Source organism: Rhododendron vialii, chromosome 9a, assembly GCF_030253575.1.
Source record: "Rhododendron vialii isolate Sample 1 chromosome 9a, ASM3025357v1".
Classification (NCBI taxonomy): domain Eukaryota; kingdom Viridiplantae; phylum Streptophyta; class Magnoliopsida; order Ericales; family Ericaceae; genus Rhododendron; species Rhododendron vialii.
The window spans coordinates 6205910-6274922 of NC_080565.1; the positions used below are offsets into that span (position 1 = coordinate 6205910).

Here is a 69013-nt window from a genome sequence, read left to right on the forward strand (position 1 = left end):
AATGGACCAAAATGTATTTTTTCTTGCGTGGTTTTCTGCAAATCTTCCTTGCAAATAACAAAGCTTGTAATTCTGCCTCTTTGTTCAATAAATTTGATTCAATAACCGCTTTTATTTTTATTTTTATTTTTTGTATTTCATGTGTAACCAATATTGTGGTTTTTGATAGGAAATATGTTTAATACGTGTGTAAATCCGGGGATGCTGCAAAGCAACGTCCTACAGAGCGTTGTAGGGAACATCCGGACTAATTTCTAAATTAACCTTATTTGTGTTATTACATGGATCCGAGGATGCTGCAAAGCAGTTCTGTTGAGTGCCCTGTAGGGCATATCCGGACCATTCATTTCGACAATCAATGGTCCAGATTGAAAATAAGCTCAACAGTCTGGATAGAAAACAATCCCTGGAAGAACTTATTTTCAATTTGGACCATTGATTGTCGAAATGAATGGTCCGGATATGCCCTGCAGGGCACTCAACAGGACCGCTTTGCAGCATCCTCGGATCCGTGTAATAACACGAATAAGGTAAATTTAGAATTAGAATTAAATATTTCAAGAGTTGCAAGGATAGTAAAAAATTTGGTAGGATTCATGTCTAAAGATTTACCCATAATTGGACTTGCCTCCAAATGCCCCAAGAAAAAGTTATCGAGTATCACACTGGTCACCGGAAGCAAATGAAAAAGTATATCAGAGAAATCAATTTTTTGTTTTTGTTTTGATAAGCTAGTGGTTGGAACTCGGGATCAGAGAAATCCACTCAAAGAAAAAACCAAGAAGTTACATGTAGAGAACAAAACCAGCCTCTTCAATTCAAATCGATTTGAACACACTACTACAATAGCTTAATTTAGAACAACCAACCAGTTTCAACCGTCACTCAGTTGTACGATTACAACAAGCTAGCAACAACTACTCTCTCGGCCTCAATAGCTTAATTGAATGACTAGTTTCGACCATCACTCGGTTGTACGACCACAACGAGCAACAACCACTCTCTCGGCCTCAGCTCCAGCAGAACTCGATGAAAAGCACCCGCTCCCTCGGCCGGGAATGCAAAAACGCTTGAGAAATACACGGAGATAGAGAGAACCCCCCATCAACTTGACCAAAAGACCCATGAACTGAGCGTAAACCATTGTTAATTTCCCCCCTACTTTATCCAGGTGAAAAACCAGAGAATTCTAAGCACATTAGTATTTTGTTGAAGCTCTATATAAGCCCAGTTTACATAGGCGAATGAGAAAAATTCGCTTTTGAAACATTTATTACGTTGCCTGAGTATACTTTTCTTGCACACAAAGTGAAATATAATAGATGTCCCTGTTGTACAATATGCCAATTTCAAATCATTAAATGACCTTTCTTTATATTTTTAATGTAATTAAATAGGGAAAAAATCGATGGCTATGTACCGATTGTAAAATGGGGGACCACAAGGTCAGGGTAGGAAATTCACCAATCCGGGGACGCCGCCAAGCACCGTGCCGAGCGGGTGCAGGGCGCATGCAGACCGTCCAAAAGTATTTTCAGCAGTCTGGAAGAGTTTGTTTTCAATGCAGACCATTGATTGCCGAGATGAACGGTCCGAATGCGCTCGGTTGGGCGCTTGACAGCATCCTCAAAAAAAAACCGTTCTTTGGTCATGCAAAAATTCTTGATGATATAACATGAACAACAATCATTCTTTGGTCTCTTTTCAAAAAAAAAAAACGTTCTTTTGTCATGCAAAAAATTCTTGATGAAAGCAGATTGCGAGAATGAGAACTACCAGGTGAAGACCATGAAACTGACGAGCAAATAGAAAAAAATAAACCCAAAAAAAAAAAAAAACAGAGAACGCCAATTATGTTTCTCTATTTGGCTATTTGATGCACGGATAGAAGATTAGTCGCGTTTATATAGGCCTAGGGAGTACGAAAAATTGAAGTCACGTTATCACAAAAAATTTCGTCATTATTACAGTTGCCATATAATTGATCGATGTTTATTTCTCTTAATAAGATAACTATCGCGGGAGATATGCGAATTAATTATTTTTATCTGATTGTGTTATCGAAGATTCGATCATCACTTGGTAATCACAAGTATATTTCATTTAACCAAACACAACAACTTATTTTTGTAATTTGAAAATTGGATACCTGTGTAAAAGCGTTAGGCTCCGTTCCAGAACACCTTCTTAAAAAATAAGTACTTATTTCATATTTTTAAATTCAAAAATAATTTAAATGAAAAATAATTTTTTGATTTTTTTTTGTACCGTATTAAAGATCTCATCGAGATCTTTCAAACAAGATCCATATTGCATATTTTTAGATTTCATTAAGCCCTTTATTTTTTAGCTTGAAATTGCCTTCTTAAAAAATAAGTACTTATTATCCGTTCTGGAATAGAGCCTTACAATTATAGGAAATTGATTTCTGCACTCATCTAATTGATGCAATTATTTTTTTTATTTTTTCTTTGTCTTTTTGTTGGTAAATTTATGAAACAGCCCCTAAAATTTGTAAAAAGTATATGCATACGGGGAACTGTTTTGTAAATTCATCCTCTAAAAGACTCTTACATCTTTTTCGCCCGAGAAGAGTAAAAAACTCACTTGTGCGGCCTCCTAAGTACTCACTCGTAGTATTAAACTTTTTATTTTTTCGGTTCGTCTTGTTGAGACGAATCAATAATCCACAAAAGTTAAGCGCAAAATTATCAAACACGAATTTTTTTTGAATAAGGACAAAAAATGCTAAAACTTTTTTCTTAGCGAAACACCCTCTAATTGAAATTGAAGTCCACTTTAAAGCTTTTTACTCAGTGCTAAACTTCAGTGCTCTACTAGTACAGACGCAGAGATTGAAATCCACAATAGCTTTTTACTCAGAGCATATCAATGGTGGTGGGTTTTTGAAATTATGGACAGAACTGGTGAAGTTCATGTAAGATGTTGGAGGTAAAAATTAAACCTTGTAGAAATTGGGTCAAATTGTCAAGAGGAAGTTTTCTTGCTTGCTAGCTTTAACATATATTCTGTTTCCAATCTTTCAAACTCTTGAGCGCTGTTCCATAAAAATGGAGTCTTGGAGCTATGTTTATCATCAAAAGGGTAAAAATGGGTTGATGGGTCTGGAATTGAAAGCCCCACACTGTAGATTATGAAAGCAGTTTTACTGTCACTAGTGAAAAAGGTAATTGAGAATCAGGGGTTTGTGGAATTCAGTTTCCCAGAAAATGGTGAGAAGGAAATCTTGGCCTGAGCATGAGAGTTTCTACTCCCATTTCACACGCGACGAATCATTTCGTGGGGAGAACTAAGCACTCATTCATGCAAAGCATTTTTTGTAGTAGTAGAAGTTTCACTTATTCAGCAACACGAAGAGGCTAAAATTTCACGCTTGCACTTGAAATGGAAACGCAATGGTTTTGTGAATTCAGAACCATTAACATGCTTCTTGTTTCCCCTGTTTTCCAGAGAACGCCTTCTCTCCTCCCCTGTTTTCAGCCCCATTTTGCTTGTTTCTACTCCACTAAAATTCAAGAATACAAAAAAAATCAGCCCCTTATGCTTACCTTCTACTAATGGTGGACTGAATATGAAATGAACTAATTCTAGCTGCGAAAATGTGCAATGAGAAACCAACAGGAGAGCTACTGGAATTGCATAAAGCAAATGTTCACCATCCATAACAGATCATAACTCCATAACATAGCTCTATCTCTCTCTCTCCAAAACATAGGTACTGGAATTCATAGAAAGCAGAAGACAAAAAAACATAGCTCTATCTCTCCTACATAAATCCAACAACAAACATCCCCTTCCCCAAACATCGCCATCTTCTCATGAGTCGTTTTTCCATCCTGAAACACGAATAGGTCATAATATGAAGGAAAAAAAATCAAAAAATGCAATGTCGTAAAAACACTTACAATCATAGTCAATGTTGTCATCATCGTCATCATTCAACCTAACATCTTGTGAGGAGCTGAAAAAAAAAAACAAATTAAATTTAAACAATTAAACAATTAAAATTCAAACAATGAAGCAATTAAAATTTAAACACCTACAAGTTGAGAAGTTTAGGACAATTCCTTTTGTCATGCGATTGTCCTGTTAACCCACAACCATTACAACGCCTACCCTTCTTGGCAGCCTTCTCTTTTCCTCTCTTCAATCGTTTACGACAACCCTTTGCCCTCACTTGAAGTGGTTCTTTAAAACTATGATCAAGAGGAATATGCACTTGGATAGCACTCCCTTCGCCATCTTCGCTTCCAAGATTCATGACAGGTAGCTTCTTTTGAGTTGATTCTAAAGCTTCTCGCAAAAGTTCAGTTCCATCTTCAGTTAATACGGCGTCATCAATTACATTAGAAGCAAGTTGGAAGAGACTATTTCGCCTCACTAACAAAGAAGTGTAACATATTTCTTGCACTGCTCCACCCAAGTCATCTATAACTCGCACAGCTTTTGCTAATTTAGTCCACCTCCGCAAGATATATTGATTAGGCAGATCTACAATCTGCATCATTCTAGTGAAGTACACCAACATGTGCCGACATGGAATTCCGTCACATTCAAATTTTTTACAACTACAACTGACATAGTTTGATGACTTCTCTACCAAAACCTCACAAACCCTCGAACCACTCTCCTTTACCCTCTTAACATTGTACAAACAGCGATGTTCATCCTCATGTGTTATTGTTACCACATACGCCATATTTTGAAAGAGTTCCTCTTGAAACTCGTAAAATATCGTCTGTGTATACAATTCACTCATTGCGGACTCCATGAAATACGATGTTTTCAAGGCTGGCTTCTCATTGAGATCTTTAAGATCCAAATCCAATTCATTATACCGTACACGTGAAAGTGTCCTATCAAACCGTGTCACAAAATCCAAAAAAGAATTATTTGGAGACAAAGCCTTCTTGAAGAATGCATGAGAAATTTCAGCTTTTCGACTACTAGTCATGTAGGCAGAAAAAAGGTGCTTCATATATGCAGGAATCCATCTCTCACGAATTTTGTACATGGCATGTAACCATTCATTGCCGGATAGGTTAGCTTTTTCTACAACATCTACCCATCTAATTTCGAACTCTTCAGGGCTTTCGGAATTCCATATACAATTTTTGAGCTCCTCATAATGTTCTTTGTAAGATTCTGGACTTATTTTTTCAGAAATTTACTCACAATGTGCCAAATGCAATACCTGTGATGTGTATTTGGAAGAGTAGTAGCAATTGCTTTTGCCATTGCCAGATCATAATCAGTTATGATCATTTTGGGCGGGCCTACTGGCATCGCTTTCAACCATTCCTTGAAAAGCCACTCAAAAGAATCACTTCTTTCATTACTTAAGAATCCACACCCAAAAATCGTTGTCTGCCCGTGGTGATTAACCCCTAATATAGGTGTGAAAATCATAGCATATCGGTTTGTGTTGTACGTTGTATCGAACACCACCACGTCCCCAAAAGATTGGTACGACTTTCTAGAGGTCGCATCCGCCCAAAAACAATGAGTCATCCTCCCATCATCATCTTTCTTCATTGTAAACATAAAACCTGCATTCTTTTGTTGTTCAAACTGGAAATGCTCATACAACATATTGGCGTCATGTCTTGCTAAAGTTTTCATCCTCTCCCTTTCAGCATTATAAAGATCTTGTTGTAAAAATCCAACATTTTCAGGATCTTCTGTATTCTTTTGTTGTGCTTTTTTTGCAACTGACACTTTACGATGAGATTGCAACAAATGCACCCTCTTTGGAGATGTAAGAGGGTGGTTATGACCCTCGACAAATTGGGAGACAACAAACTTTTCACTTGACCGTCTTTTCACAACAGATAGTTTTGCACCACAACCCTCTCCAGTTATCCCCCGACGCCGTAAAGTAGGTTCAGTTTTGCAACAACTGTACTCATTCCTAATGATTTCACCTTCTCTATTCCTCTTGCTAGAATTCAATCGCATACCAAATCCAGATTCTTTAGCATATTTGTTGTAAAAAATATGAACATCATCTAAATTGTCAAACTCTTGTGCAATTTTTGGTATCAGGTCCTTTTTAACTCGAGGGCTGTAAAGTACTTCAGGAGAACTAGCAGATGATTCACACGGTTGAGATGCTAACGGTGAGAAAACATCTATCTCTTCCAAACACTGCATTCTAAAAACCAAAAGAGAAAACAATAACTAAAAATTGTCAGTTTTATGCTTACGGTGAGAATAGGTGTATGTCTTTCAATGTCAATTTTCATAAACCAAATATTGCACCAATTTCAGTATGCAAGTCGAACTAAGATTGAACTAACAGTATGTGAGCCGAACTAAGATATAATCCTTGTTGGTAACCCAAATCGTTTAGAGCAAAAAAAAAAAAGAGAGTATATTTTTCATGTCAAATTTCGAGTAAACTAACCCTAATTTCTTCAAATCGCCTCCTGCAGTATACCCTAACCCTAATTTCTGTTAAATTGAACCACAGAGAGAGACCCAATGTCACAAACCTAAGCCCTAATTTCTGAATAGAACAAGGGATTACAAATTTTTTTTTTATATATATATAGATGAAGAATAAATCGAGAGAGAAAGACCTTGTTTGGTGGTCGGTAGTTCTTGTCCGGTCTTGGTTGGGTCGTTGCTCTTCTTCTTCACGTTCAATTCTCTTCTTCTCCAGTCGTTCTCTTCTTCTTCCTCGTTCGTTCCCGCTTCTCTCTCTCTCTCTCTCTCTCAACGTGAAAATTCGAAATGGGGAAGAACCCGCGTGTTAGTGTTTTTAACCCTTTTTCGTTTTGACCCGATAACCCGCGTCCCTTTTTTTTTTTTTTTTTTGAAAAGATCGCGTCCCTTTTTAATCCGCGAAAACCCATCTAATAAAAAAAACTTATTATCAAGAATTTGTGTATATACAATGATTAAGCTTTCACTTTGAGTGGTAAATTGAACCCAAATTCATTAATCAACTCAAATTTATCCATTAAAAAATAGACTCAACCCAATTTATTTATTAATTGGATTAGCATAGATTCAACCCATCTAACGCATTTATTTATTAGGTCTTAGTTGAGTTTTAATTGGATCAACTTAAATTACCAATAAATCATGAACATGATTTCTCAATCGATCTTGTCTTGTATTAATGTGCGCTGAGGTTCATACCCTCCTAGTCATCTGCTCCACCCTCTCTCTCTTTCTACTTTCCAATTCTCTCTCTCATAGTACTGAATAAGTCCAACTACTAAAAGCATCTTATTCTTATACGTCCTCTCTCTCCCAAATTTCCAATTCCAATAGTACATAACAAGCCAACTACTTTCCCATTCTTACGATCTCTCTCTATTCCTTGGAACAGAAAAAAATTTCAGTTCTAGGTGGGTACCGCATAATGTCCGTTCGGCATGCAAGCCGTCTATTGTATTTTTTGACGGCTCAAATTTGGAGAAAGAAAATGGAATGAGAGAAAAGAGAGGATTTCAATCAACACAATTCAAAAGTGTATTGGACGGACAGGATGTGCCGAGCGGGTACCACGTAGAATATATTCACTTGTCATAAAATAGAAAAAAACAAAGAATTATTTTGGTCTTTCCAGAAACTTCGAAAAGGAAGTGGAAGTGAAGCTTTCTTTCTTTGTAATTAGACCAATTATTGTCCACTGTTTGTAACAAATAAGAGAGACCAATATAGTAATTAAGTGTATATGATATTTTAGTCATTTAAATTTATAGGGGTAATATGGTCATTTTAGTGTACATTGGTATTTTAGTTATTTTAAATTTTAGCATATAGTATGTAATTGGGCTAATGAGCGGATCGAATTAATTTTAAATAAATGGGTCAGGTTGGGTATGGATAATTAAACTCATAATGAATGGGTCTAAATGGGTTAATGATCCATTAAAGACCCAACCGACTTACAACTTACTCATTTTGGTCCAAATCCGTCCATTTGCCACACTTACTACCAACTTCCAAGATTAAATTCCTTAAAACTTTTCTATATGAGATAACATACCCCTATCATTGCAATATACTAGACATATAGGGCTTGGGCTAAGCCAATTGATTTCCTAATCTTTGTGCTTGATAACTAATTTCTTAATCAGTACTCTATTCCATGGTCCTATTTCTTCGCTAATTACCGGTATTCTACTCTTCTTTAATTTGTTAATGTCATTGATTAAGAAAAAATATGCCTTTTGATATTATCCCTTGGTTATCAATGAAACGTTTGGATGCAATGGACGCAATCTTTTATGTTAGGGAACAAAATGACACTTCGCTAATACTGCAATCAGGGAAAAATAAAAGCCCACAAAGCCCTCTTCAAACGAAAAGGTGCCAAGCCTAATTTTAAGGAATATGTATATACTGGATTAGTTTTGCATATTGCAGCAACTGCTTCTAAAGAGAGAGAGAAGAGAGAGAGAATGAAGGCATCAGTGGGTACCAGAGACTGTAGCGGCATTTCTTTCATCCCTACGTCGAATTCGACCAAAGACTCAACACTTTTCCTGCCCAGAACCTCGGTCGTTCGTATCCACCAGTCGCCAACCAAAAACAGTGACAAAACTCTCATTTTCACTGCAAAACGAGCTTCACCACCTAGAACCCTCGTCTCGGCTTCCTCTTCAGATCGCACCGCCGTCGAAAGAGAGCCTCCGGCGAAGCAGCTCCGTCGGGTTCTCGATTCGCCCGGGATTCACCAGGGCCCTGCTTGTTTCGACGCTCTCAGTGCAAAGCTCGTGGAGTCAGCTGGCTTCGATTTTTGCTTCACCACTGGTATCTATGTATTCATTCCTTAGAATTTGGTTTCATGTTAGGCTAAATTGATAGGGGATTTAATCACTGTTGAAGCATCCAATTCAAAATCACTTGGCAAATAGTGGAGAGGCCACCTAGTCTTATATATTAGTTTTTGAAGGAGATTATTAACTGATGTGGGACAAACTTTGGAGAGGTTAAACAAATGATTCATAACACATGGATCCCAACAAACAATGGTGCAAAGGCACAAACAAGGGGAATAAATTCTCCAAAACTCTAGTTCTGATACCATGTTGAAGCATCTAGCTCAAAAACAATTGACAATGAGTAGAGAGGCCGCAGAGGCTCATATACTAGTTTTTGGAGGAGATAATTAACCGATGTGAGACAAACTCCAACAATCCCCAATTGATCATGTGGGAGGGAGTGAAGTTTGGGATGATGGATTTGCAACGTAAGAATTAGGCTCCGTTCAATAGATGTCTATGGATGGATGTGGATTTTAAATGAGGAACTGAAATTTGAGCAAAAGATTCGTTTGGCGCGGAGTACTCCAATGGACAAACCCAAATGTAAGCACAAATTTGAGAAACAACTTCACTAATGGCGTAGTTGTAAATTGTGAAGAGCGAAACAAGCCTTCAAAAATTTGATACTCCCATTATTTGGTTAAAAATCTGAGTAAAACTCAATTATGAATGAGTTTGAGTGAAGGACTGGAGTGAGTTTAGAGGAGTTTTACTCGGAATTTGGTTCTGAGTCAATTAAAAGAGAGAGGACTGGAGATGCTCTTATATCCAATGAGGAACTGCTGAACTTTTCATTAGTAGTTGGTATAGGGATTACTAAATTGAGTTCAAGAGTTTTATCTCGAATAGTTTTTGAATAGCTTTATCTCGAATATTTGAAATTCCTCACGTTAAAGATTCGTACTTTTGCAAAGATGCCAATAAAATGCACTTGTTCTACTTTAATCTATCTTTCCCCATAGTAGCTAAACGTCATGTAAACTGGTTGAAATTGATCATAAAATCCCTTTGCTTGAAATCTACATTCATCTAAAGGAACCCTTAATGTGGTCCCTTGTAGTTAATATTGCAGATTCCCTTGTTTCGTTGTTTGATCTTTGACTACGACTATGTTCTTGCCCATATGGTCAAGATATATTTTGTACTATGCTGCATAGCAAGGATTCTAGGTCACAGACCGGTAATAAAAGAGATGTGCAGTTTCATTTGATGGAGATGGTTTTGTTATGGAAGACGGTTAATGATGCGACATTTTCGCAGTGCCTTTTTCACCCAAACGAACTGTTTGTCTTTCGTTTTTGCAGTATCTTTTTTAACCAAATGATGCGACTGATTGTCTTTCATTTTTGAGTGTCATTTTTGAGCTGTCTTAAGATGTATCCAAATTATGAAAGGAGAACTCCATGCTTCACCTTGGTTTTCCATTTTCTAGACATCTGAGTTTTGGCATATCGAATTCTATGTTTCTGTTGATGCGTGGTTAAAGGACAACATAAATCTAAAAATGTTTGCTGAGATGGTTACATGACAAATACTGTTCTTGCTTTAACTAATGGTTTGTTGTGTTCTTATTTGCTATAAAGTTCCTTTAGAAAATATTTTATTGACGATCAATTTTCTCACCTTACTTTTTCCTTAGGCAGTTAAATGAGAAGATTGTTAAAAGAGGTGTAACCATCTATGGATGGTCCAAACAAATTATTTAAGATAGAGATAAATAAATTGTTGGTGATAATAAAGTATAAGTTGCAATAAACTCCTCCTCCTTTACATAGATGTTATAGTTCATAACACATATTTCGAATTAGACTTTATGTTACTCCCTCTGTCCCATAATTTTAGTGCCTTTTGGGAGTTCCAACTTTTCAAGGGAACACATTTAATGCACTTCAAGTTACATCAAAAGGTAACTTTTACCAAAATCGTCCCCCTCTATTTCAAATTTTCAAAGTGCTCATCTCCCTTTGTGGAGGATATTTTAGGAAAACTAAAAAGATTTTGTATTTGACTTTGTAAAGTGGACATGTATTTTGAGACATCCCAAAATGGAAAGGTGGACTGAAAAAATGGGACGGAGGGAATAACTTTTAGTTGCCTATGGTCTTCTAAATTTTTTTTGTTAGATTTCCATTCTTTTCTAGGACAAATTTCTTACTGCATTCCTGGTTTGATTAGGATTTGGAATATCAGCTTCTCGGTTGGGGTTGCCTGATACAGGACTTACTTCATATGGAGAAATGGTGGATCAAGGTCAACATATCACCCAAGCTGTGTCAATTCCCGTGATTGGTGATGGAGACAATGGGTATGGTAATGCCATGAATGTCAAGAGAACTGTCAAAGGGTATATAAGCGCTGGCTTTGCTGGAATTATTCTCGAGGATCAGGTTTAGATAATTTTGGTTGTCACTTTTCTTTATCCTTTAGTTGTCACTAAACAAATTAAATCAACGCCAGCTGCTCTTTGGATCAATGTTTTTGCCAATTTTGAGATCTCAAGCCAGGAAGACTTGGAATTAGAAGCACATCTATTATAGGAGTATAAATTCGGCTTATAGCTATGCTTATTGTTACAGTACATAGCGTCATTGTGGTGCCATCGTGCCTGCTGAGTTAATTGAGGGATCTAATCTGTCTTGAACTCTTGATACCGTAGGATTTAGGAAATTGACAAGAAGTATCTGCTGAAGAGTATTGTGGATGTGTAAATTTATTGGAGTAAAGACTAGCATTTACATGATGAGTAGAAAGGATTTATAGTCTAATGAAACTTATCATTGAAAATGTCTAGTAAATATAGACCTCGATGATCAAAGTTTATGGTTGTCAAAAACGACAAGTAGGAACTTAACCATATAATAGCCTGAAGTTGTGCTCTCTTTGGCTCGTGTCCTCTTGATTTGTATAGCTGGGAATGTGAAGGATTCATGTACAAGTACATGGACTTCCACTTATCATGCTTCCCACTAAGTGAAGGGGTATAAATTCTTAGAGTAAGTCCTCTTTGCATATGTTTCTAAAACCTTGGTGACGAGGGCAATGTATTACTATTGCGTGCGTACCATTTTAAGAAGGTATGTGCTAATTAGTGAACAAAAGTTTGTTACATGTTAGTTGAAAGGTGTAATTACGGCTGATGGGTGCTTCTCCATTTCTTTACTTGTTTGGAGCTTCTGTTACTTATAGAATTGTCATTTCAAGGTTTCTCCCAAAGCTTGCGGTCATACACAAGGAAGAAAAGTAGTTTCTAGAGACGAAGCAATCATGAAGATAAAAGCAGCTGTTGATGCTCGGAAAGAAAGTGGCTCTGACATTGTTATTGTGGCACGGACAGACTCTCGTCAAGCAGTATCACTTGAAGAATCAATCTGGAGATCACGGGCTCTAGCTGATGCTGGGGCAGATGTTCTTTTCATTGATGCACTTGCTTCAAAAGAAGAAATGAAGGCCTTTTGTGAAGTTTACCCTCTAATTCCAAAGATGGTAGGTCAATTCATTTTTAAACCCTGGTGTACTATTACCTACTAGCTGGTATTGAATGGTCTATTGATTCTTGAATATGCTTTCATGTCCTTGTGTCACTTCTACAGAATTTGTATGCCTAAGTAAGTTAATATTAAATGGCCCAACAAAGACAACTTGGGGTTGTAAGAGAATAGTCCCACATTGCCTGGGTATGGAATGTTAGATCACTTAATAACATGAGGGACTTCTCCACTAATTGTCAATTGGTTTTGGCCTGGATATAGTTTCCACATGATATTAGAGAGGGCTCATTCCATCCCAAATTAAAATTGGATTAGCCCACACTCCATGATGACAGATCCCAGAAAAAGGTTGCATAAAGATAGACCCAAAAAAGTGGCTACACATGACACACCTGCACGTGAAGGGGGTGGAGGGGGGAAATGTCCCAAGTTGCTTGGGTATGAAATGGGAGATCACTTAAAAACATGAGGGACCTCTCCACTCACTGGCAATTGGTTTTGGGTTAGATATGAAGGTTGTACAGGGTTTATACCTATTAATATATCCTCCTTTTAAGTATCAAAATTTCAGGAATTCTGACAGCCTAGGGTCCAAAATTGATCATCAATTTGTAAAATGAATAGTTAGACTTCTTTCTTTGGAAGTACTCTGGAAATATATAGAACTCGAAATGAGTTCCTACTATTTCTATGCAAAATTCTAATGTTAACATTATGGACGAGCCACCCTTGTTGTATTCTTTATATTGCTTGGATCTTTTTCTATTCTTTGGCCACAAAAATGCTGCCATTTGCCTACTTTGTAGTAGGCTTGTCAATGGACTGGATCCAATCCGAATCCGGTCCAAAAAATCCGATCCGAATCCGATAATGTCAATCCGATAATCTGAATCCGGTAATTCAAATTCGGAACCTACGGATTAAATCCGTTAACGATCCGATCCGAATTTTAATTTAAAAAACCCTATGCATGACCCCATTTTAACAATCTGATCGAGCTGCGGGTTTCTCTTTCTTTTGATTTGTATTGTTAAAGGATAAAGGGAAACTACTCAATATATAGTAGATTTGCGAAAGTTTTTAATTTCTGTTTTTTTTTTTTTGGATTTCTTTTCTGGGTTTAGGTCTTGCATTTGTGTACTTCACAATCATGTTGATCAGAGATATCAATCAAAACGATCAAATTTATCTTGATAGAAATTGATTTGATCTACTGTAATAATTTTTGTCTGGCCAAATAATTGATGGTCTCGAATCTCGATTGTAAAATGTTAACGGTCTCAATTTGCAGTTCGAAAGTTCGAAATTTTTTCCTAGAAATATCACAGCAGCTGGTGGTGACTCAAAATAGGTTTGTCTTTGATTTTTGCACCCTTCACCAGAGCTTTGAGAGAGTGGGGGGGGGGGTGGGGTGTTTCAGCCTTTCAGGTAGTGGTGTGAGGAGGAGGTGGCCGGTGGGTTGTGGGGGTGGTTGTGATTGGTGCCATTTGGTGGTGGCGTGGGGGCGCTCTTCTTTTTTTTTTTTTTTTTCTGAAATTCGGATCGGATTCATGAAGTTCGGATTCAGATCGGATTCAAGCAGTTTTGGATTCGGATTCTATCAGATTCGGATCCAATCCGATCCATTGACAGGCCTACTTTGTAGTTTACCTCAGTATAAATATTTATGGTTTTACAATCAAATTATGTCCTTATTCTTTTCTTTGAGGTTTATTAGCGTTGGTTTTTTATTATACCTAATCAACTGGACTGATTGAGAAAGTTCATAATCTTGTGTAGGCCAATATGCTTGAAGGAGGAGGGAAAACTCCAATTCTAAATCCTATTGAACTTGAGGATATTGGATATAAACTTGTGGCCTATCCGCTTTCTTTAATGGGGGTCTCTATACGTGCAATGCAGGTCGGATCTTCATCTTCTCTTTCTTTTGCAGCAAAACTTTCTTTTGACATGTAATGATACAAGTTGTTCGAATATTTTATTCCTGGTCTCTGTACCACATGGTTTAGTGAAGTCTTGTAATGAGTTATCCTATAATGTAGGCTCTAGGAACAAAAGCAAAGGAGCAAGCAGAGAAATGATTGCTAGCCAGCACATGAGCACTTCTGTGATTACCACTGACACATGTTGAGCATAGAAGTTACAGGATGAGGATCAAATTGTAGTGAGAGTGAAAATATCACAGCCGCTCCAGCCTTTTTTTTTATTTCCCTTGGATTATTCGTCCAAGTTCACCCTCATGAACATGTCACCCACTTCAGTGTCTAAAATAGGTACCTTTCCCCACCAACCAAAAGACGTCAATTAGTTTTCTTAATAGGTGTAAAAATTGAGAAAAAATATTCGCTAAGATATATTTTTGTTGATCTTATAAAAGGCAGGACTATCGAAAATGGACAAACATCACGGGACAGAGGGAGTAATAATTTTCTTCCTCGCCTATTTCACACACAATCTAACAGTCCATGTCTAAATGCTTCTGGGAAGATGGCAATTGGATAGAGAGTAGAAACGAAGACAGCAACAACATGAAGAGACGTGAGAAAGCTATCTAGGATGGCCTGATAATATAGGTATAATTGCTTGAAATGTAAAATATGTTTACTGGACTTCTCTGAATGGTAAGGGTATGTAGTATATCAGGCGTGTTTAGTTGGACAATCACCCATTAAGTATGCCAAAGTCCCATTTTATGCATAATATGCTCTCTATCTTAGTTCGTAAAACCAATCTAGCTGTGCCCTATTGTAGTTGCCTCCACGGACCTGCCAAAATAGATGAACCCATGCCTTTTCAAGTTAAAAGAAATGATCTTGTATGTCCTGAAATTTCGAATTGGCTGAATTAGATTCGGATGTGAAGGTTAACATTCATTTTTGGTCTAATCTATGGTGGTAGCTCTTCTTCTGCAACTTATCTTTTTTCGAATATAATTCCAGAAAAGCTGGCTAGTAACTTCGATAAAGTATATGCAGGATGCACTAACAGCCATCAAAGGAGGTCGAATTCCTCCGCCAGGAAGTATGCCTTCTTTTGAAGAAATCAAAGAGATATTAGGTTTCAACACCTATTACGAAGAAGAGAAGCGGTACGCTAGTCGAATTCCTTTGCAGAGAGGTGGGTACAATCTGGTCATCCTAATATACTGCAACGCAGTAGTTTCTGCAAAGCACAATTTACGTGCTTTATATTTAGGTTTGAGTATATTTGGTAATCGGTATTGCCCAGCTGTCGACTCAATGAGCCATTAACCCAATTTCTTAACTCTGATGTGTGGATCCTTTTGCCCTAGTTTCTTTGTAGAGAGCTATATCCTTGGTTATAAATCCAAGTTAATCATGTTCTTGAAGTCATCATCTGAACAGAATACTCAGGCTCTATGGTTTAAGCTATGATCATGGGCCATCCTTGTCAATCGGCATGTTACTGTTGTAGTCTAGTGTAAAAGAATAATGAGCCCGGTACAATTTGAGCAAACTTACTATTTTGTCTGAATGTGCTTCTATTATGAAGGCCATCCTGTCAGACTGTCGTAGCAGTGGTTATCTAGTCAGTTCTCTTTAGTATGACTATAGCTATAGGCTCAATGGAGTCATTATATTTAAAGAACATAATTGGCGAAGAGGATCACTATACACGTATAAATGCAAAGGAGACTCCGTTTATTGGAAACAATTCCTATCTGTTGGAAGTAATTGTTTGCTAAAGTTGGAGTCCACAAGCAGATTTGTGTTGACCCAATCAGCCTGCTTGGAAATGGGCCCATAGCGCTCGAAATCCTGTGTGAACATTAGTTGGAAGTGAGAACCGTGTACTCTCCCCGTCCGATATTTTTTGGTCGATTTTGGGCAAATCAACTTTGGAAGAAAACTGTCATTGCTCTTATAAAGCTTCGCCCTTCCAAAAATGACCATATAGCCATTTTAATTTTTTCTTCTAATTGAAAAAAAAAAGTGGCAATAAAGAAATTTCATTGAGTTTGTTCATCACCACCTGTTTGAAATAGACAATAATTTTGGGACAACCAAAACTAAAAAAGGACAAATAAATTTGGACGGAGGGACTACTGTTCCTATGGAATTTTTTTAATTAAGAGGCAAGCCTCTAAGAAACTTAGTTGATCTGCACCACCTTCTTGATTGGTATCAACCGCAAACATTTATGTAGGCTAAATTTATGGTTTACTTTTATCTGACAGTCAATAGTTGGTAAGATGCCAGAAACTCGAGAGTCTTATAGATTGAACTAGCCATTGAAAAAATAGACTGCTGATCATCAGATGCTTTGAAGAAAGTATGCATTCTTGTCTTTGGCTGAAATACCCCTCCCTTTCCTATGTTTTTGATTATTAGGTTATTTGCCGGCAAGCAGCGCCTTTGGAATTCAACAAGGGGATGAGGAGGATACGGAGCAGAGAGGTCAAAGTCCACAAGAGCCTGTGGTAGAAGTAATAACTCCTGATGTATACAATAGCTACCGTGCAGATGGTTCACGAGGTCCATTTTCAGGGATTTGGTCGCGAACATTGAGAGTCAAAATTACCGGACGTGATGGATTTGAAAGACTTGATGTTCGGATTCCTGTAAGTCATTCATTAATTTCCAAGTCACCTGGATGGCATATAACCATTGTCACAATATGACATTAACAGCTAAATTGCTGCATTAGGATTAACCATGGTTGCAATATAGGTGTTGTCGTTTTAGTGATAAAAAATATTACTAGCCTAATACCACACTTGATATGTTCAGAAATATCTAGAATCTAGTAGTTGGTCAGATGGTCTGAATTACCTGGTTCAGTTGATCTGGTTGGCAAAGAGTCATTGTCGATTGGCTTTAAAAGCATAAATGCATATAAAAGGACAAACCCATTGGCTATTTCTTGTTCATCATGTATAACTTGGACTAAATCTCTTTGGAAATATATTTTACCTCAGACAAATTTTGATACGTTAGATGGAAGAATATTAGTAGACTTTTGGTAAGTTCTACGCATGGTTTGACATCATACCACAGTTACCACTTCGTATATTTCAAGTGTATCCTCTCTCCTGGTAGGTCTGAGGGCCGCCACTTTCTGCATATATTGTTAACGGTTTGGTCCGTCTTGAGTCCTCCCCACCCATACACCCATCGGTTGGGGATTTATAGGTACTGTCATTGTTGTTGTCCAAACTGCTGTCATGTTGTCTTATGCAGCGAACAACTGCTTCTAGTTGTGAAGTGTGACATTCTTAGTGCACGCAAATACTTGATGTCTCTGATTCTAGAAACAGGCACATAATGGCACCATAGAAAAATTGCTTTTTTTCCCATTCTTCAATGTTCCGAAAATATTTTTATGAACTCCTATTTATTCCTTGCATCCATGTTTTAACAGATGATAAATTTATTTTCAATGACCTGGTAGAAATGATAGAAGCTAGTTATCTTTTAGGGGGTTCAGTTATTGGTTCGCAAGAGAAACCTTCACTTGTTTCTTGGAGATTTTAATAAAATGAAATGAGCATACATTAAAGCAAATTAATACCTACACAATAACAGGACTCATTGTATCATCCAACAGCAAATTCCATGCTAGTTTCTTGAAATTACTGCTCAATTGCATGTTAATTGAGCAGATAGTCCAATGGCGTTTTTATTTTCACTTTTGGAAGTTAAGTTGGTATTCTTTTTCTCACTCTAAACCGGATCCTATTCCCTCTAGAAACAATATAATTTTGAGGTCACGGTGATCTCTTTAAACTTCATCTCTTCAAGATGACTATACCCATACTGTGATTATTTTGGCATGTTTCTTTCAAGATACGTAAATTATATCTAACACCAGTAAGCACCTGTTTTTAATCAGGCTGGATTTTTGGAAGGCCTCACAAATATTGTTCCAGGTATTATTCATGTATTTTATGAGCTTCTTGTCTTAAATGTTTAAGACAAGTGAGTGCCTGTTTTTGATCAGGCTGCATTTTTCCATTTTCTTTGTACGCAGCATTAGTAGGTGTCAACATCAAGGCACTGCTGGATGATGCAGCTTTAGAAGTGGGAGGCAAGCAGCTGTTAGATTTTAATGATACAGGGGGTGACAGGATTCAAGTCTTTTTGGAGTAACTAAATTCTGTTCGACCCTGATGGCCCCAACACTGTGGTGCGTATATTCGTAATTTACTCGTGATAAATAGAGATGAAGTCACTTTGGAAGTTTTCATGTACGTCTATTTACAGCACTTGAATCCTCAAAAAATGCTCTGCAATGCACCCAAGACCCACTCAGTCTAGAGGGGCGCGGCTATGCTAGTATTACAAAGGGTAAAAAAGGGGAGAGAGCACTTGGGTGCATAAGCTTGAAACCCCAAGGGAGAGGGATTAGTACTGCCAGCCATGTTACATGGATCCTTAATTTTGGCTCAAGTACTATTGTCAAAGTGTCCGACACCCGTATCCATTTTGGATGCTACCAGCCAGTACTGCCAGCCATTTTGGATGCTTGTATACATAATTTGAAAAAATCGTACTTATCAAAAAAAAAAAAAAAATCTGAAAAAATCATGCAATATGTACTACAAACAAGTGTTCATAGGACGTGTCCCTATACCCATAACCAATTTGGGGACACATATATCCCTATATCCTAAGATTCAAGTTTAGGAAGGTCCAACGCTTGGACTTGCACCCGCACCAATACTCACACCTGAGTCCATGTAACATAGACTACCGCTAAGTGTCCAACTGCGTACCACATCTTGCGGAGATTTTTTGGCCCAGACACTTTGGTGTCTGCTCCGGTTGACTACTACCCAGGTGTCTGCTCTGGTTGACTACTACCCAAGAGGCCCTCTGAGGCTTGGTTGCGTTATGGCAAGACGGAGTATGGCTCAGTGGCTTTTAAAGGCAAGGGGTCCTCACGGTGGTCATGGAGCAGCATTTGGCAAAAGGAATACTTACTCGACATGTGTCAGAGATTTTATTGGTCAAATTAGGCCCAGGCCGCCTGTAAATAGAGTCATTCCATCAGATTTCACGTAGTTCTCAAAAGGCACATTCCTAGAGGTAAAATATTGCTTTCTCGAGAGAGAGTGCCTTGAGATTTGTGAGAGCATACCCCACACAGTGGTAACCCATTCAGAAGGAGAGTATCCTAACCAAGGTTCTCTTCCCTTGTATTTGCCCTGCCCTTCCCCCTCTAAATTACTTCATCTCTTATCTTATCATAGCCATCCTCCCCTCTTCAAAAATATTTCCACAAATATTTTCTTGCTGATTTCGGACCTTTTACTGGTGTGATGTTTAATTCATTGGAAATCAAGCATAACTAGTTATATCTGTAAAATAGAGTGTACAGCAAAATAGTATATGCCGCTGCATGGGGCTCTATGCAAGTATCTAAGTTGCATAGCGTTTCAGTCGTTGCATGTGATTCTCTATTGTCCACCAATCACTATTTGGCCCAACCAACTTAAACAACCTAAAGGCTTGGCCCCGTCCTGTTTGGAGAATGATCCCGCCTCCGGGCGGTTTCCTGCGGGGCTAGTTCCTGTCCGAAAAAGAAAGATAGCTCAAAAGGACTGGTTCTCGAGCTTCCTTAACCCACTACCGAATAGTTCGTTCAGAAGGCAAGGCCTGACGAGCAGAGCTTTACGAATAATGATTTGCACAATTTTTGTGTGCCTTGGAGGGAATTGCCAAAAATTGATTGCCATAACTACTTATGCTGTTAACGAAGCGGGGTCTTTGGAAAAGAAAGATTCAATTCTTGAAAGCTTTTATTGACGCAAAATTTGATACTCCATGCTTACCTGAGATCATTCTTTGTTTCCAAAAGTTGATAGTTCTTGGAAGGACAATCTTGGGTAAGAGTAATAACTGGTTCCTTGTGATGTGCCATCGATGCTATGGACGCAACAAATTGTCTATGAAGAAATTGTGCATCTTAGTGCAATACGTTGTGACTGAGGTGGGTGATGAATGAACTAGAGGAAGGTCAAGATGGACGCGGGTTTAGGATATAGGGAAAGGCATATGTTTGTCTTAGGCTAAAGCGAGAATGTAACTACAAATCCACTGTTCTCGAGGAACGGATCCTTGTATCGTACCCGAAACAATCGGACAGACTTTCTGGTTTAGGGCAAAAATTTGAGTTGGATGAGAAGAATGAATTGAATACCAAGGATTTTTTTTTTTTTTTTGCTCGGCAAAGACGAACCGTTTATATCATCTCGAAAGGATACATCGAGGAGGCTCAAGCACAGTAAGATTACACACTTACTTGAGCAAAACGCAGGAAAAGAAAAGGAACAACAAAATGAAACCCTCCAACAAACAGTTGGATACCAAGGATTTTAGAAAATACTATAGCAAATATGAGCCTTATGAGGTAAATATTACTCTAACTCACTTCTCTAATCCTTAACTATCGTAAAACCAATTCTAGACTGTTTATGAGCTCAGAAGGCATATCACTGGATCTGGTCAGGCGGTGTAGTTGTGAAAGAACGCTAAAGGTACAGTGGGAATTCATGCAGGAGAGGAGGCACTTTTGGGAAAGTAGGTCAACCCGAGAGGAGGCACTTTTGGGAAAGTAGGGTCAACCCCACTCAATTACTTGAAATCTCTGTTATTGCTCCACTAAAATTGTGATATTGCCCCAGGCATTTCATCCAAATACTAATCAGATTTTGAAAAAAAAAAAAAACCCATTTCACCAACGAGAATCAATCGATCAATGATACTCCCCTTGCATGTTTGCTATGGAGCACCAACACTCGTAGGGGTCCCTGTATCCATGTTCGACACGCTTGAGACATGTGACACATGGGAGACATGGCAAAAGACGTATGGGATACACCACGTGACGTTTGACATGTCCTTAAATTTAATTAAAAGTTTTTAGGCACACATGACAAAGACAAGGCGGAGACATGAGAGGGACATGTAGGGGACACGGTAGGTGTAAATATGCAAATTTTAAATTTGGGGATAAATGGGTATTATTTCAAATATATTGAGTTAAAAGTGTAATATGATTTATATATGGTGCTTGTGCATGCATATGCTTCATACTTTCTATATATAACTAGAACTTACCGTTCCGTGTGTGCACGGAATCTCGTGCTTCTTGTAATTTGAATAAAAATATCTATAGTTTGGATAATACTAGATGTATGTAGGTCACATTACACGCCGAAATATAATGGAGGCAAAAAATCCTATTTTCTCAAATATCCTAATCCCTCTGTCCTAATGCGTTGAGAAGCCACGATTTGGTTTGAATCTCAAAACACGAAAATATCAGGTCATGAACGTGCGAATATTCATACACTAAGACCTAAGAAGCACACACACAACCACAAATGCAAACATGGATATGGACATGTAATACGACAATTTCCAATTAATAAGCATACGGACACGACCGGAGACACGGAAAAAGTGGGGAAGAAAAATGCTTATACTTTTAAATTTCAATTGTGATTGGTACAAATATGGGATCTACAAACTCCCAAACTATTAGGAAATAACACTAACTTAGCACAAAAAAGATAACTAAGACTGCTTCTACATAATTAAGAGATAATCCCACTAAAATGACAAACCACGAGGCACAAGTGACAGGTTTGGTTTACTGCAAATTGTAACTCCATTTATCCCATATATACCTCGTTAGTTTACACCCTTTCATAGCCATAAAATCTTCCTCCTTTTATCTCCTTTTATTTGCTTAACAAGGTAACATATAAGTAGTTTTAGGCCTTTTGGCCACACAACACTCCTTTATTTTCCTCCCTCCTTGGCTCCGTAAACAACTTTTCATTATCATGATCCAATCCTATTGACCCCCGGAGTTGGATAATATCGATCTTCGCTCTCCGGTGACAACTGAATTGTTGCCACTTTCGTGTTGTCGTTCAAACTTGATTTGTTCATCCTCCCCCAAATCCCTGCAACCAAACAAAAAACTGTCACATCAAAAAGTTTGCATTCAACATCCAATTTTCCAGCTTCCTTTTTTTGAATTTTTCCCTTCTGTTCCTTTGAAAGATAACATAGATAGATCTATTTGTTTGGTTGCTTAGAAAACCTGGGAATCTCATAACCCAGAAAACCAACCCTTTAAGTTCACTAAATATTCGTTTTTGTTTTCCAAAATTTTCCCAGCAATCAAATACTATCATAACATTACTAACCCAAAATATTCGGCTTCATGACCTATCTACTTTGGTTACATCTAGATCTTCAAATAACTACCAGGGATTGTGGATCTAATTAAAACCAATAATCAGGAAAACCACGACTCCACAGTTACCAATCTCAATGACATTCCACCCTTTTCCAGCTTTTCTGAAAATACCAAACAGGAGTACAGGACCATTACCCAAAACCTAATCTTCTTCATACATTTCTTTAAACTCTCCAATTTTTTGCTGACTAAACAAAAATTCAACAAAAAGTATCGAAAACAATCCAAAGTTCTATTTTTTTATTTTTTTTTATTTTTGCAGTCAAACAAAGTTTCATAATCTGAACTTCTATATATTACATCTCTCATTCTAACTTTTAGGGGTTTTTTTTTTGGTTGTGTTACCTGCCGAGACAAGGAGGCGATTGGAGAAGAGGAGGGTAGATTTGTCTATTAGCATCCGCAGCAACACTGCCAACAACAAGAGATGTAATTTCCTTCCTCACAGCACCATCACCGACGCCTGCGGCGGCTGATTTTTCCCCCAAAACTGAAGAGTCTTTGACCACCTTTACGCAACGCAGGCGCTTTCTTTTCCCCCACTGTAACTTATCCATTCTCTCTCCACCCTTTTCTTCCCCCTGCTGCACAAGCAATTCAAATCCAATTACTCAGAGACAAGAAAAGGAAAAATTTAAAAAAACAAGAGGAAATTACAAATTGAAGAGTCTTTGACCATTCTCTCTCCACCCTTTTCTTCCCTCTGCTCCACAAGCACTTCAAATCCAAATTCTCCGAGACCCAGAAGAAAAGGAAAAAAAAAAAAAAACAAGAGGAAATTACAAATCGAAGAGTCTTTGACTACCTTTACGCAACGCAGGCGCTTTCTTTTCCCCCATTGTAACTTATCCATTCTCTCTCCACCCCTTTTCTCCCCTCTGCTGCACAAGCAATTCAAATCCAAATGCTCAGAGACCCAGAAGAAAAGGAAAAATAAAAAACAAGAGGAAATTACAAATTAAACTGAAAAGATTTTACCCACCTCAGGATCTGTGAGTACTACAAACCCACTTCTTCAACAACGAAAGAAATAGCCTGACAAGAACGCGCACCCTGAACAATCAAAAGCAAAAGAACAAAACCCTAACTCTTTAAACGGAAACAAATTGCTATTCTAGGAAAATCGTAACCCAAATTTACGTGTAGGAGAAAAGCTAATGTTACCTTATTTTCTAGGTTTCTAATCATTTAGCCCGCGACCCGCCCAAAGCCCGCCCAGCCGGCTGGGCTTTTATCCGGCCTGAGCCCGTAAAATGAGCGGGCTAGCCCGGCCCGTAGTTTGTAATGGGCGGGCTTGGGCTTATGAATTTTTACTCGGCCAGCTGGTAGGGCCGGCCCGTGAGCTTGCTCGGCAGCCCGCCCAAAAGCCTGTCAACGGGCCCGCCTATTAGCCCAAAATCCCATAAAACCCATTCTTTTTTCCCTTGATTTAGTTTTGCCCAAGGAAATTTAAGCCTGCCCGGCTTTTGACCCGCTGACTTGCCAATTGGGCTAGCCCGTGAGCCGGGCTTGGGCTTCAATTTATGGTAGGTAGCCCGGCCCGCCAAAAAGAAAAAGTCTAGTTGGCCCGGCCCGGCCCGATGATGACCCTTAAATTGGTAATTGGTTATTTTTGTATCCCTAACAAAAGAATACCCCACAATACACAATGCACATTTGTCCAATCGCAAACGAGTTTTAATCACGTACCCGACCACACCAAATTATTCGTCTCGATGAGACGATTCCAATTTGAGGTGTTTTTGAGTTATTGAGTTTTGAATTTAATTGTTGAGTTTGGTTATTGGTAAAAGTTGTTAAGTTTGGTTATGGAATGGGTGAAATTTGGTTATTTACTAAAAGACTTGTAACTTTGGTTATTACAATGTGGGGTATTTTTTGAGCATTGTTGTTAAATTTGCTTATTCACATCCATTTGCTTATTACAATGCGGATACTCTTAGTCACCCAGTCTTGTAACTTATATAAAGACATGTTAGGGTTATGGTTCTTATACAAGCAACTAGTGTAATTCAACGTGCTTCGCACGACACCATGTGCTCGGTCTTTGAGAACTTTGGTTAAACTTGGACAATAGTGGTTTCATAAAGAAAATTATTTACAGTATCAAGTATTTCTTATTTACAAATACATAAATCATTCAGCATCTGATATTAAATGGATTATGCTAATAATTATCTTCCAAACAAAGAGATTTTGCAAGTAATTCAATATTCAATATATGCACGAAGTGCAAAAAGAGAATTACAAAGGAACCAAAGCCTAAAAAGGAAAGAATTGCATATCTTTAAAGGTACTCTATATGACAGTGGAGCAAGCAACAAAAAGACAATAGAGAAGTAACTTTGCCACTAAAGAAAACAACCTCCTACTCGGTAAGCGCAGATCTCTTGCCAAATGTCGGAGTAAAAATACAAAGTCACTCTGTGCCTCTTCCGGTAATTGATGGTAGCCTGTTAACTGGAACAAAAATCAGAAGGCTTTGATCTTCTCAACTTGGTTTTTGAAAGATCCAAAGCTAGGACACTAAAGGAAATTTGCATGATTGTATCCGTCGAGTGGCACAAAGAACTCAATCCATCATAAAGATCCTCCAACCGAGTATTAGAGGGACATTAATAATTTTTCCAAATCAAATGAACTATATATATATATATATATATATATATATATATATATATATATATATATAATTATCTAATAATGAAAAGTGAATCTACATCTAATCATAAGATCAATATACATCCAAGCTCTAACATCTACAAAGCCATCAAATTAAAACAACTGCAAGATACAAAAAATAAATAATCGGGGTGGTTCCAAGGACACCTATAAAATCATAAAAAAATCACCCCAAATCTCAATCTCATAGTTCCCGATTAAATTTTTATGATCTGGACGGTTCAATGTGTGCAGAATGTGGTTTTAAGAGTACTCGCGAGAAATTAGCAAAAAATGTGACCGGTAAGTGCTTGTTTTGAACAGTTTTTAATTAAACCGTATAATGAAAATTGCTCAGATCAAGCCCTTTCCGATCATTTTTTCTTTTGTTGATTTCTTGTGAGTACCCTTAAAATCACGTTCTGATCATATTGAGCGTCTCGGATCATTAAAATTTGATCGGAAACTATGAGATATTTTTTTAGATGTTTTTAAAGGTGTCTTCGGAACCGCCACGATAAATAATTGTAAAATTTTTTTGTCGAGAGTATATAGGAAGACTCAACATTGAAGCGAAATGCATAGCTGGTCACACAACTACATGATTCAGAATGAACAAAGGGATTAAACGGTGGGAGACTGAGAGTTACAAAATTTACCAGCAAATGCATCTGTGTTCTGTTTTGAAGGGGAGAGAAGAGTCCAAACTTAGTAATGTTAGTGAAGAAACCTGCCCCCCTTCTCTCTCTTAAATGCCAAGAAAAACAAAACAAAAAAAAAAATTGTTGTTTAAACAAAGTTAAAAAGAATCTAACTCTAGTAATGCATTTCCCTCTGATTAGCAAACCTTCCATTTTTCTGAGTAATGGAAGGAGATAGTTTAAAAAGTTTCTCTTTTTTTTGGAAACCAAACGAAGCATCATAACATTTCAACGTAACGAAATCGAGAGTGAACATTAAACAACTAAATAAATGAAGAACTGAAGGCTTCAATAATCAAATTAAATCAAACGCCGCACCTGAAATTGGGTTCAAAAGCGAATTAATTGATAACGAGCATATTGTGTCGCTCACAATTTGTTAGGAGTGCAAACAACCTTCAGCAGTGGTTTAGCCTGGGGTGTGGGGGCAGAGCCGACCTATTTACACTGCAGTTTGTATGTAATTAGGATAACGTGTTTTTAGAGAAAAACAGAGAGGCGAGAGAAAACGCAATTCTCAGAGAGATTGCGAGAAGACTTGTACTCTTGATTCGATTTCATAGTGAACTGGTGTGACTCCCATGATTTTTCCTCGCGTTAAGATTTTTCACGTATATCTTGTGTTCTTTCTTTTCTTGTTCATTATGCACTATTTTTGTTTGTTTGCGATTTCTGTGACCCTAGTTTCCAAGATCCGTAGGGCATTGTAAGTTGGACAAGGACTTCGATTCCTAACACAATTAACCTGAAATGGAGAAAAAAGTACACTATTAAACACGTGTTACCACAAAACAACCTACCAATACCAACCTGACTCTTCCTAAATACTCTCTTCCGAAGGAGCAATTTCGCAAATTAATCAAATTCAATTAGATTCACGGAACAGCCAATGGATTTCAATTATCTACTTGATTGTGTTACCATAGGATCTAACTTGCCTATCACGTGTACAGCCACAAAAGCAAGCATGCATGTGGTTGTGCTGAACTACTCTAATCTAATCAAAATCCCCTACAAATTGTTACTAAAACAAACTTACTGTGATATTATATCCTATCATTTCCATCCTTTTTGATCTACAATGAAGAGTAAACAGTCATGAAGATGTGCATCCAAAGTTCCATACATCTACTGTCTTTAGTTGAGTCAATTACCTGTCGCAAAAGCCTTGTTCTTTATCATCATTCTCAACATTTTCAAGTTTGAATCTTCGTTGCTGCTAGCCTCTATGTGTCCTCATCTCTATCAAGTCCACAATACACATAGTGGCAATATGGTTAACTTTGAACCTACTATCTAAAACATTAATACTATAATGGAAGGAAACTTAAATAGTATGAAGTTGGCTTACTCCTTTCAGTCCTTTTGGACTCCAATTTTGATAAAATTTACCACTGGTCAGAGAGAGAGAGAGAGGGTATTAGGTGTACAGGTTATCAATCGAGCAACCATATATTAAACCCCTTCAAAACCTCCATCCCAAGAGTATCATTAGATCTACAAATGAAAACGTAAAAAGAAACAATCATCAGTACCCTAACAATGGAACTCACATATAAATGCATAGATAAACACTCGATATGTATATCTATGAACTAAAAAGAATAGCAACGTCCTCGTCAAGTTTCTCTGTTACCTTCGACCAACACGGCCAATCCTTTCCACGACGGCGAGGTGGGAACCCGCATGGCGAACAGGAATATAAGTGGGGAACGAGTTCGGCATCGATTGAAAGACCGAATGGATTTTCTCTGTGTGTGCTAGTGTGCCTCAGTTTTAGAGAGAGAGAGAAGACAGAGAGGAAGTTTTCCATGCGTGAAAGAGAGAGATGGGTAAAAGGGAATATCAATAATCACCCTTTAACTTTCTTCTTCCATCAGAACATTTCTCGAGCCACACCCAGCGGAAATCTAGCTGAAAACAGCGTACAATTTGAGTAAAACCAGGAAAACAGAGTACAACTTGATTGAATAAAAACCGGGCAACCAAGGGCAACATGCAATACCTAAACTACCCCCAACTCAACACATGCAAGAACAAATTGAAAGACAATCATGCAAGGGTAATTCTGTCTTTTTAACACATGCCTTGGCTTACCCTTCTTGGTTCTTTTATTACAAGTGTATTGATAATACATCATTTATCATTTTTTTCCATTGCCAATTGGTTTTAGGTTGGAAACCTCCAAGAATTCTAACATAGTATCAGAGCTATAAGATCTAATCCCTGTGGAATTTTCGCTCTCGGTGGGCAACCTAAACTTCGTTGTCGTCTGTCGAACACTCGTAGTAACATGTAACTGGCTCGCTCATTTAGATTCATCTCAAATCTCTTCTGTCATGGCTATTCTTTGGCTCTCTTGGTTTCTCTTGGCTTAGCGTGGTTGCTCATGATTTCTTTTTGCTTGAATGTTCCTAGTTTCTCTTGACTTTTTCAAACTGGAGTTGGTAAACCTACTAGAATTTAAGAGGGGATGTTACAATTTTTTCTAGGGTTTCAATATTATATTTTCTGTTTAGGCTAGGTTAATATTTACGTTTGAGAAATGCTACAACCACACTCAAATACACACCCTCTAACAAAACACAAGGGCTCCACACACACTGTACACATAGTGTGTGGGACCCTTTTGTTTTGTGAGAGGATGTATATTCGGGTGTGTGATTTTGGGTGTGGTTATACAATATTTGTTTACGTTTCCTTGTTATTCATGTTTCCTCTTGTTGGTTAATTTCTAAGTCACCCTAGCCTACATAAAAACATGTTAGAGTTATAATTTGTACACAATAATAATACTATGATTTTGTATTTCTTTATAAAGAAAAAGGAAAATCAATTGCGAAGAGGAAATTCGGAAAGAAACGGAAAATCCACACACTTATCCAACAACCCAATTCATTCAAAATCCAAATATTAAAAACCATACACATCTAATTCCAAATTACCAAATTAAGATCAAGTTTTTCTCACTATTACCAGACTCAAGCCTTCTCTTGCACAGATCAAGCGACACGTTTTTCATCCGCTCGAGCGCCAAAACCAGCGCCTATGTGCCCAAATCCCCCTCCCCACGAGCCTTAAGCGATAAGATAGATAGGTGAGGATGAGAGAGAGAGAGAGAGAGAGAGAGAGAGAGAGATGAATAGGAGAACTGAAATTATTTAGGGTAGAGTTGCTTTACATCACTCTCAATGCGAACGCAATAGCAAGGTTGAAATTGATCAACACGTTTGGAGTTGTTTCCTCCTCTTTTCTTTGAACTTGTTGCGATTCTTTCCTGTTGCTATCTTTTGTCAAATTGCTTGCCAGTTATTAGTATGAATGAATTTGGTGACAAAAGCAAATGCCCCCACTTGTTCTGCCCTGCTTCCTTTAACCTTCATTGCGAAAAGGGCAAAAAGGAGGAGCATTCCATAATTGTAGTTGTTGCTGGAAAGCAAAAACTTACTTTTCTAACTTCCATCCCACTTTTAACCTCATCATACACACCGATGGCTTAGATTTTGCAAACATTCTAAAACCACACACAAACGCTTGCACACACGTGCACACAGTGTGTAGACTAGGGATGAGAATTTCTGACACGACACGAACACGACATGAAGTTAGTAGGTTAGGGTCGGCTATTTCTGACACGGAACACGAATATGACATAACACGATAGCACGAAAAGTTAAACAGGTTGGGTTAGGGTTTGAGAGAATTTTTACACGAACACGAGATGACAAAACACGAAAACGACACAACACGAGAATTTACGAAAGGACACGGTAATGTAACACGAAGTTAGTGGGTTAGGGTCAACTATTTCTGACATTAAACACGAATGTGACACGGCACAATAACACAAAAAGCTAAACAGGTCAGGTTATGGTTGAAAAAATTTTGACACGAACATGAAATAACATGACACGATGTCCACCCCTAGTTTAGATTCCATGCATACTGTGCGCACCTTCATTGCATATGGTGATATGAAGTCCAGTTGAGAGACTGTTGTTCTTCTCTCTCGGACCGGGTCCACATATCATTCGAGAGAGTGCAACCTAGGATTACCTTCCTGCTGATATAGGGAATGGAAAAATTTCAGAAAAATGTTTATGTATCATGGCAGTGTTGTCTCTAGAGTTGGGAAAGGATGCTGGAGCTAGAACTAGATGTTTGAGATGGGTCAAATGTCTATCTTTCGAAGTACAATAACCTGAATTTTGTTTCTCGTGGAGTGTCTCCTTGAATCCTCAGAAGTTAGTTTTGTTTGGTGTCTTTGTCAAGTTGAGTGCTAGTGTTTCGTTTTCCGAGTCCTTTTCCGAGTCCTATATACAGTCACAACACGATATGAACAAAAAGATGTCGTTTTTACAACAACTAGGGTCTAGGATGGACACACTGGAGACAAGTTGAACGCAAGTAATATCGTACTGTGATAAAATTAAATGAAATAAGATAAAGGGGAAAAAACACGAGTTCTACCAAATGAGGGATAAAAGATATGATCATCTTTATGAAGATTTAAGAACAACAGTCGCTAACATAACCATTCAAGAACAAAGCATCATGACAAGTTCGATCTTGCCCCAATTGTTTCAAATTGCAACCCAACCTCTTAATGTGTTACCACCGTGTCAAACTAAAATGATACAACACTCCCAACAGATTGGATACAGTTTTCGACACGTGTCCAAAGACTCCAAACATTTTCATAGTTGACGCGTTGGACCTGGATACAGGAGGCTGATAGATGCATCCATGCTAAGCATGCATCTTAGTCCCAGTGTTTTGTTCTGGTTGCTTGGCCAGCTGCTTAGGCTAATAGGTGCCCCACTCTGCATGGCTTCGATTCCTCGATTTCTTTCTCGATGACTTCCAAGATGGCTTGGGTTGCACTGCAACTGCATTTTTGCAATGCTGCTACAAGCTGGACAGTTTACGAAGGCCAATTGTTCAGTCTCTACATCATCAGCAAACACACTATCTTCCATTAGAGCCTGTTCGACCAACTCCGTTAAGGGAAAAAAACTGTGGCAGAGCCAGAATTTTAGACCCAGGGGGGCTGACTTAAGAAAAGTATTTTCAATTAGAAGCTGCAGTGTAATCTAAAGAGTTGAATTACTGTTTGTGCCATCTCGTAAAGAGGGAGGGAGCATACAAATGAGATAATATCTTTAAGCATTTGGAGAGTGATGAATGCAAATCTTGAGCCGCACTTAATCTTTTCAACCCGAAACAATCAACCCAATAATTCTTTTTCCTTCACATGTAGTACTCTGTAAATGAACATACAAAACTTCAAGCTGACATAGAGATGATGTGCATATTTACTTGCAAGATGAACAACATGAGGAGAAGGAAAGAAAATGTTGCAAGTAACTTGTTAGATACTGAAAAGAAATAAATCATTCACTCAAGTGTCCAAATGTTGCAGAAAAATGGAGGCATGAAGTGGGAGAATATGACTACAGTAAGATTAGATACATAGTTCTACAATACCAAAAACAAGGGTTAATAACATAGTTCTCAGTACAAAAGTTTAATGCACAATAAGAATACGGATGATCAACATGTAAATATAGTCAAAATGTCGAAATATACAAAATCATATCCCCTGAATGCTGAACTTAAACTAGATGCATGTTTCAACCCCATCAGCATAAACAAGTATGCCTTATAAAATCACGAAACAAAATCTAGGCATGGAAAAACCCGTGACAGGCTCTGCTACTGATATGAAATCTTCTGTAGGCACAATAAGACATTAGCTCAGTTGAAAAGGTATGCATTATATCGTTTAAGGGCATAAGCTTCATTAGTTAAAAAAAAGAAAAAAACTGAAACCATCAGATAATCACTCATGAGTGATTAAAAACTGAAAACAAGTCATTTCATCAAATCACATACATGAGTTCATAATCTTATACTTCTAGCTCCACAGTATCCTCTCCATTAGTGCCTCATAAAAATTCCTCATCAAACACAGTGGAATTGTTTTATTACCATGGAACAACTTGAAGTGGTCTATCTTAATTTTTCTGCACTTTGATTAAGATGGCAGAGATCTGCTAGCCTGCTTAAGGCACGAAGACATATAGACAGTGTAATAAATGTAAAAAAGGAAAAAGAATACTTTATAATACATCTCTATGGTGACAATTTAACAACCACAAACGTTTAATGAAGACCTTAATTTGCAATTGGTAGACATAGTAACTGATGCTCAAAGTCCGGCTGAGTTTCCATGATGCAAGTATCTGCTTCCTTGAGTTAAGCTTTATGATCGAATATCGGGAGTATTCTGACCTATTAACTGATATAATCAGAACTGGAATAGGAAGGACTAACATGTTGTGAAAGTTCCAAATACAGCAATTTATTAATCACTGTTAAATCCAAGCATCGCTAGAAGAGAAGAAATAAATGCTCCTAATCGGTTGTTTATGATACCATACGTGGAATTCTGGGAAGCTCAATGACAACAATTTTCTAACATATAAAAAAGCAGGTCTATAACAGATGGACATGTAAGAGAGAGAAGTTACGTTTACAAGATCCGAACTTGATTGCAGTGAGTCCAAGTTTATTGTGTTAAGTACTACCAAACAACAATGAATGAACAAATAGGGCTAAATAAGAAATTAATGATTTGCTTGATCAAAAGGGAAATCAAGAACTTACTAAACGATATAATGTACATGTTGAGACTCCAAATTCTCCTACTGATGCAGCTATTTTGTACAATTCACTTGCCAAATGAATGAGAGATTGAGCATTGACATCCATCGCCAAAATCTTCACATTGAGCAGATTACAATCGCAAAACGACTTTCTTCAATGGAGTTATTTCATTATTTCATGAGCAGTCACAACCAGTGATCGTTCATTTTCAACGGGGGTGTCAGAAAAATGAGATGGGGAATTTGGTACCCCCTATTCAGACCTTTGGGCCCTTCGTCTTTCTGATCATAATAGCTGGATGCGTAAGGTCAAAATAAATGGACTGGAAGTTCTACTCTGAAAACTGCAAAGTAAAGAAAAATGCAGAAATCGAGAACTCAGATGATTGGCTGGAGATTTTCCTTGCTTCATCTTCATGAAATAGAATTCCAGAGGGAACCGTTACACTTGAGCGCACACAAATGTCTATTTAACTGAAAAGCCACATATCTAATATATCATGCCAAGAAATTATGTTAGATAACAATGACTACTTTCACAAATGCGAACCAACGATGACACAGATAGAGACACTCAAACACAAGAACAATACGGGCAATCTTGATATAAAACTGAAGTAAGAATGAAACCAAATAAAACACACACACAAACCTAGCTCTGATATCATGTTTGATATCTTGGAGGGTTCCAACCTAAAACCAATTGACAATAAGTGGAGTAAACTCTAGACCATAACGGAAGGGTACAAGGACCTGAATGCAAAGCCTATTTGTGGGACAAGGTCCAGAAAGAACCACAATTGACCAGTGGATACGACTCTCAATATAAGATGTCAAAAGAGCTGTGACCGCGTGAAGTGTTGACAGAAACTGTAAGAAACTCCTACAAATAGTAATGTTAAATGCCTGCACACTAGTCTTAGGTCAGAGTAGTCTCACCCAAGAACTTCAAAGTCGGAACCCAAAATTTTAAGCTCACTAGATTTAAAAACTCGAGGCATCGAGTCTCCAATTTTATTTGTTGGCTACCATTGAAATGAAAGTATTGGAATATTAATTTCATCTTTGCTGATCAAAAAAAATTTTAATTTCATCTTGCCAGAAAAAGTAGATCATGAAACAGACTTAAGTAACCAAAAAAAGAGAGAAGAAGTTTATACCTTGGACTCAATTTTGAAAGCTTAAGCCTCTAGTGCATATTGTCTTGAATTTCCAATTACGTGGCTGGTTATTGAAAGTCGTCTGAAGACCTGCATTTTGTCCAAAAGGAGATTTATCGGAGAGAGAGAGAGAGAGAGAGAGAGAGAGAGAGAGAGAGAGAGAGAGAGAGAGAGAGAGAGAGAGAGAGAGAGAGAAATCATGAATTCAAGTAAGTGGGGGAGATAATACCAGACATTGTAGTAGATAGATAGATTGAGGTAATTCTTTGCGCCCCTTTCCTTATTGATTGTTTCCTGTGAGGGAAAACTTGCCAGGTTGCTGCAATGATAGAGGTACAAAGTTTGAGGCGCTGAAACGTTGCCCAACCACTCAGGCAGAGCTTCCAACCCTTTGAAAGAGCGAATTTTCAACTCTCTCAAGGTAGTGAGGTGCTGAAGTTGGTCGGGCAGATGCTTGAGCTTTTTCCAGCCCAATAAACTTAGAGACTCTAGGGAGATGAAGGGGAATTCGTTGTTAGGTGCAGTTGCAGTACCACTTCTAGCTGAGGAGGGCCATGGGAAATATTCAAGCTCCCTTGAGAAGCCCCCTATCACCAGTTTTTTAAGGCTAGTAAGGCAGAGCAGCCCCTCCTCCCAATAAATCTTCCATCTTGGACACCTTTCTATTCTCAGATTCTTAAGGGATGAGAGGGTTCGCAATTCATCTGGATGCGCCATTTCTAAATCCGGACATTCCTTAATCTCTAATGTTACAAGGGTTTGTTGTAGTAGCCCTTTTGGCAAACATCTCAACTTAATGCACTTCCAAATCCAAAGCCATTGAAGAGACCTTAGGCCGTCGAATGCTGCTTCTTTATTCTCAATTATAGAATCCAGATTAGAGCAATTGGATATCTCTAACCTCTCAAGAGATGATAGGTCCAATAGCTGGTTTGGCAAATAACACAGCTCTTTGAATCCTGATATCTCCAGAATCCTTAGGGATTTGCAGATTTTTTCCAGCAATTGTGCCATGAGAAGAGAAATATTTGTTGAATCAAGTACCCCTATGGCCAAGCGAGGTTTGTAGAAATCCCGCCATTTTCCAGAAGAGTCCAAACTCTCCCAACTAATAGTTAAAGTTTGAATGGATAACAAATCGCCTGCAATCGTTATCAATTGAGGGCAGTTCCAGATACGCAACAGCTCAAGACAGGGAAAGAACTCCAACGTACTAGGGGCAACGACGGTCAATGATGATATGTTTGACCATTCTTCTAGTTGAGGCATATTTTTAAGAGAGACGGTTCTCAATGCCGGAAATACTACTGCTGGTGGTGCAGCCCCACTACTGCTACTACCACCACAGACAATTATTTCATTCAATCCGTAGAAGTCGGGACCAATACGCTTCAGATTACTCCAGCCATCCAATTCAACAACTTCAAGGTGTGGAAGGTGCCCGAGTCTTGGGACTTGTTCACAATTGAAGCAGCTCCTTAATTCAATCCTAACCAAATTATATAGAAGCTGGCCATCTCCACTCATCCATGATGCAAGTCTTCGTCCCCTGAAATTCTCGAGTAATAAATGCTTGACATTCCTATCAGGTTTGAGTCCTTGCAACACATCCTCATGGTTCACGCCAGATTTACTGAAGTCCCCATCCCAATGTAATCCCAACTTGGTAATCCCTGATTTCTCTCGCATTTTACATTTTTCTGCTTCTTCCTTGTCTTTTACGTGCTGGAGACCGTAAATATCAAATCTACCTCTTAATTTGCTTAAACTTCCAAGCTCTTCAATGTTGTCGTCCTTGTCCTCTCCAACCATAAACAATGGTAGTGTTTGCAAAGAAGTCAAATGCCCTATCATCTTCGGCATCGATTTCCAATGGTCTTCTCTATCACTGATACAGAGATGTCTCAAGCTAACTAACTTATGGAATTCTAGAACTTCTAATTCCTTCAAAAACAAAGGGGGCAGTCTCAATGTCTGCAAATTGTAGAAGCTGGTGACATAATCTGGCACCTTTTCAATTGAAGTGCTTGAGAGGTCGAGGTACCTCAAATGTTTTAGCTTGCGCATTGAACTTGGCAACTCTTTGACATCTCGCATCTTCAAAGTTAAGGCACGAATATATTTGACATCTCTAAAGTCCTTGGGAAGATGTCCAGTTAAAGATAGTGTCCTCAATCTTTTACCATCTTTTAAATTCTCAAAGCCTTCTCCTTCTCCAAGATGCAATGTCAGATGTTGAACCTCGGAATGGTCCTTCACCTCACTAGCCTTCAAAGTCAAACAACTACCCTCTGAGACAACCCGTGCAAGTTCATGCACAAGGTCATGCATCTTGCAGGTTTCAATATCATTGTTCTCATCCAATTTCACGTCTTGCAATAACGAATTTCGCAACAAAATATTGAAATATTCATTACCTACATCTTCCATTTCCCAGTTGCCTCCTGAAGAACAATTAAGATATCCTAGACCCATCCATAACCAAATCAGCTCATCCTTTCGAATTTCGAAGTTCTTTGGGAAAAAAGAACAGAATGCAAAACACTGTTTCAAGTATGGGGACGGTAAATGATCATAACTCAGCCTCAATACAGGAAGAATCCCATCTTCTTTTGCAAGTGATTCCCACATTTCAGTCTTCTCAATCAACTCCCATTCACTTTGAAGCTGCTTAGAATACAATAAACCTCCTAAAGAGTTTATCGCTAATGGTACACCCTTACACTGTGCTACCATTTTTCTGCCAATATCCATCAAAGTTCGATTTTCTATTGGTCCGCCATTCGCAAAAGCTCTTTTCCTAAACATGTTCCAACTTTCTTCATACGATAGCTCACTCAAGCGATGAGTGAGAGATGGAGACGTTCGCATGGTTGATACCACCTCCATACTACGGGCTGTGACCATAATTTTGCTTCCCTTGCAACCACCGATTTCTTGCAAACAATTCCGTAGACATACCCATGTGTCTGCACTTGTGTTCCAAACATTGTCCAGTACAAGGAGATATTTCTTCCCATTTAGTTCCTCATGAAGTCTTCTCACTATTCCTTCAATGTTTGGTGCATCTGATTTATGTCCAGTCAGAGATTGCATCATCTCATTAAGTAGCCTTTGAGCACCGAAATCATCAAATACACAAATCCACATTTTCTGCTCAAAATAACTCACCACCTCCTTGTCTTTGTAGAGTAGCTGAGCAAGGGTTGTCTTCCCAAGCCCAGCCATTCCTACAATGGCAACCACAGCTAAATGATCATCTTCTACACCGGAGCCAAGTAACATGTCTCTCACCCTAGAGACATCACCATTCCTACCCACAACTGTTGAATCATCTATAAAGGGGTGAGTCAGCCTAGTAGGCTCAACAAGATTTACCGGACTAAGGCCAATATCATTTGCCCCTTTGCAGATTCTGTCTAGCAATGAGTTGACGTTCTTTACCTCATTGGCAATCTTGAGACGAAATAACAACGGATTCGAGTGCGAAAAGAATCTGATTACCTTGTCCCTCTTTCGCCCCTCCAACTCGTTTCGAAGAGATTCGTAAGCGATCCGATCAAGAACGTTCTCGGCCTCGCAAGTTGCAAGCTTGAGATTTTTCAGCCACAGTTTCATGGATTCTGATTCTATCTTTCTTGGGCTTTTTTCGGCGTCGCGCAGGAGAGCTTGAATCGTGGTTAACCTACTGCGGAAAAATCTGAGATGTTCCTGGAAATCAAACACTACCCTGTTGATTGGTTCAGTTACTAGTGGAATCACGGTAGTCAGGACTGCCTGAACAGCAGCGATCAGAGCTTCAGCCATCCTCTTCTTCTTCTTTCTTGATTTTGGAAAAACAAAAAAGAACAAAATTTTGTGGGATCGCTCAAGCCTCAGAGAGTTGCAGAGGTTGGAAACAATGAATAGAACTGTGAGAGAGAGAGAGAGAGAGAGAGGGAAACAAGAGAACCTCGTTGTGCCAAGACAATCTTTTGGTTGTGTGGTTATACTGCCTTATGGAGTAATTATTTAGCAGCTTGGAAATACCACAACGTGGTATTTCGAATTATTTTATAATAACATATTTTTGTAGGATTCATTAGTGATAGGTTTCTAAAAAAATGTGTGGTTGAAAAATGATAGGAGTATCACGTAGCGATACTTTCGAAATATTGTATAATTTCACCGAAGAGGAGGGAAAATTGAAAAAATCTAGAAATATGAATAGTGTAATTTCTCTCATTTTCCTTCCAATTTTCTCATATTTTTCTCTCTCTTCTTTTCTTTCACTTTCCTCAACTTCTAAACAAAACAAGAGCATCTCCAACCTATCTCCAAAATAGAGAATGAATGTGACATAATAAGAAAAAAATTTGTAATTTATTTTTTCTTTTCTTCACTTTTTGTACTTTTTTGAAAGAATCTAGAAAAAACCCATCGTCCTTTTTTTTAGAGACCACACTTTTAAGATTCTTTCAAAAAGTATAAAAAGTGAAAAAAAGATTGAATAAATTACAAAATATCTCCGCAATATGCCACATTCATTCTCCATTTTAAAATTTTGGATGTGGCTCATATTGAGAGAAAATTATGTAATTTATCCCTCATTTTCTTCACTTTTTATATTCTTTTGAGAGAATTTTGGAGAGACTCATCGTCTTTCTTAGAGATTTGGTTTCTAAAATGGGAGTGTGGTTTCCATATTTGAAGACCCAAAAGTAAATTTGAACATCAAATCTCTAAAAAAGGAGATGAATCCCTCCAAGATTCTTCAAAAAATACAAAAATACAAAAAAAAAAAGATGGTATAAATTAAATAATTTTTTCTCAGTATGTCAAGTCCATTCTATTATTTGTAGCTTTGGAGACGGGTTGGAGACTCAGAGATGCTGCGTGAAGAGGGGAATAAAATTTCGGGTAAATATTAGGGGTGGGTAATAGGTAATTTCGTGTTATATATCAAAATCTTATTTATAAAATCCCACAACATTTTTCAACTTATCAAATCTTTTGTGTCATGTTCGGATCGTGTCATTTTCGGGTTGTGTTGTCATGTCAACAAGTCCTACTTTTCGCAAAAATTTTATTTTTTTTAGTTGACAGTTCATCAAACTAATGTCCAATGTATAGAATTATCCATAAAAATCTTTATTTTTAGCTCAATTATATGAATTTATTTTGTTTTTCGTGTCAGGAATGCCCACCCCTAGTAAATATTACCAACACCCCCAAGGTTTGAGACATTACTTTGCACCACCTGGGGTTTTTTTTTTCCTTACTAACAGCGTTAAAGATTATTTCAAATTGACCATGTTACCCTTGATACCCGTGTTTTCTCCCTCTCCCACCTGACCACCTCTTCATTGTTTATAGTATTTTTTTGTGTTTGTTCATTGTTTCGTTTTTTGAATTATTTCTCCATCATAACAAGGGGAATCAAAAGTGTAAAAAATATGAACCAAAATTCAAAAAAAGAATTCAAGAGGTAAAAATCATCTACCAAATTCCTTCTATTTGGACTATTTTTTGGTAATTTTTTTTTATAGTTTTTGGTCATAATTATGTTTTATTTCTTACATTCCTCTCATCGCTTTGCATGAGTAATTCAAATTTTGCCTCAAAACTTGCAAAAGTAACTAAAAATTCAATAGAGAAAAAGTAATACAATTACGATCAAAATCTAAAAAAAATTCAGATTTCCATTCCTAAATGTATTATTGAATTATTTTTTACAATCTTTTTTGATTTTATTAATTTTCCCTCAGATCATTAATATTTTGTGGTTTAGTTGAAGGGAATTCAATAGACTTTAGTTTTCCTTTTTTCTTTTTGTCAGTCACCACATTGAAGAATCCCATGCATAATTTTTGGGGATCTCATGCCTAACTAAATCAGTATTTTCCATTTTCTATTGTGTGAATATTTTTTTTTTCCAGTTTGGTGTCAATTTTTTAGGCTAAGCAATTTCTCTTGATTAGAAGAATCAAAATGGTAAAAAACTACTAAGATCAAAGCCTAAAAAAATTTACAAATGTCAAAACTAACGCAACGTTGAAGGAAAATGTTCGACTCCATGAAAATTATGCACAAAAGTGTCCATGGATGGTCAGAGACTCGCTCCTTCGCTTCATGAGGTCTAGATCTTGCTATGATGCCTCAACAAGCGCAATGACTAAAAACTGAAACTAATCCCTTTGCCTCCTCCTCTTCTACCTTTGCTTCCAGGTCAACAAAGTCTTTGAATTGGTTGGTGAAGGATCTAGAAGATCTTCAACATCTGGATATACAACTACTAGCGGGTGTACCCGTTTGATGTCCAAGACAACAAAAAAAAGGTTCATTTTGATTTTTTTTTTTTCATTTACGTGCATCGAACTCGTTTTTACAGTGAAGACTTATATCTCCTTTGATGAATTAAAATATTAAAGTGTAAATTAAATTAATTCAAAATTGTAAAAAAAGAAGAAGATAAAACCACTCAATAATTCCTTAGAAGTGTTGTGAGAACACCCAATAAATTTTTCCACCACGTGCTCTTTCTCACTTCCCCTCCCCCACGTCTCTTACCCCCACCCACCCCTCTCTCTTTCTTTTCTTTTCTTTTTTTTTGATCAGCAACCCGCTCTCTCTCCCTTTTTTCTCTCCCCCACTCTTTCAATTCTACAAATAAAAAAAAAATCAAAATTGCAAGAATTTAGAATGAATGGTTTGGAGACTTTTGAGCCTAACTACATTTGTATATAGTATTGATTAGTGTCGTTCTCGTTCGATGCACAGGACAAACAACAAATTATGTGCAAGCTCGATATTTTTGTAGCGGAGCCACACAAACATTTTAACCTGTGCATCGAACGGGAACGATACTAGTTGATAGAAAAAGAACCCGGGGTGCATGTTGTCCCTCCGGAACAACATGCCTGTTGGGCAAATTCGGGTTGTCCATGTTCGGCAATGGACGGCTCAGATTACATCTCAGTTGAACAGCAATGGATGATCGAGATTTGTTTGATTGGGATGCAATCTGAGCCATCCATACTCAGTATGGATGGCTCAGATTGCATCTCAGTAGAACAACAATGGACGGTTGAGATCTGTTTGATCGAGATGCAATCTGAGCCATCCATTGCCATGGACGGTCCAGATTGGCCCAACATGCATGCTGTCCCCTTATCAGGCACCCCAGAAAAGATAGTTTAAGAAAAAAAATATCAATGTGAATTTGTTTTGGTTCCATGCATTGAACAAATATTAAATCAAATTAAATTACTTCAAAAAAAATTAAATCAAATTAATTTCTAACAAAAAAAAAAAAATCAAACATTGTACCATTCAATGGATGGGATAAAAAAATAAGATTGGTTTTTTCCGACCCCGTGTGTCGAACGAGCACAACGCTAGTCATAAAAAATATAGTTTGATATTTTTTTGGTTCCATGCTCTTAGAGTACCACGTGACGAGATCTCTGATGGGCACAAAGTAATTTTTCCTAAGTCTTACTCTCCCTCTCCCAGTTCCTCCCTCTCTCTCCCCCACTCCCACTTCCCCATGTTTTTCTCTCTCTTCCATTTTTAAAAAAAAAAAACTCTCAAAATTCTAGGAATTTTGGATTGAGGGTTAAGAGGCTTTTGACTTCAACTACATTTCTATCAGGGCTGTCCAAGAAAAACCGAGAACCGTGAAACTGATCCGGACCGATCCGATCTGTGCTTTTTGGATTTTGTCCGTGGATTAATGGTCCGGACACGGATTTGAAAATTAAAAAATCGTGAGATATGGATTAGAATTGGATTTTCATTTCAAAACCATGGATTAACCGAACCGAACCGTGAGATATTTAAAAAAATAAAAATATAGATATGTGTGTGTGTAATATGTATAAATAATTATAATTTTACTAATTTGCTTATTTGTTTTGAGAAACTAATTTGCTATTTTTTGTTAGGTTTTTATGGGATGTAATAAGTAGATCATGCTTGACCAAAATTTGTGTATTTTGGACAACGCTTAGTTTTATTTGGTTGCTGCCTTTACCATGTTTATTACCTTAATGCCTTTACAATTTGGACAATGTTTATGGAAATTAGTGTTTGCATTTTTATTTGGAATATGATCATGGTAGTAGCATCATTTTATTTTTTTGGAAGGGAATCCGTGGATAAAAAGGGACCGAACCGTGATTCACGGTGGAATCCGAACCAAACCGTGAGACTTTTGGATTAGGATTGAATTGCATTTTCTAAAAACCGTGAGATACAGATTAGGATTGAATTCATACGAATCCGATCCAATCCGGATTGTGGACATCCCTAATTTCTATAGTATATTGATAGATAGATAGATTAATTGATAGGATCTGCTCAAGCATTTTTACCCAAAAAAAAACACCTCAAAAGTTAGCATAAAAACTGTATGTTTCTATCGCCCTTCAAAATTCGAAGAATGAGTTTTGGTGGTGCGCTTTATGATCAGACTCTTCAAACTACTCCCTCCATTCAAGAGAGACTGCAATCACTTTTGCTATTCACAAATTTTAAAAAATTATCGATGTTTAACTATTGGTAATATCATTTATGACTTTTTTAATAACATTAAATGAGATTTATCTATAAGATCCATGGTGCATATAAAAATATTTATTAATTAATAAATATGGATAATCTATGAAAGATATAAATAGTGAAATGGACATGATTTATGGGGTGCATGTAGTAAAATTTTCACTCTCACTGTCCCATAGAAATTTTACATTTCTACTCTTCACATCTCTTACAGAAGGGTTATTTTTTGTAATTCATTATTTTTTTATGGTTACAAAAAGTTATAATATAATTAAGTAAAATTTATTAAATAAGTTCTATATTGGGTATGAAATCTATACTATAAATTAGATCGTATAGAAAATTGTATGAGAGAAGTGAATAGTAAAAAAAAATCTTTATGGCACGAAGGGAGTATTACTTATGATATGTTTCTAGATTTATTGATCTAAATGTAAAATGATACGCCTTTCTCTCATTACGGAATTTTTTTGACCACTCTTCTTTATTGCTTAATCCTTTAATGATATATTTATTTTTTAAAAATACCACTTATCCATATGTTATGCAGTAACTTTTCAATATGTTGTATCTTCAGCTCAAATACTCAAAAATATTTACAGTAGCTTTTATCAAGTATTCAAACTTTTTAAATTGTGATACAGTATGTAATACTCTTTAGTGCATGTTTTGTTATGTTTTCAAAAAATGCTTTCACACAACCAGTAAGATGCACTCGCATGTGCATTCTGTAACTTTAGGTTCTGTTTGGAACTTAAGGAAAAGAAAGGAAAATTTAAAAAATTTGCCTTCCATTGTTTGGTTGGAAGAGAAAGAGAAAATCATTGTTTGGTTGGAAGAGAAAGAGAAAAAAAAAAAAAGAAGTTCAGTTAATAGTAAATTTTCCTCTCATTTTCTACCCATTTTCTTTTCCTTTCATTTCCTTTCTTTTCTTTTGCTTAGGTTACAAACATAAATTTTCCTCTCTTTTTCTGCCCATATTTTTTTTTCCTTTTGCTTAGGTTCCAAACATAGCCTTATGTCTAACTAAGTCGTCAAAACCCAAGGAGGAGTTTTTCAGTGCCGAGCGGGTATTGCCGACGTGGCACCCGCTCGGCGAATCTGAGCCGTTCGAAAAACTTTTGGGTAGCTCGGATTGAAACCTTCTCTCTCCTCTCACCCCAACACTTTCTCTCTCCTTTTCTCTTTCCAAATCTGAGCCGTTTAAACACGCAATGGACGGCTCGGATGTGCGAACGGACACCACGTGGTACCCGTTCGGCACTGAAAATTTTTCCAAACCCAAGGGACTCTTCACTTTTCCATTATTTGAGCCTCGTAGAAGCCTGCCAAAGGGACCACCAACCAATAATTCCAACCAGCCCTTTTGGAGTTGTTTCCTCTTCTTTTCTTTGAACTTGTTGCCATTCTTTCCTGTCCTGTTGCTATCTTTTTGAAGAGTAACCATTCAATACCGCGGAGTACATGAACAGTATATTTTCTTCTCTCATATAACATATCGGTCCCATACGTGTTTTCGTATGAGCTCCACATGTTATGTAAGACAAGAAAGTAAACTGTTCATGTACTCCGAGAGTATTGAATATTTTTTGCTTTTCGAAATTGCTGTCAGTTAATAGGAATTTGGGGGACAAAAGCAAATCCCCCACTTGTGCTGCCCTGCTTCCTTCAGCCTTCATTGTGAAAAGGCAAAAAGGTATTCCATAAATAATTGGAGTAGTAGCTGGAAACCAAAAACTTACTTTTCTAATTTCCATCCCACTTTTTACCTCACCAAACACACTTATGACTTAGATTTTGCAAAAAAACTCTAAAACCACACACAAATACTTTGCACACACACGCATACAATGTAGACTCTGCGCATACTGCACCTCCATTGCGTATGAAAGACTGTTTTGATCATAACTTTCTGTGTGCTTTGAATCGTGATGTGATTTTAGTGTCATTGGAAAGCTGACTTCAAGATCTCGAAATCGATATATAATTTGCATGTTTTCGATTTCAGACGAAGAAGTTATGACCGTTTGAAGTTATGACCGTTTGAATTTCAGTTAGTTAGAGGGGGTTGAGTGTCAAAAAAAAAGTTTGAGGCGGCAAAGTGCACACGAGGCTTAGTTAGAGGGGGTTAACTATAGTTTACCCAATAAACATAGTACAGAACTTTCGAGCTAAAGAAGGATGCTGTGCATATTTACCTAACAAGGGCAAACCCAGTGCACGAGGTCTAGCTATTGCGGGGTCAAGGGAATGGTTGATGTACACAGTTTTACTTTTGCAAGCAGAGAGGCTGTTTTTGCGACTCGAATCCGTGACCTCCAGGTCACAATGGAGCAACTTTACCGTTGTGCTAGGCCGCTCTTCAATAATAACTTGGATATAGGTTAAGTCCGACCCCAACTTTACCGTTGTGCCATCAGTTGCCTCCCACACAAAGTGCTTTCGTGCATGAAAGAAATCAATAATAACTCATGAAAGTGCTAAAGAACCGAACGGGCCTCCCAGTTGGGGTCGGACTTAACCTATATCCAAGTTAAAAAAATATAAGAAGTCAGGAATGAAGCTAAAGTGCAAGCTCCGGTCTTATTCCGATGATCGGAAATGTTTCACTCCGTAGAGCTTGTCGAGTAGAATAAGTGTATCCAAAATTAGCTCAATCGTATTTGTGCCTCATTGGAACACATATAACTTGGCCAATAATGGATTCCAGTGGGTTTGATCTAGTGTTTCGGATCCATTCGTGTCAATATAAAAATGTATGGATCGATGAGACGCTTAATGATATTTGATTTTTAGTACACTTTGTTCTACTCGATAAGCTTTACGAAGTGAATTTCGATCATCGGAGCGAGACTGAAACTTATTTAATGACTTTTAGATGACGAGATGGCAGTTCCTATTTAATTTAAATCTCTCTCTCAAATAGAGTTCGTTTCCCAGTCAAAATCTGAGCTCACTAGATGCTTTCGGGCTTTGATCTCCCTTCTGATCTTATTTATCCCAGTGTGGTAAATCAAAGTGTGCTTTTTCCATCTCTTGTAACGCTTGGGTCTGTGTTTAATGGCTGGCTACTATTTCCCCGTCGAATACGGCAAACAGGAAAAAAGACGGTCAAACAAAAAAAGGCGCAACGCTAGGCTTGCTTCTCGAGTAAGTAATGGCGTAATCATAAGTAGTTGAGTTGCGTTGGTCGGCTTCACTCGATTGGGCAAGGGCAAATCGATCTTCTAGAATTGGCGCATTCGATGTCTTTATTTTGCTTCTCTCTCTCAACAACCATTCATTCCTCTCTCGACCTTTCCGAATTGAACAAACCCGGAAGTCATCCTCATCTTAGCCGGCGCCTTGGTCGTGATGATGATGCTCTTCACCGCATGCGCCGCCTGCAGGAAAAATCGCAGCAAAATCCCGATCACTCGGCCCCGGCCGCAGCGGAGCTGTCCTCCACGTTCAACCCGAAGCAGGTCTCCATGGCGGAGCTCTTGGAGCCGACCGACAACTTCTCCCCCGACCTCATCATCGGCCACGGCAGCTTCGGTTCGGTCTACAAGGCCCGCCTCCCCTACCCCGGCCTCAGCACCGTCGCCGTTAAAAAGCTCAGCCCGACGCCTTCCAGGACTTCCGCGAGTTCCGGGCCGAGATGGAAATCCTAAGCAAGCTACGCCACCCAAACATCGTCACCATACTCGGTTTCTGCTCCACAGGGTCCGACAGGGTCCTCTTTACGAGTGTGTCGAGAACGGCAGCCTCGACCAGTGGTTGCCGCTCAGCACCCCGTCCAAGACGCCCAAGTCGAGGCTGCCTTCGTGTTGGAAGAGCAGAATCAAGATTGCCTAGACGCCCAGGTCGTCGAGGCTGCCTTTGTCTTGGGAGACCAGAATCAAGATTGTCAGAGGCGTAGCCAGTGGTTTAGCTTGCATGCACAATTTGAAAACACCCATTATTCACAGGAACATCAAGGCCAGCAAGGTCTTGTTGGATAATGATTTTCAACCACACATTGCCGATTTCGGCTTGGCCAGGATAATTGACGGCTCGCTTTCCTACGTGTCCACCCGGGTCGCAGGGACGAGGGGTACATGCCGCCCGAGTACATGCAGGGAGCCACCACGGCGACCTCCATGGGGGACTTCTACAGTTTTGGGATACTCATGCTGCAGATCTCAACGGGGATTCGGCCGGATACACTGTTTAAGGAGGAGAGCAATGGGGAGGGAGTGAGGTTTGTTGAATGGGCTAAAGATAAGGTGGCTCAAAATCTGCACATGGAAATTCTTGATGCTAATATCTCTCGGGCAGGGCTGAAGGAATCTGGGGTTGTTGAGTTCCTCCGGATCGCCATCTTGTGTACTCGTAACTCGTTCAAGGATAGGCCGCCCATGAGGGAGGTGGTGGAGTTGTTGAATCGGATTTCGACTTGAAACCGCACTTTTGGCTACTACTTCTCGCCAATGTGTCATACATCGATCTTGTTGCTTAATTACATTGTTGTTGATTTTCTCTATATTTTTCGAGAAAAAGTAAAGGAATTAAAGGGTTGTACAGGAACATTTCTTTCCATCACTTTCGAGGATATTTTTACTAAGTGAATAAAAAAAAAAAGTTTTTTTTTTTTTTTTCTCTTTCTTGCATTTTCTACAATTATCTCACTAATCAAACGAATTCTTCAGCATTTGATTAATAAGGTGTCCCCACTAAACTATATTTTTAGATTCATATCTGCTCACATGTGTATTATATAACTTTATGTCTAGCCAACAAGTCAAAACCCAAGGGAATTTCCTTGCTATCTGCATTATTCGAGCTTCGCAGAAGCTTGCCAAATTAAGGACCATCGACAAATAATCCAAACAAGGAATCCGGAACTATAACAATTGATTAACTAACCCTTATCTATCTGTTCGGTCCTTATAAAATACACGAAGTTTCAATTTCGTCCTTATAAAATTTTACATGTCAATTTCGTCCTCTTACTTTCTTACAAACCTCAATGTTACCCTTCCGTTAGCTTCACGATGGAAATTGCTTATGTGGCTAACGGTTAATGTGAAAATGACTAAAAAACACCCCCTGGTATTTGAAAAAAGAAGGAGATGAATTTATTATCTTAGCAAAAGTCATAAAATGACGATTACGTCAAGAACTAATCTATAAAATACAAAATTTAACCCTAATAATCTCCTTCTCCCCATATATAATATCCATCCGCCGCAACCACGGCAACCTTTGTCCACCACAACTACCTCTCTAAAGCAATTACAATTTTACCAATCCCAAATCTTGGCATTTTCATCTCACTTCCTCCTTCCATATCTCCTAGCCTATGTTCTTCCTCTCCAAAGTCAAAGATCAAAGGGAAATAAAACAAACAAACAAACCCAATTTCAAAGAAATGAGAGGAAGGTTTAGTTCAATTCAACTCAATGTAGTTCTCATCTCTCCCTCTCTAAACTAAAAATTCTCAAATAAAGGCCAAATTTCATGACCCATAAAAGAACCATTGACCAAAATCCAGCCAATCGGCCACCACTATCTCTCCACCCGCTCCCCTAACAAAGGTGGTTTTATGTTTGGTAGCAATGGTAGGAGTTTAGAATTCAAGATCAATTGAAAAAACCATAGAAATAAGCTTAAGATTGATGTGTTTTTTTTTTTTTTATAGGGAAAACTTGAATTAATGTTTTGTAATAAAAATCTGGGAAAATATGCTTTATGGATTAGCAAACCTGGCAAGGTTTAATCTCTCTCTCTCTCTATTCAATTAACACTTCGCAAACCCACCACAATTACCCTAAATATCCATTTTGATTCTCTTTCTAGAATAAATGTGAAATTGAATATTTTATTTCTTCATGAATAGGGGAAGGAAAAAAGAGTGAGTATCCATACCCACCTTTACGATATGATAGGACTTGGGACTAACTTATTGAACAGAAAGATGGAGGGAGGAAGAAATGTTTCTAAGTAATGGGTGGAGTGATTGGGTCTACCTGTCTAGGTCTACGTATTGTGTGCGCGCGACAGAGAGAGGGAAATGGAAGGATAAAAAGACACGGGTGATGGTGGACTTTAGTTTTCCATGTCACTGCCACGCCAGTCAACTGTTAGACATGCTAGTGGTTACTGGTTTTCAGTTAACGGAAAGGTTAAGATTGAAGTTCCTCAGACAATACAAGGACAAAATTGACACGTAAAATTTTATACGGACGAAATTGAAACTTTCGTGTACTCCTAAGGAGGACAAAAAAAGAAGATAAGCCAACCAAACTAACGCGTTTGAACTTCTTTCCTCCTCTTTTCTTTGAACTTGTTGTCATTCTTTCGTGTGGCCATCTTTTTGAAATTGTTGCTAGTTAGTACTACTGAATTTGGTGACAAAAGCAAATTCCCCCGCTTGGGCTGCCCTGCTTCCTTTAACCTTCATTGTGAAAAGGCCGAAAGGTATTCCATAATTCTAGTTGTAGCTGGAAAGCAAAACTTTTACTTTCCTAATTTCCCATACCACGTTTTACCTCATCATACACACCGATGGGTTGAATTTTGCAAAAACCCTAAAACCACACACGTACACATAGACTCCGCGCGTACTGCACCTCCATTGCGTATGGAGTCCAGTGTCCACATATCATGCCAGAGAGTGTGTGCAACCTAGGATTACTGTCCTGCTGATGGTAAATGTCAGCAAAATGTTTGTGGATCGCAGCATTGTTGTTGCCTCTGGAGTTGCGAAAGGATGCTGGAGCTAGAACTAGATGTTTGAGATGTGTCAAATGTCTATCTTTCGAAGTACAATAACCTGAATTTTGTTTCTCGTGGAGTACTGTCTCCTCGATGTTAGTTTTGTTCGGTGTCTTTGTCAAGTTGAGTGCTAGTGTTTCGTTTTCCGAGGCATATATACACAGTCACGAGACTTAGGGCATGTACACAAGAGTAGTTAAATGTTACTTTATATTCCCTTCGTTCTTAAATAAGTGTTCGGCGCGCAAAACTAGACTTTACAAAACATGCATATTTTTTATTAAAAAAATTAATTTTTTTTCACAATCTAATAAAACTCATTGCTATTTATTGATTTGTGAAAAAAAATTAATTTTTTTAGCGAAACAAATGCATCTTTTTGAATGCCTAATTTTGCGCGCCGGACACTTATTTAGGGACGGAGGGAGTAGCTATTTTACCTATTTTGGACACCAAAACAACCTTGCATCAGCTTATGTAAACTAGTAGTTATTTTTCCTTTACAAAAAATGCTCTCTACTGGCACCGAGCAACTGTTCATGAGTTATTCATTAAAAAATTATTTTTTTCTCTCTCCTCCCAACCACTCTCTCATTCTTTATATATTATAAGATACTCTATATTGCAATTGAATAATATTTTATAAGGATAAAGATGATAATAGAAAGGATTGATATGACGTTGAAAGATATTTGAGTAGGTAAAATAAAAAAAATAAAGTATTGGATAGGTAAAATACATCACACTTGGTGTACATGCTCTCACAACACGATATGACCAAAGAGAGGTGTCGTTCGTACAACAACTAGGTCACTGAAACAATCGACCAAATTATTCTTTTTGCTTCACATGTAGTTTCTCTGCAAATAAACATGGGTAAACTATAGTTAACCCCCTCCAACTAAGCCTCGTGTGCATTTTGCCCCCTCTAACTTTTTTTTTGGCACTCAACCCCCTTTAACTAACTGAAAATCAAACGGTCATAACTTCAAACGATCATAATTTCTTCGTCCGAAATCGAAAACATACAAATTATATATCGATTTCGAGGTCTTGAAGTCAGCTTTCTAATGACACCAAAATCACATCACGATTCAAAGCACACAGAAAATTATGATCAAAAGAGTAAGGGCTGGTAGACAGAAAGACTGTTTTGATCATAACTTTCTGTGTGCTTTGAATCGTGATGTGATTTTAGTGTCATTGGAAAGCTGACTTCAAGACCTCGAAATCGATATATAATTTGCATGTTTTCGATTTCAGACGAAGAAGTTATGACCGTTTGAAGTTATGACCGTTTGAATTTCAGTTAGTTAGAGGGGGTTGAGTGTCAAAAAAAAAGTTTGAGGCGGCAAAGTGCACACGAGGCTTAGTTAGAGGGGGTTAACTATAGTTTACCCAATAAACATAGTACAGAACTTTCGAGCTAAAGAAGGATGCTGTGCATATTTACCTAACAAGGGCAAACCCAGTGCACGAGGTCTAGCTATTGCGGGGTCAAGGGAATGGTTGATGTACACAGTTTTACTTTTGCAAGAAGAGAGGCTGTTTTTGCGACTCGAATCCGTGACCTCCAGGTCACAATGGAGCAACTTTACCGTTGTGCTAGGCCGCTCTTCAATTATATTTGCAAGATGAAGAACCAAAGGAAAAAGGCAAGAAAATGTCGCAAGAAAGTAGAAACTGTTTTTTGGGTAAAGTAAAATTTTATAAAAACAAACCACATTACACAAGACAGGACATACCCTTTGTCAAACAAAACCAAAGGAAAAATGTCGCAAGAAAGTAGAAACTTGTTAGATACTGAAAAGGAATATTGAATCATACACTCGAGTGGCCAAATGTTGCAGAAAAAGGGTGGCATTTGTGGGAGAATGTGATCACATCGTCATTTCCACCATACGATTAGGGTCTATTTTGGCGAAATAATTCATTTGGATTATTTTTTTGTCCTTATTCAAATTTTTGTTGTTGTTAGTTTTTCATCGATTTTTTGTGGATTATTGCTTCGTCATGATGTGAAGAATTTAAAAAAAATTATGATCGAAACTCAATTTTTTTTGAATAAAAACAAAAAAATTGACTTATTAGCTTATTTTTGTCTTTATTTTTGAATAAAGAGTTCTATCATAGCAGAAACAAATCTCAAAATATAGCTAAAATGTCGATATACAAAATCATATCCTCAGAACTAACTTAAACTAGAGGCATTTTCAACCCCATGAAGTTAGTTGCCTCCCACTCAAAGTGCTTTCGTGCATGAAACAAATCAATATACTAACATTTAGAAAAAATGACGTGTTTTGATAATTAATATCCGCCAAAAATATGCTGAGAACATTTTACCTAACATTTTACAAGGGACTTTCACGTAGCCGAAGGGAACATCAATAACTGTCCCCTTCAAAATCAGTGAAACAAAATCTAGGCATGGAAAAACCTATGATATGCTCTACTACCAATATGACATTTTCAGTTGGCACAATAAGATATAAGCTTCATTGGGGACCCTATTCCATCCCCGATGTCCAATTGGAGCTTCGTTCATCATCTCCGCCTCAATCTCCATTGGGAATATAAGATGAAGAGTCAAATGCGCCTCCCGGTGGGGGTGGGGATTGGAATTTACCTATATACAAATTAAAAAATATAAGAAGTCAGGATGAAGCTAAAGTGCAAGCACAATTACCTAGACTTTTCGAGATTTCATTTTAGAAATATGATCTTTTATTGGTATACTTTTATTTGTCTATAGTAGGTTTTAATTTAAGATTTGTTAAATCTACATATGTAACTAATACTCAAAATTCATATGAAACATACTCATATATGTATAAATATAAAAATTGTAGCTTATGCAGTATGTATACCCTATTTTGGGGCGCATGCGGATATTTGGGACAGGGATTGGAAATCATACCGGCTCCATATCCGAGCAGGTATTTTTAAATCTCATCATACCGGTGACAATTGGGAATTTTTTTGGATAAACTCCGCCTCTCTATGGGCGGAGCAGAACGGGTATCCATAGGATACGCGAAAATTAATTGCCATCTGTAGGCATCTAAAATTTCCGGCCAATCACAAGTTGCCACGTGTTGCAGGACCTGATAAATAGGGCACGATAAATGGCCAATTAAATATTGCCAAGTGTCTTTAGGTCAAAAGTCAAAATGATGCGAAAGAGCCAATCAAATGGTACCACGCGTCAAGGTGATGCAGTTACTATTTTTATTAACTCCGGCCAATCAAATTAAGCCACTTGGTAAAATAATAATTGTATTTCTCTTTATAATTGTCTTTCTTAAAATAAAAGAAAGAAGGATAATTATCAAGTTATATAGTTATTTCTTTTATGTTAAATAAAGAAATAATTAGGAAGATAAATATGAAGGAGGTAGAGTTGGTCATGACTCTTCATCCTACATCTCTATAAATAGAGGTGCTCTCCTCTCATATTTTCGATCAACATTCAAGCATCCAACCCCAGAGCTCTGAAGATCAAAGCCTCAAAGCCCTTCAGAATTCCTCAAGTCTCAAGTCCAAATCCAACAAGAAGGTTCTTTCAGATCAAAGCTTCAAAGCTCCGAAGAACATTCAACCTAGATCATCATCTTCTTCGCAAACATCGGAGAAGATTCCGCCGTTCGATCCGAGAATAAGCATCAAGCCCTCGTTTCAACAACAACTGAAGAGAAGAATCAGAGGATTATTTTCTCTTAGAAATTCATCAGAGATTGTAACCCTAGTTATCATACATCAATAAAATTGACTCTCGTTCATCATTTTTTCCCGTCTTTTTCGTAGACTCGAAATTTGTGTTCAACAGATTTTGGCACGCCCGGTGGGACTATCTCTGCCTCTCATCTCTTCTCTTCAACAAATCAACAAACTCTCAATGGCTCCTAAGACTGCCCATTCAAAGGCTCCTCAAGCTCCGATTGCACGCTCCAAGTCTTCAACCGCTGCAAAAACTAGCTCTGGATCTCATGCTAAAGGTGTAGGTGCAACACTTCGAAGCAAGGTGAAGATTGCCGCTACCAAATCTGGCTCTGGATCTCACATCAAAAGTGCTGGTCCAACAACTCGAAGCAAGGTGAAGGTTGTCGCTACGGATACTGCCCAGGCCTCACTTTTGTTTAAATCAAATCCCACATTTGAGGCTGATATACCAAAGGCACCACCAAGCTCACCAAAATTAAATCCTGAGTCTGAGGCTGATTTACCAAAAGCGCCGCCAAGCTCACCAAGATTAAATCTCGAGTCTGAGGCTGATCTACCGAAAGCACCGCCAAGCTCACCAGAAGGAAGGGATGTCGTTTCTACCATAGAAGCAATGAAGGATGTGGAAACTGACATTGAAAATCCTTCTATGCCTCAGAAGTCTGGTTCAGAAATGCAGAAGAATCTGGAAGATGGCTATTTAAGCGGTTGGAGTTCTGACTCTGACTCTTCTAAAAGCACTCCTCAGTCAAAATTTAATGCCCCCACCAAGACTACTAGTTCTTCAGTCATGGATGTTATGACGACAAATGCGGTTAGCTTAGAAGAACAAGTCGCTAGCCTGGTCAAAGTGGTTGAGGGAATGTCCAAAACCCTAGAAGAACGTGATGTTGAAATCGCCTACCTCAAGAGCAAAGTAGAAAGTAAAGGGGATTCAAGTCGAGTTGAGTCCTCGCGTAAACAAAAGGAGGTACCTGAAGCGTTCGCGCTTTCTAGTGAAGGTTCGATTCCCATGGACCAACTGAAAGATTTCATTTTAGGTACCATCAAGCAGAAGTACGAGGAGGCGCCAAAATCTTCTTCTACTTATGCTAAGCCTTATACTAGAAGGATTGACCTTTTGAAGATGCCTACTGGTTATCAACCACCCAAGTTTCAGCAATTTGATGGCAAGGGCAATCCAAAACAGCACATTGCCCATTTTGTTGAAACGTGTAGCAATGCTGGAACTGATGGTGATCTTCTCGTCAAGCAGTTTGTTCGAACGCTCAAAGGCAATGCTTTTGACTGTTATTGCGACCTTGAGCCTGGCACGATTGAAAGTTGGGAGCAGCTGGAACAAGAATTTCTTAACCGCTTTTACAGCACTCGCCGTATTGTCAGTATGTTCGAGCTTACGAATGCTCGCCAATGGAAGGATGAACCTGTCATTGATTACATCAATAGATGGCGGCACGTGAGTCTAAACTGCAAGGACAGACTGTCTGAGACTTCTGGAATCGAGATGTGCATCAAAGGCATGCAATGGGATTTACAATACATTCTTCAAGGAATCCTGCCTAAAACCTTTGAAGAGTTAGCATCTCGAGCTCATGACATGGAACTCACCATTGCAGCAAATGGAAGGCAAGGCCTACAAGTACAAGACTCTCGCAAAGCACAAGATTCTCGCACCGTAGGAAATAAGCCAGACATTCATAAAGGGGGCAAACTCATAGTCAAAGGAGAAAAGAAGGATTCCATGACAGTGAATGTTGCACCTTTCAAAATCTCTACTAGACCTAAGACAAAGCAAGTAGAGAAGTTTTCTCCTCCACAGGTGAAGGAGAAAAGGAGGCTCACGTTAAAAGAGATGCAAGAAAAGGTGTATCCGTTTCCAGATTCAGAGGTCCCTTCAATGTTTGATCAATTGTTGGATCTAAAACTCATTGAGCTCCCGGAGATGAAACGACCTGATGAGGCCAACAAGGTGAATGATCCAAATTACTGCAAGTACCACCGCTTGGTTAGCCATCCCACTCAACGGTGCTTCGTCTTTAAAGAGAAGATAGTAGAGCTCGCTAGCCAAGGGAAGATTGTCTTGGAGGAAGAAAATGAAACTGTAGCTACAAATCAGACTGTAGTTACTCTACAAAATGACACTCTTCAGCCTAAAGCATCACCAAGGGTGAAGATTCAATTTGGGTCGTTTGATCCCACTGAAGTAGTGCGATGCCCTTCTATTCAACAGTCTGGGGGCAGCATCTCTACCAACACAAAAGTTGAGGATGCAAATGATGAAGGATGGACCCTTGTTACTCGTAAAAAGAAGAAGCACACATCAAGTGTGAAGCATCCCCAAGTTGTAATACCAAAGTCTAGTCCCAAAAGGATGCGTGCGAGAAGGCAACAAAGAAGGAAGAAGTCGAAGAGAATATCGTCAAATCAGCAAGAAGACACGCTCGTCCGAAAATTGCGTGCTCCTTTTACCTTATGGGATTTCCTTCCTGAGAAAATTCGCAACTCCGGTCTTTTTGAGGCTTCATGCAACACTGTGAGTGTCGAAGAAACTGAGAATCCAGAGCTTGAGTCACCAAAACATATTCCAATCAAAGCTGACTCTACAAGTTGTGTCAGTGATTGTCTTGCTTGCATTGGAAGCATTACACTCTCTGACGAGGATTTGCTGCTTGGTGACATAGCACATAATCGCCCACTCTTTGTCACTGGATACATATGCAAAAAGAGGGTTAATAGAGTGCTCTTGGATGGTGGATCTGCAGTTAACATCTTGCCGCTTCATACCATGAAGGAACTTGGCATCTCTATAGATGAACTAGCACCTAGTCGTCTCATGATCCAAGGATTCAATCAAGGGGGGCAAAGAGCTATTGGCGTGATTCGTCTGGACTTGCTCATCGATGATATGACCTCAAGTGCATCACTTCATGTCATTGATGCCAAAACTTCTTACAACGTGCTTTTAGGGCGGCCGTGGCTCCACGAGAATAGCGTCGTCCCATCAACCCTCCATCAATGCTTCAAGTACTGCAAAGATGGGGTGATAAAGAAAGTGGTAGCTGATGATAAACCCTTTAGCGAAGCCGAGTCCCATTTTGCTGATGCTAAATTCTACTTAGCAAATGTGGTGTTGAAAGAGTTCGAGCCTACTGCCTCTTCATCAAGCTACAAGCAGTCCAAAGCCAATGACTTGCAACTTAGTAAGACCCATATTCTAACTAAGGAGAAGGAGAAAATTGATCAAGGTGTCAGTCATCATGTAGAGGAAGCATTAAAGAAGAAAGAGACACCCGTACTTCGTTATGTGCCAAAAGTGAAGAAAGGTGAAGAGTCAGCCTTAGATGGATTGACTCTCCCAGCCTTAGATGGATTGACGCTCCCAGTCACTAACCTTAACGAAGCCAAGGTCGCTCCACCTCTAAAAGGATTTGTTCGAGCAACACATAGCCCCGTAGTGGAAAATGACTACTTGCCTTCACAACGGACAAACGGCTTTGATCCCAATGCCTACAAGCTTCTCGCAAAGGCTGGACATAATCCTAAAGATTCAACTTCTCTAGGGAAACTTTCGCCTGAGGTGACCGGTGCAAAGATACATGGCTTGAACCCAACTCAGAAGATGCTTAAGCAAAAGGGATATGCTGTCAACGAGTCTCAAGCAGGCCTTGGATATACCGCACCTGCTCCTGCTCGTATCTTCATAAAGAAATCCACCAACAATTACATCACGGCAGAAGAAGGAACTTCATCAGTTTCATCTAAGACATCTGTCTTCGACCGCTTGAGTGCTCCGAAATCTCAAGTGTCAATCTTTGATAGACTGGCGCCCCAAAACGAAGCAGTCTCATCGTCTCACACAAGAAAATCCATTCAAAGCCGATTAGGGCCGCCAAGTGAAAGCCCTATGCCCTCTAGCTTGTGCGAGTCTATCCATAGTAGATTGAGTCTACCGAAGGAGGCGTCTTCATCAAACGCTCCTCGAAAGTCTGTGCATCGCCGATTGGGTGTCTCAAATACTACCATTAAGAAGCCTTCACAATTGAGGACTGTTTTCTTATCAGAAGATGATAAGAAGTTGAAGAGCAAAATACCCTCTTGCATGGAGCGCCGTACTACTCTTGTCGTGGCAATTGACGATGAATCGCTGAAAGTGAAGCGACAAACTGTGGTGTTAACCAAGGTGCCTTCTAGGGGCTTGAAAGATGACCTTAATGAAGGATACTTCACTTCCTCATTTCATATCACAGCTTCTTGTAATGAAGTCCAAGCAGAGGAGGATGCTGAAGATGCTCCACAAGAGTTGGAAGAAGGCGTGAAGTCCACCGTTGACGACTTAAAAGAGATCAACTTAGGGACTGAAAATGACCCACGACCCACCTACATAAGTGCCTCGCTCGCTCCTGAAGAAGAAATTGCTTACATTGAACTCCTACGAGAGTATAAAGATGTCTTCGCTTGGAATTACACAGAAATGCTAGGGTTAAACCCAAGAGTCGCTGTTCACCATCTTGCAGTGAAGCACGGCGTCCGACCTGTTAAGCAATCTCAAAGACGCTTTCGACCTGACGTGGTTCCCAAAATTGAAGCGGAGGTCAATAAACTCATTGAAGCTGGTTTCATTCGAGAAGTTAAGTATCCCACTTGGATTTCAAGCATAGTCCCAGTAAAGAAGAAAAATGGGCAAATCCGAGTTTGTGTCGACTTTCGTGATTTGAACAATGCTTGTCCGAAGGATGATTTTCCACTTCCTATACCTGAGCTCATGGTCGATGCTACTACTGGACATGAGGTTTTGTCATTCATGGATGGTTCGTCTGGCTACAATCAAATCCGCATGGCTCCGCGAGATGAAGAGTTCACAGCTTTTCGCACACCTAAAGGCATCTATTGTTACAAAGTTATGCCTTTCGGCTTGAAGAATGCAGGTGCCACATACCAAAGAGCGATGCAAAAGATCTTCGATGATGTGCTTCACAAATATGTGGAGTGTTACGTTGATGACTTAGTTGTGAAGACAAAGAGACGAGCCGACCATCTTCATGATCTAAGACAAGTGTTTGAACGGTTACGAAGGTACCAACTTAGGATGAATCCTTTAAAGTGCGCTTTTGGGGTTACGTCTGGAAAGTTTCTTGGGTTCATTGTGCGCCACTGCGGCATAGAAATTGAACAAGCTAAAATTGACGCTATCGAGAAAATGCCGAAACCTCAGAATATTCATGAGCTGAAGAGTCTTCAAGGACGATTGGCTTACCTCCGTCGTTTTATATCAAATTTGGCTGGTCGATGTCAACCATTCAGCCACCTCATGAAGAAAGGGACTCCGTTTGAGTGGGATGAAGCATGTAACAATGCTTTCAAAAGCATCAAATCCTATCTAACGAGCCCCCCTGTTCTCACTGCCCCTATACCTGGACGACCACTAATCTTGTACATTGCTGCTTAAGAGCGTTCGGTTGGAGCACTTCTCGCTCAAGAGAATGATGAAGGGAAAGAAAATGCCTTATATTACTTGAGTAGAATGATGCTGCCACATGAGTTGAATTATTCTGTGATTGAGAAGATGTGCCTTGCCCTTATCTTTGCAATCCAAAAGATGCAGCACTATTTTCAAGCTCACACGGTGCATCTCATCTCCAAGGCTAATCCCATCAAATACGTCATGTCAAAGCCAGTCCTCTCTGATCAATTGGCAAGGTGGTCACTCATTTTTCAACAATACGAGATCATCTACGTGCCTCAAAAAGCCGTTAAAGGGCAAGCTCTAGCTGACTTCTTGGCGGACCATCCTATACCAGCAGAGTGGGAGTTGTCCGAAGAATTACCAGATGAGGATGTCATGGTAGTCGAAGTTCGTTCCCCATGGACAATGTACTTTGATGGCGCGTCTCATCGAAGTGGAGCAGGCGCTGGTGTGGTATTTATTTCCCCAGAAGGAGATGTCTTGCCATATGCTTTCACTCTCACACAAAATTGTTCAAATAACGAGGCTGAGTACCAAGCTCTCATTCTTGGGCTGGAGATGGCAGTTGAAGCAAAGCACTTACAACTCAAGGTATATGGAGATTCAATGTTGATCATCAACCAGCTTCTTGACATCTATGAAGTGAGGAAGCTTGAACTTGTGCCTTTCAATAACTACGCACGTCGCTTGATTGCATGGCTTGGTGATGTCACCCTAGAGCATGTGCCACGAGGAGAGAATAGGCAAGCAGACGCACTTGCAAAGCTTGCTTCTATGCTTGCTTTACCTGACCAAAAGACGCACGTTCCAATATGCCGAAGTTGGGTCATACCGCCTATCTTTAACGATGAAGACAATGGTGAAAGGGAAGTGAACGTCGTCTCAGTTTTGGAAATTGAAATTGAGGATTGGCGCCAACCATTCATTGATTATCTACAACATGGAAAATTGCCTGATGATCCACCTAGAAGAACGGATGTGAAGCGTCGCGCCCCTCGATTCATCTACTACAAGGACACGCTTTACCGTCGATCTTTTGAAGGGATATTCCTCCGTTGCCTTGGAGAAAATGAGGCAAAGCAAGCTCTGGAAGAAGCTCATTCTGGAATATGCGGCGCTCATCAATCTGGCCCCAAACTTCATTTTCGAATCAAAAGGATGGGCTACTACTGGCTGACCATGGTCAAGGATTGCATGGAGTACGCCAAAAGATGTCATGCTTGCCAAATCCACGCCAACTTTATACATCAACCACCAGAACTGCTCCATCCAACTGTCGCTTCATGGCCTTTTGATGCATGGGGGCTAGATGTCGTGGGGCCTTTGCCAAAGTCTTCTGGTGGCCACTTATACATTTTGGCTGCAACTGACTACTTCTCCAAATGGGCGGAGGCCATTCCATTGAAGGAAGTGAAGAAGGAAAATGTCGTCAACTTCATCCGTACTCATCTCATTTTTAGATATGGTGTACCGCGTTACGTTATCACTGACAATGGAAAATCCTTCTACAATAGTGCCGTAACTAGACTTTGTCAGAAGTTTGGCTTCAAACAACATGCTTCTACTATGTACAATCCACCTGCAAATGGTCTTGCTGAAGCGTTCAACAAGACTCTTGGGAGCTTATTGAAGAAAGTGGTTGCCAAAGCAAGAAGAGATTGGCCTGAGAGACTGGAAGAAGCACTTTGGGCATATCGAACCACATTTCGAACGCCCACACAAGCCACTCCATATTCACTAGTGTACGGCGTGGAAGCTGTTTTGCCGCTTGAGCGTCAAATTCCATCTTTAAGGATTGCCATTCAAGAAGGCCTCACTCATGAAGACAATGCTCGCTTGCGCCTTGAAGAACTAGAGGCACTTGACGAAAAGAGGCTTGAGGCACAACAACGTCTTGAATGCTATCAAGCCCGCATGTCAAAGTCATTCAACAAAAAGGTTCGCCTTCGTTCTTTTCAGAAAGGGGACTTGGTTCTTGCTGTAAGAAGGCCCATTAATACCACCCATAAAATCGGTGGCAAATTCATTTCCAAGTGGGATGGACCATATGTGGTGCAAGAAGTTTACTCAAGTGGTGCCTACAAATTGGTTGCTGAAGATGGCTTGAGAGTTGGCCCCATAAACGGCAAATTCTTGAAGCGCTACTATCCTTGAAAAACAAGCGTCACTCCATGACGCACGAGCTTAAACTGCATGTTGCTCCTGGCCCGCATGAGCTAAAACTGTGCACGGCAAACAAAAAAAAATATAAAATTGAACTACGTTTGGCTTGATCCCATTTTGGGTACGTAGGCAGCTTGAATTTCGAGCTCAGTCATCCCAAACAAAAAAAATGAAATATTAATTTGATAATAACAAATTGCATTTGCTATATTCCTCAAATGAATAAGTAGATCAAGTGTTATTAATCATGCACCAAAAAAAAAAAAAAAGGAAACAGTCTTTCCTCTAATCAATAATGACAAATTGTGTTTTGCTATATTCCTCAAATGAATAAGTAGACCAAATGTTATTAACAATAAAGAAAGGGAAACAATCTTTCCTAATAGCAAAAAAAAAAAAAGAAAACTAAAACTAAGGAAATAGCTTGACGTCCGCCAACTCGTTTTGATTTGCTTCAAGCAACCTTCTCATCTCCTCCAATTTTGCAATGTCTTCATCAGTCTGTACTGCAGCATTCTTGATAGCAGAGACCTTATCTTCAAGGTTAGAGATCTCAAGTTGCACCTTGGATAATTCTCCTTCATTTGCAACAACCGCTTCTTCTTTGGCCTTCAGCTTGGTGTCTATGCCTTCCAATGCTCTTTTCAACTTAGCCCTGTCAACTTCAAGGGCTTCAAATTCTTGTTGATGAAGTTTAGATTCTTTAATTACCTCATTTTCTCTGATTTTAGCATGAGAAAGAGTTTGAGAAATATTTGTCAGCTGACTTGCACATGATTTGATAGAAGTGGAGCGGTTTTTGTATGCCCGAATATTATCAAAGAAGCTTTTAAGGTTGTGCTGTAACGGAGAAATGTCCATTACTTTCATGTTTCTCATCTCTTCGAGGACCTTCTCAGCCTCATCTTCAATATCGTCGACATGATCCAAGCTGGTTTTCTCGATCTTATGTGAAAGTTGGGACCACAACCCTGAGACATACTTGCACCGACTTTTAGCAATCACATCTATCCCTTGAAAAACACTAACATCGGATAAGGTGGAACCAAAAGGTCTCACTCGAAATTGTCTTGGTTCTGTTATTGGCACTTTGGGCATGTCAACAAGAGCCTTCTCATGAGAAATTTGACGTGATGCTTCTTCGACAGATTTTCCCTTACGAGAAAGCAATCCAAAGGAATCTGGACCATCTATAGAACCTCCACTGCTTTGAGAGTGTAGTTCATCACCAAGATTCAAGTTGTTGACTCCCAACTGCACATATACGAGGAAAAACTTAAGCATCTTACTAAAAAAAATGTGAAAGCATTCGAGGAAGTATGTGTTTTCTTACGTGTGCTTCTAAATCCTCCAAAGGTGTGCTGCTATCAGGCACATCTTGGAAAAAACCGTCCGTGTCAATGTGGATATCCTCCAAGGGTGTGACTTGGGCTATATTTTTCTGCTTCTTGGGGCGATTCCAGTGACGATCACCTTGGCTAGAGTTGCTGTCCCCATCACAAATCACAAGGCTTCTTTTCTTGTCTCTATTTTCGGTGGTTGGATTTTTGACAATCACGGATGGAATTTTTGGAGCAGAAATCTTCAAGAGAGGTTTAGGCTTGAGAGTTGATCTCTCCATGTCTTTGGATGCATCTTTGGGTAGATCCTTTCCTTGGTTTGGTTTGGCCTTACTTGGTCTAGCTTTGCTTGCTTTGGCTTTGCCTAATGTTGCATTGGCGCCATCAACCTCATGGGTGCTAACAACAAGTGGAACTTTCGGTTTGGCCCTGCTTGATCTAGTTTTGCTTGCTTTGGTTTTACCTAATGTTGCATTAGTGCCGTCAACTTCCTCGTTACCAATAGTAGGTAGAACTGCTGGTTTAGCCTTGCTTGGTTTAGCTTTGCTTGCTATTGCTTTAGTGCCTTCAACTTCATGGGCATTCTTAATAGGTGTAACTGCTCCCTTGCCCTTGGTTAGGCGAATTCTGATTGGAGTCTTGGGTTTCTCTTGCTTTTCGGCAGGCTCAATGTCTCCTTTGACAAAATCACTTGCATGCTTTGTCCACCACTCTTGATATCGCTTTGTGGTAAGGCCTTTGTGCGAGGAGATAGGAATTCTCAGTTTTGCCTTGGTGCCAAGCTTCGTGCAGGATTGCCAAAGTCCTACGACATCGGGTAGATTGAGGGGACATGCTTCTTCCACCAATTTTCCGGGTATGTCTTGGTAAAAGTTGAATTGTCGTGAGAATCGATGAGGGCTGTAAGACTCAACAATATACTGCATATCACAGCGAAGAGTCAGGTAACTTGAACGAAGACTGATGGTGTAGGCTGTCCAGAAGTGGGATTGCTTTCCGTCATCTACCATTAACCTCTCTTCTTTGTCAAACATGGCCAAGGACGATAATTGCGAAGGATCAACGCTTTTTAGGAGTTTCCGGGCCCCAATTGCTGTGAAATGTTTTGCATTCTTCTCTCCGGCTAGTCGGACCATTCTAACGCCCGGTTGAGAGTGTAGGGATGGAAGGTATGTGTCGAAGTAGTTGCCAAGCCATCCGTAGATATAATGCATGGGAAGGATCGCATGGCACAGACTTGGAGTAGAAGATGATGAAATTTGCCTCAAGCCATGGTATATGCTCGCCAGAACGGGCACCGCCAAAGAAAATGTAGATCCGCGCGCCATCATGCTTGCAACTTTGAAGACGGTAGGACGAATTTGGTTTGCTTTTCCATTGGGTAGGACAAATACGGACAGCCGGCATGACAGGAAGGCTGCTAAATAGACTTCTTCCCTTAAATGTGCTTTGATGCCTAGCTCGTTGAATGCTCCTTCTTCATCCTTTGTGCGCTCTGGTGGCATGCTAGTGTGTCCAGTTGGCCTGCTTGATCCCTCGCTCTGATCATTAGGAGATAGATTTGAATATCTACTTTTTAGCCTGCACCAGAAATGGATCCAGTCACGGGCGGTGATATGGTGAGTTTCTGAAACACGAAAAAGTCTGTGGTACGCTGCAAAGAGGTGCCTGCAACTAGGTGGAAGGAGGTACATGTTGTTTTCGTCGACGCCTGTCAGATCGCATGCCGGCGGGATGACTTCGTCGTAAAATTTTCCATAGATCGGCAGACCACCAATATAAAATAGATCCCAAAGGGAGATTGATAGCTCTCCTGCTGGTGTATGAAGTGTGTTTGTGGAAGGACACCAATGCTCGCAGAATGATTGAATGAGGTTTGCATCACGGTCATATGTGAAACGAGAAGCATAGACGGCACCATAAATCCTTGCCTGAAAAAGTATTTCTGAAGATCGCCCAAGTACGTCTTCTACCCACTCCCAATATTGATTGATGAATGAAAATTGGCCAAAGCTGGCAAGAGGAGCTTTCCAAGCGGCTTTTCCGTCATTGATTCGATCACCTAGCAAGGCAAAGTGTTCTGTGGCATCATCTTTGGAATGGAGTGATGACCGCAACAAGAGCGCCTTGGAGGAAGGAATGGTGGTAGAGCTGGTGAGATCATGCAAGTCTGTCGTAGTGTCAATGAACCATTGTGTCGGATGGGCAAAGTCAGCAACTGCAGGTTGGCATGAAGAAGGTGATCCAATGATAGGATCAAAGACCGGAAGAAGTAATGCTTCGTCAGATGCGCTCTGCCCCTCAGCAATGGAAAGCAGTGCTTGGCCATGAAGGATCGTGTCTGCGAAAATTGCCATCTTTGAACAACGGAAGGTTTGGAAGGCAAATTGCGAAACACCAACTGTCAAGTCTGCAAAAGAAAACAACGATAGAGCATGAAAAGGAAAATCAAAGAGCTGGTAAACAGAAGAGAAAGTCAAGGCACTGTTTTTCTAAAAAATTGAGACCGACATTCTTGGAGCCGTAAGAAAGTAAGGGTTCTTGATACCTGCAAATAAGACAAAGATCAAATATTCAGCAAGCAAAAAAAAATTCATTACACTACCCCGTAGTGTAAAATCAGTTCATACCCTTGCAGAAAAAATTTCGGTGTCGAGTAAAGCAATACATATGTAAAGTTGCCGTATACAAATTCTTATGCTATTCTTTTCAAGACCTTTTGCAATGATAGAAAACATGTGCTGTCATGAAAAAAAAAATTCAAGTAGCAACAGGTGTGTGCCATAATTACAAATGACAAATTCAGAAGGAGCAAAATTGGTTCTGGCCATAGGCTTCAAGTCACGAAACCGGCTTATATGTACGCCGAAATTCTGTTCGAACAAAGATCACGTGCCGTGTAAAAGAGAAGTGTTCAATCGGAATGGTTTGTTCACCACAATAAGTCAAAGAATACCATGTTGACATGCTCATTACAGAAATAAAGGGTTTACTTTGCATCGGTAAAAAAAATTCTGATCCAGTAACCCTAAAAAATTTCGGTTCACATGTTTTGGCCTATAAAGTGTGAAGTCAGAAGAAGCAAAATTACTGTTTTGCAAGAAAAATTGTGCAAAGGCGTTCAAAAAACAAAAAAAGGGCTTTCGCAAGTCCAAATCCCAAGTCCTGATCGTACCGTTAAAAAGGAAGAGTTTGTTTTGCGCGGTCGAAGTTCACCGAAACGGAGACGTGACAGCCTGAAAAAAAATCACGGTTCCAAAATATACAAAGTCTCGATCGAGTCAGAGAGCAGGATAAATTTTGCATAAAGAAGAGTTGTGTGCTACTGGAATACGGCGTGCTACGTGGATTTTGTGCTAGTGCAAGACAAAGACAGTCAAAAGAGACGAACAGATTTATTATGCATTTGATGCAATAGCCTACCAGTCCTCTGACGATGACACAGAAACAAACCATGCAGTAAAGAGTTAACAAAAAAAAAAAACATAAAAGGTAAGAAGCAAAAGACGAAGAGGAAGTTTACCAGATTGGTTTCTTTTGGATTGCGAACCAATCACTCAAGTTATGAGAATTGTGTTTCTGCTGCTCTTAATTTATAGAGCACGAAGACAAAGTCTAATAGGAAAGGGAAGGCAGACTCCTATCCTAATTCAAAGTTTAATAGGAAAAGGAAGGCAGACTCCTATCCTAATTCAAATTCATCTTAAGAGGTGGTCGTTTTAAGTGGTGATCTCTAGAAGCGTATTACGGGGTCGACACATGCACCTATAAGAGGGCACCTAAATTCCTAATGGGAGAAGGATTCTTCTTTCCTCTCCTGACACCAACTGAGTTCTTCTTTAAGCGGTGTCGAAGTTGGCCGCGATAACGTGTCCCTGTTTGCTGCTTTCGGGGCAATCAAGCATTTGGTGAATAATTGCAAGGTTCACCTGGGCTTAAAATAATTGGGTTATCAAGCTTCAATTATTTGGCAAGCCAAGAGTTTCTTCAAAGGATCAATTAGTAGCCCCAAGATAAATTGGGTTTGCAAATTATTCTTAAAAAAAAAAAAAAACTCAAGCATATTGATTGACAAATTTTGGCGCGAATCATGAGTTAAAATTTTGAAGAGCCAAATCCGCTTCAAGTTTCAAGCAAAAGAAATTGTTGCCAAGCACACAAGTCTTTGGCATCAATTTAAACCAAGTCAACATCAAGTCAGTCTCAAAAAAAAAAATAGCCGAGTATACAAATTTTCGGCATCAAATCAATTCAAGTCAACATTTTCGAGACGTACTCACTTTTGTGCATGAGCAAGTCTCGAAGGGGCATCTGTAGGCATCTAAAATTTCCGGCCAATCACAAGTTGCCACGTGTTGCAGGACCTGATAAATAGGGCACGATAAATGGCCAATTAAATATTGCCAAGTGTCTTTAGGTCAAAAGTCAAAATGATGCGAAAGAGCCAATCAAATGGTACCACGCGTCAAGGTGATGCAGTTACTATTTTTATTAACTCCGGCCAATCAAATTAAGCCACTTGGTAAAATAATAATTGTATTTCTCTTTATAATTGTCTTTCTTAAAATAAAAGAAAGAAGGATAATTATTAAGTTATATAGTTATTTCTTTTATGTTAAATAAAGAAATAATTAGGAAGATAAATATGAAGGAGGTAGAGTTGGTCATGACTCTTCATCCTACATCTCTATAAATAGAGGTGCTCTCCTCTCATATTTTCGATCAACATTCAAGCATCCAACCCCAGAGCTCTGAAGATCAAAGCCTCAAAGCTCTTCAGAATTCCTCAAGTCTCAAGTCCAAATCCAACAAGAAGGTTCTTTCAGATCAAAGCTTCAAAGCTCCGAAGAACATTCAACCTAGATCATCATCTTCTTCGCAAACATCGGAGAAGATTCCGCCGTTCGATCCGAGAATAAGCATCAAGCCCTCGTTTCAACAACAACTGAAGAGAAGAATCAGAGGATTATTTTCTCTTAGAAATTCATCAGAGATTGTAACCCTAGTTATCATACATCAATAAAATTGACTCTCGTTCATCATTTTTTCCCGTCTTTTTCGTAGACTCGAAATTTGTGTTCAACACCATCCTTTCCTAGGCGGCCTCCTCCCGGATCTGGGGTTGGTGCTGCCTAACGAGCGCTGTCTGCTCTGGTCTTTACTCCGATGATCATAAATATTTGTTTCGTAAAACTCATCAAGTAGAACAAGCGTACCCAAAATCAGCTCGATCGTGTAGGTGCCTCATCGGAAGGCATGTACATTGGCAATAACGGGTTCCAATGGGTTTGATCTAGTATTTCAAATCCATTTTTTTCAAGATAAAAATGTATCGATGTGACGCTTGATGATATTCGATGAGTTAATTTTTAGTACATCCGATCATCGAAGCAAGATCGGAGCAGACCACGATCGCCGTGGACAACACGGTCGCCGTGGACACCACGGTCATAGACGACTCATCAATCAAATATATCATCACTCAAATACTCTCTCTCTCTCTCTCTCTCTCTCTCAATTCTCAGATTCTGCTTTCCAAATTCCACGGTCATCGACGACTACTTACGCGGTTTTAATGACTTTTAGATGATGAGATGGCAGTTCCTATTAATTTAAATCTCTCTCTCTCTCTCAACAACCATCCATTCCTCTCTAAACCCTCCAAGTCATCCTCATTGCAGCCGGCGCCTTGGTCGTGATGATCATGCTCTTCACCGCATGCGCCCCCTGCAGGAAAAATCGCGGCAAAATCTCGATCACTCAGCCCCCGGCCGCAACGGGGCTGTCCTCCACGTTCAACCCGCAGCAGGTCTCCATGGTGGAGCTCCTGAAGGCGACCAACAATTTCTCCCCCGACCTCATCATCGGCCACGGCAGCTTCGGTTCGGTCTACAAGGCCCGCCTCCCCCACGACGGCCTCAGCACTGTCGCCGTCAAAAAACTCAGCCCGGATGCCTTCCAGGGCTTCCACGAGTTCCGGGCCGAGATGGAAATCCTAAGCAAGCTACGCCACCCAAACATCGTCACCATACTCGGGTTCTGCTCCACAGGGTCCGACCGGGTCCTTGTTTACGAGTACGTCGAGAATGGCAGCCTCGACCAGTGGCTGCCACTCGGCTCCCCGTCCGAGACGCCCAGGTCTTGGCTGCCTTCGTGTTGGAAGAGCAGAATCAAGATTGCCGAGACGCCCAGGTCGTCGAAGCTGCCTGTGTCTTGGGGGACCAGAATCAAGATTGTCAGAGGCGTAGCCAGTGGTTTAGCTTACATGCACAATTTGAAAACACCCATTATTCACAGGAACATCAAAGCCAGCAAGGTCTTGTTGGATAATGATTTTCAACCACGCATTGCCGATTTCGGCTTGGCCAGGATAATTGACGACTCGCTTTCCCACGTGTCCACCTGGGTCGCCGGGACGAGGGGGTACATGCCGCCCGAGTACATGCAGGGAGCCACCATGGCGACCGCCATGGGGGACGTCTACAGTTTCGGGATACTCATGCTGCAGATCTCAACGGGGATTCGGCCGGATACGCTGTTTAAGGAGGAGAGCAATGGGGAGGGAGTGAATTTTGTTGAATGGGCTAAAGATAAGGTGGCTCAAAATCTGCACATGGAAATTCTTGATGCTAATATCTCTCGGGCAGGGCTGAAGGAATCTGGGGTTGTTGAGTTCCTCCGGATCGCCATCTTGTGTACTCGTAACTCGTTCAAGGATAGGCCGCCCATGAGGGAGGTGGTGGAGTTGTTGAATCGGATTTCGACTTGAAACCGCACTTTTGGCTACTACTTCTCGCTAATATCTCCAGGGCAGGGCTGGAGGAATCCGGGGTTGTCGAGTTTCTCCGGATTGCTCTCTTGTGTGCTAGTGACTCCTCCATGGATAGGCCGCCCATGAGGGAGGTGGTGGAGTTGTTGAAGTGGATTTCGACTTGAAATCGCGCTTTTGGCTACGGCACTTGGTAGGATATGTGAAAAAAGAAACATGGAAGAGTCCATGAATGAGAATCGCTGTCCATGAACCCGACCCGACCCGACAACCCGACCCGACAACAGACCCAACGGACGGTTCCGATTACCCTGATCGGTCGGATTCGGGTCGAGTCAGTCGGATTTCGCAAATTGTCGATCGGGTTTCAGATGTACTGGATAAACTGTCGGGTGACCCGACCCGACCGAGACATTTGTATAAAAGAAAAAAAACCCCTAATCTTTATCCATTCAGTCCGCCTCTTCTCATCTTCTGGTGTCTCCGCCTCTTCTCATTTTCTGGTGTCTCTTTTTCAACCCCTCTCCTCCACTTCTGACTCTTCTCCTCCTCGCATG

General features: G+C 39.4%; 8 protein-coding genes and 1 long non-coding RNA gene across 35 annotated transcripts; 4 read left to right on the forward strand and 5 right to left on the reverse strand.

Annotated features, from left to right (window-relative positions):
- Positions 1 to 3628: 3628 nt before the first annotated feature.
- Positions 3629 to 6779, reverse strand: LOC131301657 (protein FAR1-RELATED SEQUENCE 5-like). The gene is made up of 4 exons (XM_058328035.1): positions 6603 to 6779; positions 4065 to 6175; positions 3927 to 3982; positions 3629 to 3857 (listed from the first exon to the last, which is right to left on the reverse strand). Coding segments are annotated over exons 2-4 (1029 nt in total). The 5' UTR covers positions 5036 to 6175; positions 6603 to 6779; the 3' UTR covers positions 3629 to 3855.
- LOC131299546 (protein FAR1-RELATED SEQUENCE 5-like) lies at positions 5173 to 6174 on the reverse strand. The gene has a single exon (XM_058325135.1). It carries the CDS (start codon positions 6172 to 6174, stop codon positions 5173 to 5175), a length of 1002 nt encoding a protein of 333 aa, XP_058181118.1.
- Positions 6780 to 8330: 1551 nt separating the features above from the next.
- On the forward strand, positions 8331 to 18492 carry LOC131300872 (uncharacterized). The gene is made up of 8 exons (XM_058326882.1): positions 8331 to 8790; positions 10980 to 11191; positions 12006 to 12287; positions 14072 to 14194; positions 15268 to 15409; positions 16645 to 16874; positions 18146 to 18182; positions 18284 to 18492. The coding sequence occupies exons 1-8, from the start codon at positions 8439 to 8441 to the stop codon at positions 18400 to 18402; spliced, it is 1497 nt and encodes a 498-aa protein (XP_058182865.1). The 5' UTR covers positions 8331 to 8438; the 3' UTR covers positions 18403 to 18492.
- A 2128-nt stretch (positions 18493 to 20620) lies between these two features.
- LOC131300875 (uncharacterized) lies at positions 20621 to 22222 on the forward strand. The gene is made up of 2 exons (XR_009191092.1): positions 20621 to 20839; positions 20874 to 22222. It is a non-coding gene; the product is annotated as an uncharacterized LOC131300875 (long non-coding RNA).
- LOC131300873 (uncharacterized) lies at positions 21910 to 29245 on the reverse strand. 8 transcript variants are annotated; one of them, XM_058326885.1, is made up of 6 exons: positions 29072 to 29243; positions 28867 to 28966; positions 23507 to 23563; positions 23334 to 23404; positions 22874 to 23112; positions 21910 to 22229 (listed from the first exon to the last, which is right to left on the reverse strand). In XM_058326885.1, exons 4-6 carry the CDS (start codon positions 23379 to 23381, stop codon positions 22118 to 22120), a joined length of 399 nt encoding a protein of 132 aa, XP_058182868.1. In that variant the 5' UTR covers positions 23382 to 23404; positions 23507 to 23563; positions 28867 to 28966; positions 29072 to 29243; the 3' UTR covers positions 21910 to 22117. The 8 variants fall into 8 exon arrangements, with proteins under 8 accessions (XP_058182868.1, XP_058182870.1, XP_058182869.1 ...); XM_058326887.1 differs by having other exon boundaries at positions 22874 to 23109; positions 23334 to 23406; positions 23511 to 23563; positions 28867 to 29245; XM_058326886.1 differs by lacking the exon at positions 28867 to 28966.
- Positions 29246 to 30364: 1119 nt separating this feature from the next.
- LOC131299496 (putative disease resistance protein RGA3) lies at positions 30365 to 37696 on the reverse strand. Of its 20 annotated transcripts, none has more exons than XM_058325081.1 (7): positions 34035 to 37696; positions 33948 to 34001; positions 33719 to 33808; positions 32560 to 32902; positions 32067 to 32184; positions 31882 to 31951; positions 30365 to 31154 (listed from the first exon to the last, which is right to left on the reverse strand). In XM_058325081.1, the coding sequence occupies exons 1-3, from the start codon at positions 37523 to 37525 to the stop codon at positions 33787 to 33789; spliced, it is 3567 nt and encodes a 1188-aa protein (XP_058181064.1). In that variant the 5' UTR covers positions 37526 to 37696; the 3' UTR covers positions 30365 to 31154; positions 31882 to 31951; positions 32067 to 32184; positions 32560 to 32902; positions 33719 to 33786. The 20 variants fall into 20 exon arrangements, with proteins under 20 accessions (XP_058181064.1, XP_058181048.1, XP_058181050.1 ...); XM_058325065.1 differs by having other exon boundaries at positions 30365 to 30805; positions 31037 to 31154; positions 33948 to 37696; XM_058325067.1 differs by having other exon boundaries at positions 30365 to 30838; positions 31037 to 31154; positions 33948 to 37696.
- A 7798-nt stretch (positions 37697 to 45494) lies between these two features.
- LOC131300893 (receptor-like protein kinase BRI1-like 3) lies at positions 45495 to 46670 on the forward strand. The gene has a single exon (XM_058326911.1). It carries the CDS (start codon positions 45505 to 45507, stop codon positions 45910 to 45912), a length of 408 nt encoding a protein of 135 aa, XP_058182894.1. The 5' UTR covers positions 45495 to 45504; the 3' UTR covers positions 45913 to 46670.
- A 14073-nt stretch (positions 46671 to 60743) lies between these two features.
- On the reverse strand, positions 60744 to 67166 carry LOC131299547 (uncharacterized). The gene is made up of 5 exons (XM_058325136.1): positions 67095 to 67166; positions 64318 to 64428; positions 64199 to 64235; positions 61681 to 64097; positions 60744 to 61601 (listed from the first exon to the last, which is right to left on the reverse strand). Exons 1-5 carry the CDS (start codon positions 67164 to 67166, stop codon positions 60759 to 60761), a joined length of 3480 nt encoding a protein of 1159 aa, XP_058181119.1. The 3' UTR covers positions 60744 to 60758.
- Positions 67167 to 67256: 90 nt separating this feature from the next.
- On the forward strand, positions 67257 to 68688 carry LOC131300736 (leucine-rich repeat receptor protein kinase EMS1-like). The gene is made up of 2 exons (XM_058326703.1): positions 67257 to 68328; positions 68496 to 68688. Exons 1-2 carry the CDS (start codon positions 67386 to 67388, stop codon positions 68621 to 68623), a joined length of 1071 nt encoding a protein of 356 aa, XP_058182686.1. The 5' UTR covers positions 67257 to 67385; the 3' UTR covers positions 68624 to 68688.
- Positions 68689 to 69013: the final 325 nt, after the last annotated feature.

What these genes read in the sequence shown, in the direction of transcription:
- LOC131300736 (XM_058326703.1), top strand. Translation starts at nt 67,386, where the DNA reads ATGATCATGCTCTTCACCGCATGCGCCCCCTGCAGGAAAAATCGCGGC. An exon ending in TCTTGATGCTAATATCTCTC is followed by an intron (nt 68,329 to 68,495) that starts GGGCAGGGCTGA and finishes CTAATATCTCCA; the next exon opens with GGGCAGGGCTGGAGGAATCC.
- LOC131299546 (XM_058325135.1), bottom strand. Translation starts at nt 6,174, where the DNA reads ATGCAGTGTTTGGAAGAGATAGATGTTTTCTCACCGTTAGCATCTCAA.
- LOC131300873 (XM_058326886.1), bottom strand. Translation starts at nt 23,381, where the DNA reads ATGGATAAGTTACAATGGGGGAAAAGAAAGCGCCTGCGTTGCGTAAAG. An exon ending in AGCGCCTGCGTTGCGTAAAG is followed by an intron (nt 23,113 to 23,333) that starts GTAGTCAAAGAC and finishes TTGCTTGTGCAG; the next exon opens with CAGGGGGAAGAAAAGGGTGG. An exon ending in TCGCCTCCTTGTCTCGGCAG is followed by an intron (nt 22,230 to 22,873) that starts GTAACACAACCA and finishes GTTTGGTTGCAG; the next exon opens with GGATTTGGGGGAGGATGAAC.
- LOC131300893 (XM_058326911.1), top strand. Translation starts at nt 45,505, where the DNA reads ATGTCTTTATTTTGCTTCTCTCTCTCAACAACCATTCATTCCTCTCTC.
- LOC131300872 (XM_058326882.1), top strand. Translation starts at nt 8,439, where the DNA reads ATGAAGGCATCAGTGGGTACCAGAGACTGTAGCGGCATTTCTTTCATC. An exon ending in CGATTTTTGCTTCACCACTG is followed by an intron (nt 8,791 to 10,979) that starts GTATCTATGTAT and finishes TGGTTTGATTAG; the next exon opens with GATTTGGAATATCAGCTTCT. An exon ending in GACTTGATGTTCGGATTCCT is followed by an intron (nt 16,875 to 18,145) that starts GTAAGTCATTCA and finishes GTTTTTAATCAG; the next exon opens with GCTGGATTTTTGGAAGGCCT.
- LOC131299547 (XM_058325136.1), bottom strand. Translation starts at nt 67,166, where the DNA reads ATGATATATTTGATTGATGAGTCGTCTATGACCGTGGTGTCCACGGCG. An exon ending in TGTTGTCCACGGCGATCGTG is followed by an intron (nt 64,429 to 67,094) that starts GTCTGCTCCGAT and finishes TTTTCATGACAG; the next exon opens with CACATGTTTTCTATCATTGC. An exon ending in TGGAGGATTTAGAAGCACAC is followed by an intron (nt 61,602 to 61,680) that starts GTAAGAAAACAC and finishes GTATATGTGCAG; the next exon opens with TTGGGAGTCAACAACTTGAA.
- LOC131301657 (XM_058328035.1), bottom strand. Translation starts at nt 5,035, where the DNA reads ATGTACAAAATTCGTGAGAGATGGATTCCTGCATATATGAAGCACCTT. An exon ending in TGTCCTAAACTTCTCAACTT is followed by an intron (nt 3,983 to 4,064) that starts GTAGGTGTTTAA and finishes TTTTTTTTTCAG; the next exon opens with CTCCTCACAAGATGTTAGGT.
- LOC131299496 (XM_058325080.1), bottom strand. Translation starts at nt 37,525, where the DNA reads ATGGCTGAAGCTCTGATCGCTGCTGTTCAGGCAGTCCTGACTACCGTG. An exon ending in TCTATCTACTACAATGTCTG is followed by an intron (nt 33,809 to 33,947) that starts GTATTATCTCCC and finishes GACAAAATGCAG; the next exon opens with GTCTTCAGACGACTTTCAAT.